General features: G+C 46.4%; 2 protein-coding genes and 1 long non-coding RNA gene across 3 annotated transcripts; 1 reads left to right on the top strand and 2 right to left on the bottom strand.

Moving 5' to 3' along the window:
- The first annotated feature begins 5,554 nt into the window (after positions 1–5,554).
- LOC129694394 (gonadotropin-releasing hormone II receptor-like) lies at positions 5,555–8,806 on the top strand. Its single transcript, XM_055631098.1, has 2 exons — positions 5,555–6,170; positions 8,529–8,806. Exons 1-2 carry the CDS (start codon positions 5,691–5,693, stop codon positions 8,760–8,762), a joined length of 714 nt encoding a protein of 237 aa, XP_055487073.1. The 5' UTR covers positions 5,555–5,690; the 3' UTR covers positions 8,763–8,806.
- A 15,522-nt stretch (positions 8,807–24,328) lies between these two features.
- On the bottom strand, positions 24,329–61,869 carry LOC129693672 (uncharacterized). The gene is made up of 12 exons (XM_055630459.1): positions 61,775–61,869; positions 58,215–58,393; positions 56,488–56,526; positions 53,173–53,247; positions 52,727–52,804; positions 49,984–50,136; positions 43,766–43,928; positions 40,929–41,203; positions 34,803–34,953; positions 34,213–34,354; positions 32,207–32,467; positions 24,329–24,509 (listed from the first exon to the last, which is right to left on the bottom strand). The coding sequence occupies exons 1-12, from the start codon at positions 61,867–61,869 to the stop codon at positions 24,348–24,350; spliced, it is 1,773 nt and encodes a 590-aa protein (XP_055486434.1). The 3' UTR covers positions 24,329–24,347.
- A 1,033-nt stretch (positions 61,870–62,902) lies between these two features.
- LOC129693828 (uncharacterized) lies at positions 62,903–69,397 on the bottom strand. Its single transcript, XR_008722921.1, has 3 exons — positions 69,261–69,397; positions 67,688–67,818; positions 62,903–65,967 (listed from the first exon to the last, which is right to left on the bottom strand). It is a non-coding gene; the product is annotated as an uncharacterized LOC129693828 (long non-coding RNA).
- Between the last annotated feature and the right edge of the window lie 2,692 nt (positions 69,398–72,089).

The following is a 72,089-nucleotide window of genomic DNA, read 5'->3' as shown; positions in this document are numbered from 1 at the left end:
AATCTTCGGTTTAAACTAGCATCTGCAGTTCCTTCCTACACATACAGAATTCTGGTAATCCTCATCGGCACCCTCAAAAGCCTCCACATCTGTCCTGTAATGGGGCGACCAGAACTGAACACAATACTCCACATGTGGCTTGGCCAAAGTCCTATAAATTGATTCATGAATTCTTAACTTTTATTCTCAATGACCTGACTAATGAAAACAAACATCCACATGCCCTGTATCTCCATGTGTTACTAGCTTCAGGAGTTATGGACTTGGACCCTGGAGAGAAGGAATTACTCATTCCTGAGATGCTGCCTGTCCCGCTGAGTTACTCTGGCATTTTTGTTTATCTTTGGTTTATACCAGCAATCTGTAGTTCCTTCCTACACATTCCGAGAAATAACTTCGATGTGGCTTGAAGGAATTGACCAATTAATCATCACAAAACACTTGGCTTCACCGGATCACATCCCCGTTTCTGGGCTCAGGTCTGATTCCACCCAACGGTGCAGATTACCTGCGGGGTTGTTGCAGAATGTGGATTACATTGTAGAATCCGCATTCTGCCCACTCAGCATCCCGCCTCGCTGGGAACACAAGCACACAAACATTTAACCTGCCGTCTGACTCTAAAAGAATGCCCTGCCCAAGGATCAAAAAATCCTTTCCGGTAATCGCTGATTTAATTCAGAAATTGTTGAAATCTTTGAGAAATAGTTAAACAGACATGCAGGGGCCTGTAAAGAAAGGTATGCTAAGTGATTTAAAAGGACAGTCTACCTTCCTGGGCATCACAGTGAGGAAGTGTTTGGAGATTCACTGTGATGGATGTTTGTGCAAATTGTGTTAATTGTGTGTCTTGGTTTTTTTTGATGTTATGACGACAGGAATGAAATTTCATTCGAACCTTGTCTGTTTGAATGACAATAAATGGCATTCTATTCTATTCTATTCTATTCTATTCTATTCTATTCTATTCTATTCTATTCCCCCGTGCTTTTAGATTTTGGTAGCACGCTAAACATTGCGTACACCACATTAGATTGCTCGATTTTAAATTAAATACAGAAAGTGACAGTGGCTATTTATCTTGATCGGTTCTTACCAAAACTAGTGACAATGTAGTTGAATCTGTAAGTTGCAGATGCAGAGGCTGGAAGTTGAAACCTGCAGGGAGGCGTTTGAATGAATATTTTGTCATGTGACAAGTCACGTTGGTGTCACTGTTTTACTCACAAGTCACATTTGTACCAGAAACAACCGCCATGCCAATAGACAATAGGTGCAGGAGTCGGCCATAAGGGTTAATGCGGTAGCAGCCATTTCATTTTAGCTTATTTTAAGTTTAACATGCTAGTATATTAGAAAACAGACTGTTGCAGATCGACCTTTGTGCTACTAGAGAAACAGATAAGAACTGCTCCACAGAGTTTGGACATTCCACTTTCGGAACTGACATCTTGCAGCGGTTTCCTTATCACACAATGGTCCCTTCTTTCATAGCAGCTGCCTAACTCCCTAAATACTCCTGCTTAACTCCCATGCACAATTAAAGGAACCATATTATTTTATCTACCTAAAGGAAAAATATGAAACATGTGCTTCGGACTGTTTTACTCTGTATAAAAATGCTTGTACTTCTTTGTATTCCTTGAGAGGGGTGCTAGCAGGTGCTTGAGTGAACCACGGTCCACTCAAGTCTATGCGTCCTTCCTTCTCCCACCTTGATGTTTAGTATAGACTTTTGACTGAGGCTTGTGTCTTTGGAATTATTTTACAGTTTAAGTTTAAGTGACTTTCACTCGGCCCTTCGAGCCAGCACTGCCATTCAATGTGATCTTGGCTGATCATCCCCAATCAGTGCCAATAATGCCTAGCCCATGGGTGCAGAGACTTGTTAATATCAGAGTAAAACATCCCGATAATCTCAAAAAACACATAATTAAGTGTAGTGATCTCTCATTCATCACTAAGGACATAGAACAGTACAACAGTACAGGAACAGGCCTTAAATGGCATTCTATTCTATTCTATTCTATTCTATTCTATTCTTCTATTCTACTATTGGTGCTCAACATGATGCCAAATTAAATTAATCACAACTAATGGCATAAAGTCTAAAGGAACCATAGTGCAGCGGTAGAGTTGCTGCCTTACAGCGAATGCAGTGCTGGAGACCCGAGTTCGATCCTGACTACGGGTGCTGTCTCTCCGTTCTCCCCATGACATGCGTGGGTTTTCTCTGAGATCTTCGGTTTTCTCCCACACTCCAAAGACGTGCAGATTTGTAGGTTAATTGACTTGGTAAATGTGAAAATTGTCCCTAGTGGATATGGGATAGTGTTAATGTGCGGGGATCGCTGGTCGGTGCAGACCCGGTGGGCCAAAAGGGCCTGTTTCTGCGCTGTATCTCTAAACTAAACTAAAAACTGCATATGAGCTCTTCTACCGTTGCCTCCGCCTCACAGCGCACTTCCATGGGAAGGAGTCCTCACCCCCCCATTGATGACCCCTTTTCCCGTCTCCAACGCACCCCCTCTCCAACGCACCCCCTCCTCGTGGAACCCCCACTCGTGACCTTCCGGCTTTGGAACTCTTTATCCAAAACTGCCGTCGCAACGTCAACCGCCTCAACTTCTCCACTCCCCTGACTCACTCCAATCTCTCTCCCCCCCTGAACGCACTGCCATCGAATCACTCCGCAACAACCCAGATTGGGTTATCAAACCAGCCGACAAGGGAGGTGCCGTGGTAGTCTGGCGCGTCGATCTCTACAAAGCTGAGGCCACGCGCCAACTCTTGGTCACCTCCTCCTACTTACCCCTGGACCATGACCCCACTGATGAGCACCAGGCCACCATCTCTAGCACCATCACCAACTTCATCAACTCCCACGCCCTGCCCGACCGAGCCTCCAACCTCATCGTTCCCCAGCCCCGCACGGCCCGTTTTTACCTTCTCCCCAAAATCCACAAACCTGACTGTCCCGGTAGACCCATTGTCTCTGCCTGTTCGTGCCCCACCGAACTCATCTCCACATTCCTTGACTCCATACTATCCCCCTTGGTTAAATCCCTTCCTACCTATGTTCAAGACACCTCAGACACTCTCCGTCGTCTCCACGCATTCGATTCTCTAGGCCCTCACCCCCTCATCTTCACCATGGATGTCCAGTCACTCTACACCTCCATCCCCCACCACGATGGCCTCAAAGCCCTCCGGTTCTTCCTTGACCAGAGGAGCAACCTATACCCGGCCACTGACACTCTCCTCCGCCTAGCGGAGTTGGTCCTCACCCTCAACAACTTTACATTTGACTCCTCCCATTTCCTCCAAATCCAAGGCGTACCTATGGGCACACGCATGGGCCCCAGCTACGCCTGCCTCTTTGTCGGGTACATCGAACAATCCTTGTTCAATACATACCAGGGCCCCCATTCCCGACCTCTACCTCCGTTACATCGACAACTGCTTTGGTGCCACCTCCTGCACCTACACACAACTGACTGACTTCATCCACTTCACCACCAACTTCCATCCGGCACTCCAATACACCTGGACCATTTCCGACACTTCCCTACCATTCCTTGACCTCACCATCTCCATCGCAGGGGACAGACTTCTGACCGACATACACTACAAACCAACTGACTCCCATGGCTATCTGGACTACACTTCTTCTCACCCTGCTTCCTGTAAGGACTCCATCCCCTACTCCCAATTCCTCTGCCTATGCCGCATCTGCTCCCAGGATGAGGCATTCCACACCAGGGCATCTGAAATGTCCTCATCCTTCATGGAACGGGGGTTCCCCTCCTCCACCATAGATGAGGCTCGCACCAGGGTCTCTTCCATACCCCGCAACACTGCTCTCTCTCCCCATTCCCCCACTCGCAACAAGGGCAGAGTCCCCCTAGTCCTCACCTTTCACCCCACCAGCCGTCACATACAACAAATCATCCTCCGTCATTTCCGCCACCTCCAACGTGACCCCACCACTCGCCACATCTTCCCATCTCCCCCCATGTCTGCCTTCCGCAAAGACCGCTCCCTCCGCAACTCCCTTGTCAATTCTTCCCTTCCCTCCCATACCACCACCTTCCCGGGCACTTTCCGTTGCAACCGCAAGAAACGCAACACCTGTCCCTTTACCTCCCCCCTCGACTCCATTCAAGGACCCAAGTAGTCGTTCCAGGTGCGACAGAGGTTCACCTGTATCTCCTCCAACCTCATCTACTGCATCTGCTGCTCTAGATGTCAGCTGATTTACATCGGGGAGACTAAGTGGAGGTTGGGCGATCGTCTCGCCGAACACCTCCGCTCGGTCCGCAAGAACCTACCTGACCTCCCGGTGGCTCAGCAATTCAACTCCCCCTCCCATTCCCCATCCAACCTCTCTGTCCTGGGTCTCCTCCATTGCCAGAGTGAGCAACACCAGAAATTGGAGGAACAGCACCTTATATTCTGCTTGGGGAGTCTGCATCCTGCGGGCATGAACATTGAATTCTCCCAATTTTGTTAGCCCTTGCTGTCTCCTCCCCTTCTTCAGCCCTCGGGCTGTCTCCTCCCATCCCTCAGCCCTCGGGCTCCTCCTCCTCCTTTTTCCTTCCTTCTCCCCGCCACCCCCATCAGTCTGAAGAAGGGTTTCGGCCCGAAACGTTGCCTATTTCCTTCGCTCCATAGATGCTGCTGCACCCGCTGAGTTTCTCCAGCATTTTTGTGTACCCTAAAAACTGCATATGCTTGTTTAACCGGAAGGTAGACACAAAAACCTGGAGTGACAGTTTATAATCTCTCTGGTCCCTGTGGTTCATGAGTTAACCTAAATACCTCCTAAATATTGCTCTAGTATCTGTTTCCACCATTCCCTGGTACTCGAAAGTGTGTATATTTTCAAACTTCTGTACCTCTTGTCCGATGGGAGAGGGGAGAAGAGGGAGTGACTGCGCGAGACTGGTCCTTAATTTTGCTGCTGGCCTTGCCGAGGCAGTGTGAAGTTTAGTTTTACACACAAAATGCTGGAGTAACTCAGAGGGACAGGCAGCATTTTTGGAGAGAAGGAATGGGCGACGTTTCGAGTCAAGACCCTGCTTCAGACTGATGAAGTTTAGTTTAGTTTAGAAATACAGCATGGAAACAGGCCCTTCAGCCCATCGTGTCCGCGCCGACCAATGATCCCGTACACTAACACTATCCTACACACACTTGGGGCAATTTACAATCTTTACTGAAGTCAATTAACCAACAAGCCTTTACGACTTTGGAGTGTGGGGAGAAACTGGAGCATTCGGAGAAAACGCAGCGTGAGGTGTAGATGGAGTCCATGGAAGGGAGGTTGGTTTGTGTGATGGTCTGGGCTGCGTCCACAATTCACTGCAGTTTGTTGCTGTTGCTGTGATGCATCCCGATAAAAAGCTTTCTATGATGCATCTGTAGAAGTTGGTGGGAACTGTGTCGGCTCTGTGGGAATGTTTCAGCCCGGGTGGTGTCACATGGGGGGTGGGGTCTACAGGGATGAATGGGCGGAGAAATAGTTACTCTGGACATTGGAGCTTCAATTAAACCCGATCTCCAGCGGTCTCGCCCCCCTGAGTGCGGGTCCGTGTGTCGTTTGACGCCTTTCTCGGCTGTGGTCTGAGTTGATTCTCCTGTCAGTGCGGGTCGGGTCGGGTCTCTGCCCCAGGCCGGCTGTGCTCGGGATGCTGCCGGCTCTGTCCATCTGTAACGGCAGCTCCACCAACTGCAGCCGTTCACAGCTGTTGCTACCCAGCTTCTCCACGGCGTCGGCCATCAGAGTGCTGCTCACCCTGGCCATGGCCGGCATCTCCTCGTCTCTCAATGTGTACGTGTTACTGGGCGCGCTGCGGGCTCGCCGCTCACATATCCGCACATTACTGGTGAACCTGTGCGGTGCCGACCTGCTGGTCACCGCGTTGGTCATGCCCATGGATGCCTGCTGGAACTACACGGTGCAGTGGGCGGCCGGAGCCGCCGCTTGTAGACTCCTCATGTTCCTCAAACTCTTCGCCATGTACTCCTGCGCCCTCGTCACTCTCGTTATCAGCCTAGACCGCTACTGTGCCGTCGTCCGCCCGCTCTCTATCGGCCTGGCAGCCCGCAGGAACCGAGCCATGCTGGCCGCAGCCTGGATGTCCAGCGGAGTTCTGGCCGCTCCACAGGTACAGTGTGGCCCGGGGGATGGAGGTCTTCACTCAGGTGGGAGCGGGTGTCTGTCTAGTGGTCGTGCCACATGTACCGGCCCGCTCGGAGCTAGGTCTTGTGTGGAGGTGGTGTCATTGAGAGACCTAAATGCAGGAGAGGATTGTCCATATCAATCGCTGCCTCTGCGGGAGAGCTGATAGATGCCTGAACATTGGGAGAGGAGATGTAGACACAGACACAGCCCTTCCTACGTGGGTTAGAAGCGAGAGACTGGTTAACTTAGAACTGTACAGATACAGGCCCTTTGCCCCACAAGGTCTGTGGCGAACATGATGCCAAGTTAAACTGCTCTCATCTCCATATACCCCCTCCTTTCCCTGCACTCCCATTTGCTTATCTAAAAGTCTCTAAAACATCTTTATTTAATCTGCTTCCACCTCCGGTACATTCCAGCCAATTGTGATGTAGTCAGCAAATTTACTCACTAACCCATCTACATTTACACCTAGATCATATCTATCTATCATATCTATCTATCTATCTATCTATCTATCTATCTATCTATCTATCTATCTATCTATCTATCTATCTATCTATCTATCTATCTATCTATCTATCTATCTATTATTAAAAACTCTGTAGCTGCTGGCTGGCTGTGTTTCTGCCTGACTTGTGGGTGCCAGCCTTTGATTTGTTGCTACGCCAACACCAGACCCACAAACGACCAGATGTTTTCCATGTTGGTAGAGATTTCACTTTTCATTCCAAGTATCCACTCCTCATTAAATTTCGTCGTGTTTCTGTACACATTTTTAATAAAATCCTTCTTCCCCCCCCTCCCCCCACTCACTCATTTTGTCGCCTCCTGCTGGTCAGCGACCACAATGGCTGCTGGCGCCCGCCTCTCTCCTCAAAGATACCATTTAAAAACAGCTGCACTGCTGAGTGATCGAATCTTTAGTTGGAGGACCACGTCTCCAGTGCGGGCTACGGGTAGGGAACGGCTGCATTGGGGGAGTAGACCCAACGGGTCTGCACTTGGTCTAGTATATATATATATTTATATTTATATATATATACATGTGTTGCACATTCAAATCGAGGTTTAATAAATAAAACCATGCAGCGTACAGGGAAAATATGAAGCTACATTTTTATCAAACACTGTTTAACACTCAGTGGGAAAAACTGTACCGTTCTGAACATGAAATGCAGGGAAGGATTTCTAAGCTTAAAATGGACCCAAGTGATTTATCACCATCATACTAGCATAAGCAGAAATATAATTGTGCTAAGTAAAAAAGGAGAAAAAATTCACTGGGTGGAAATGGCAACGACCAGAATGCACGGCTTTAAGGTGAGAGGGGCAAAGTGTAAAGGAGATGTGCGGGGCAAGTGTTTTTACACAGAGGGTAGTGGGGGCATGGGACATGCTGCCAGGGGTGGTGGTGGAGGCAGATACGATAAGAGGCTTTTAGACAGATACATGGTTATGCATGGGATATGGATCATTAGTAGGCAGAGGAGATTAGTTTAATTTAGCATTGGATAGAGTGGATGTGGAGAGGATGTTTCCACTAATGGGAATGGCAATGAATTTAATTAGTCTCAGAATTAAAGGACGTTGTTTTAGGTAGGAGATGAGGAGAAATTTATTTCTTTAGAGGGTGGTGAATCTGTGGAATTCATTGCCATAGAAGGCTGTGGAGGCCAAGTCAATGGACATTTTTACGGCAGAGATAGATAGATTATTGATTCGTACAGGTGTTAGAGGTTATGGGTAGAAGGCAGGAGAATGGGGTTGAGAGGGAGAGGTAGATCAGCCATGATTGAATGGCAGAGTAGACCTGATGGGCCCAATGTCCTAATTCTGTTCCTTATGACCATCCTATTCAGCACAAACATTGAGCCGAAGGACCTGTTACTGTTATATGTTCTATGTTCAAACTAGCAAGGACATTGTTAAGCACATTTATGCTTAATTAGCAAAGGAGACAAATGTGAGCTCTGTTTTTTGTGGTTATGAGGAATGCTGTCAGTAAGGATGGGAGTTTCATAAAGGTATTGGTGCAATGCACACCAGTAAAGAGTAGGGACTGATTAAATGAATAGTTTTTACAAAGAGTCATTGAAGGTACAATTTGTAATGTATTCATACATATTCACGTGTATGTTAATGAGTTGGTGTTCAATATAAGCAGGGAATGTTGGGCAATAAATCTCTCTCTCGTGATCCAGGCAACCAGTGCGTAAGTCTTGCTCTTCATGCAACACAATTAACATGAAAGACCTATCTCTACACTGTTAGAATTTAGGATTCAATTGTGTTCATCGCTAAAGTTGTAAACATTAACACAATGTAATTTGTGTTGCAGCTTGTCCTTTTCCGCACAGTCTCCATTTCCGTGCCCGCTCCATTCACCCAGTGCGTGACTCACGGCAGCTTCCCTCAACCCTGGCACGAGACGCTCTACTTCCTCTTCACCTTCCTCTGGCTCTTCCTGCTGCCCCTCATAATCATGGTCTTCTGTTATGCCAGCATTTTCATAACAATCACAAGGAAAACCATTCTAAATGGAAAATGTAGGTATTTACTTGCTCCCTACTGACCTACCAACAATAATATATTGATGCAATTCTACAATTTAAGTTCGCAAATCGTTTAGATGTTCTTGTGATAGTCCATGATGGCACTTGTACATGCTTGTACATGCTTCTATACACTTGTACACGCATGTATGTGCTTCTATACACTTGTACACATGTGTACACACTTCTATACACTTGTACACACTTGTACATGCTTCTATATACTTGTACATGTTTGTACATGCTTCGATACACTTGTACACGCATGTACGTGCTTCTATACACTTGTACATTAACTGTACACACTTCTATACACTTGTACACACTTGTACATGCTTGTACACACTTCTATACACTTGTATGCGCTTGTACATGCTTGTACACGCTTGTACATTCCAAGAAGTAAGCTCTCAAGTATTCTTTTGATTATGGAAGTTTAAATTGATTAAAATTGTGAAGAAATCAGAAGGTGCGATGAATATTTGGGTGTCACGGTGGCACAGTGGTAGAGTTACTACCTCACAGTGCCAGAGACTCGGGGTTGATCCAGAATGCGGTCTGGATTAGATGGTTTCAGCGACAGAGAGAGGTTGGATAGACTTGGATTGTTATTTCGGGAATGTAGAAGTTTGAGGGGAGGTCAGAGCATTGTTCCCATGGTAGAAATGTCCAACACTAGAGGCCATAGCTATAGGGTGAGAGTCTAGTGGAGATGTGGGGAACAGGATTTTGTTTATATAGAGTGGTGGGTGCCTGGAATGCACTGCCAGGGCGGTTGGAGGAGGCTGATACGATAGTGGTGTTTAACAAGTATTTAGATAGTCATGTGGAAGGGCAGGGAATAGAAGGAATTGCATCCTGTACAGGCCAATGAGATCAAGTTAACGTCATCATATTTAGTGCAAACATTGTGGGCCAAAGGGCCTGTTCCTGTGATGTACTATTCTGTGGTCTTTACCCAACCTCTACTTATAGCTAATACCCCCTAATGCAGGCATCATTGTGGCAAACCTCTTCTGCATCCTCTCTATTTGTTCTTTAAATGGCATGACTAGAACTGCATGCAATACTCAATGTATATAATTGAAATCCTATAAAGCTTCAGCATGACTTCCTGACCCTACTAATGAAAGCAAGCAAACCATGTGCCATCTATATTACTAAATCTGTGATCTTGACTGCTTTTGGCCCACTGTGCTGCGATTTCCGACAGAACTCCGCCACCTACGGCCGTAATTTTTGGCCACCTCGCTCAGAGACCCCCTCCGCCTTACGGGTGTGGAGGATTTTTCCCATCTATGACAAATCAGAGAGATATTAATGTTTTAAAAAAAATCACCCTTCTCTCTGCTGCCCCTGATGGAGGGAAGGGGAGGGACTATAAAACCAGGAAGTGGTGTGCCTCACTCAATCTCTGCAAGATGGATGAAGTCAAGGGTCACGTCTCTCTGAGCTCTTAATAACACTGAACAAATGTCTACACAACTGTGAGTAACCTTAATGTGGTTTGAAAATGAAAATATGGTTTGTTTGAAGTAAAAAGGCATTGCCTGCAAATGGTTGTTTGGGTGCTTTGGCTTGAAGTTGAAAGGCACTAGTTTGGGTGCTTTGGCTTGAAGTTGCACTACTTATAGTGGCTTGGGTGCTTTGGCTTGAAGTTGAAAGGCACTACTTACTGAAAATGGTGGCTTGAGAGCTTTGGCTTGAAGTTGAAAGGCACTACTTACTGCAAATGGTGGTTTGGGAGCTTTGGCTTGAAGTTGAAAGGCACTACTTACTGCAAATTGTGCATGGGTGCTTTGGCTTGAAGTTGAAAGGCACTACTTACTGCAAATGGTGGTGGGTGGTTTGGCTTGAAGTTGAAAGGCACATCTTACTGCAAATGGTGGCTTGGGTGCTTTGGCTTGAAGTTGAAAGGCACTACTTACTGCAAAAGGTGGCTTGGGTACTTTGACATGAAGTTGAAAGGCACTGCTTACTGCAAATGGTGGCATGAAGTTGAAAGGCACTACCTACTGCAAATGGTGGCCTGGGTGCTTTGGCTTGATGTTGAAAGGTACTAACTGCAAATAATTGCTTGGGTGATTCGGCTTGAAGTTGAAAGGCACTTACTGCAAATGGTGGCTTGGGTGCTTTGGCTTGAAGTTTAAAAAAATCACCATTCTCTCTGCTGCCCCTGCTGGAGGGAGGGGGAGGGACTATAAAACCTGGAAGTGGTGTGCTTCACTCAGTCTGCAAGATGGATGAAGCCAAGGGTCACGGCTCTCTGAGCTCTGAATAACACTGAACAATGTCTACACAACTGTGAGTACCCTTAATGTGGTTTGAAAATGAAAATATGGTTTGTTTGAAGTAAAAAGGCACTGCCTGCAAATGGTTGTTTGGGTGCTTTGGCTTGAAGTTGAAAGGCACTCCTTACTGCAAATGGTGGCTTGGGTGCTTTGGCTTGAAGTTGAAAGGCACTACTTACTGCAAATAGTGGCATGAAGTTGAAAGGCACTACTTACTGCAAATTGTGGCTTGGGTGCTTTGGCTTGAAGTTGAAAGGCACTTCTTACTGCAAATGATGGCATGACGTTGAAAGGCACTACTTACTGCAAATGATGGCATGACGTTGAAAGGCACTACTTACTGCAAATGATGGCATGACGTTGAAAGCACTACTTACTGCAAATGGTGGCTTTGGTGCTTTGGCTTGAAGTTGAAAGGCACTACTTACTGCAAATGATGACGGGTGATTTTGCTTGAAGTTGAAAGACACTTCTTACTGCAAATGGTGGCATGAAGTTGAAAGGCACTACTTACTGCAAATTGTGACTTGGGTGCTTTGGCGTGAAGTTGAAAGGCACTACTTACTGCAAATGGTGGCTTCGGTGCTTTGGCTTGAAGTTGAAAGGCACTACTTACTGCAAATGGTGGCATGAAGTTGAAAGACACTCCTTACCCAAAATGATGTATTGGGTGCTTTGGCTTAAAGTTGAAAGGCACTATTTACTGCAAATTGTGGCTTGGGTGCTTTGGGTTGAAGTTGAAATGCACTACTTCCTGCTGGAGGAAGGGGGAGGGACTATAAAACCAGGAAGTGGTGTGCCTTACTCAGTCTCTGCAAGATGGATGAAGCCAAAGGGGCACGTCTCTCTGAGCTCTGAATAACACTGAACACATGTCTACTCAACTGTGAGTCCCCCTAATGTAGTTTGAAAATGAAAATATATTTTGTTTGAAGTAAAAAGGCACTGCCAGCAAATGTTTGTTTGGGTGCTTTGGCAAAGTTGAAAGACACTACTTACTGCAAATGGTGGCTTAGGTGCTTTGGCTTGAAGTTGAAATGCACTACTTACTGAAAATGGTGGCTTGGGTGCTTTGGATTGAAGTTAAAAGGCACTACTGCAAATGCACTGCTGTTTGCACTGTATATTGATTTTAGATAAAACGTTACCACTTATGGCTGTGATTTTTAGCCATCTTACTCAGTCCCCCTCTGCTCAGCAGGCGCAGAGAATTCTTCCCATCAATGAAACATAAAAGTGTTATTAGAGTTTAAAAAATGTTGAGAATCTCTCTCTTGTCAATCACGCCATGAAGGCCACACCTTTTCGAGGGGGATGTGTTATAAAACCCGGAAGTGTGTGTGTGGCTCAGTCTCTGCATGATGGGGGAGGGAGAGGTCACGACTCTGTCTGAGCTGTGAATCAACTGAACATAATGAATGACTACTGAACTGTGAGTTTGGTGTTTTGTGTGTTTTTTTGGTGATTTCACCCTGCATGAAATTGCATGAAGCTGCATTTGAATTTAGTGGCCTTGGATCCAGCTTGAAGTGGTGTGAAACTGCACTTGAATTTGGTGGCCTTGCACCCTGCTTGAAGTGATATGAAACTGCACTAGAATTTGGTGGCCTTGCACCCTGCTCGGTGGTTGGAAACTGCACTTGAATTTGGTGGCCTTGCACCCTGCTTGAAGTGGTAGGAAACGGCACTTGAATTTGGTGTCCTTGCACCCTGCTTGAAGTGGTAAGAAACTGCACTTGAATTTGGTGGCCTTGCATCCTGCTTGAAATGGAATTTCAAGGAATAGCCATGAGTCAACTGCCAGCCTACCAGCCGTGAGTGAGCTGCCAGCAGATCATGCTTGAGGGGCTGAGCTGCCACCCCAAGAACCTATACCAGTGCTCCAGAACCCCCCCCCCCCCCCCACTGGCCAACAATATTGGAATTGGTGGAGCGGCGGAATATTGCGTCGGGGGACCAGCCCTCCGTGTGAACATGGGACCCAACGGGTCCCACTTAGTCTAGTATAACATAGAAGCATGCACTGTAATGCCCCTGTCCCACTTAGGAATCCTGAACGGAAACCTATGGAGACTTTGCGCCCACCCAAGGTTTCCGTGCGGTTCCCAGAGGTTTTTGACAGTACCCTAACTGCTTCCACTGCCTGCAACCTCCGGCAACCACCTGCAGCCTCCGGGAACCGCACGGAAACCTTGGTTGGGGCGATAAGTCTCCAGAGGTTTCCGTTCAGGTTTCCTAAGTGGGACAGGGGCATTACATTCTGTTGAACTAGTGTGAATGGGTGATCGGCAGTCGATGTGCACTTGGTGAGCCACTGGGCCAGTTCCAATGCTGTATCTCATGGTTGAACTCGACTAAACTGAACTGATTCTCTCGCAATCACAACCACAATAATACTTTATTGGCCAAGTATGTTTTGCAACACGAAAGGAATTTCATTTTCCAAGTCAGTCATACCAATAAAAAGCAACGGAACACACAAAACACATTTTACCATAAACATCCACCTCGGTGACTCCTCCACATTCCTCGCTGTGATGGAAGGTGAAAAAAAGCTCAAATCTCTTCCCTTCTTCGTTCTTCGGTGGTCAGGTCCTCAAGCCTTCCTTTGACAGGACGATCTTGACTCCCTTTGAGGCTGGACATATTGGTTATCTTGTATTTTGTTTTTCTAGTGTTCTTGAAAGATGCTGATTGGAGGTGCAGCAAGAACTATGTTCCCAAGGTGCGGGTGAAGACCCTGAAGCTGTCTATTGTCCTTGTCAGCACCTTCATCATTTGCTGGACTCCGTATTACATCCTGGGATTCTGGTACAACTTTTTCCCAGCCATGATAAACAAGAAGGAGCTTCCTGAATCCATCAACCATGCACTCTTTACCTTTGGGATGCTCAACAGTTTCATTGACCCAGTCGTTTGTCGTATAGGCTACTTCAGGCCAAGGGGCAGCTGACCAAACAAACGTGTCTGACATTGGACTGAGCAAATGTGAAGTAACGGAAGCTCATAGGAGCAGAATTAGGCCATTTGGCCCAACAAGTTTCTCTAGCATTTTTGTGTACCTTGTGATTATAATGTGTTTTAGTTGGAGTCATAGATTGATGCAGCACACAAACAGGCCCTTCAGCCCAAAACGTCATGCCGACCAACATGCCCCATCTACACTAGTGCCATTGGCCAATGACTGACCCATATCCCACTAAACATTTCCTATCCATGTACCTGTCCAAATGTATTTAATTGCTGTTACAGTACCTGCCTCAACCACCCACTCTGGCATATATACCCACCATCCTATCATGGATAAAAAGCATGCACACTTCCCATTAAATCTTTCTTCTCCCACCTATATGTAGGTAAATCTAAAACTAGCTGACAAGGAAATGTTGCTCAATGGAAGATATTGTCCATCTGTGGCCACACATCCCTTCACTCTACAATTACAGTTCAATTGACACTCCGTCCACTTTTCATAACTTTGCAAGATTTGCATTTTATGCCAAAAAGAGCCTAACTGTAGTTACAGTAAATATGCAGTGAGTTTTGTGCCAGAATATAAAGTGGAATTAATATGACATAGGTGGCACTGGGAAACAACAGATGTAATGTTGTGAAAACAACAACTCACTTTCATTAAAATCTGCAAAGGTATTAACAGATTTAAAGTCCGTGCACTTAATGTGAGTGTAATCAAGTGAAGCTTATTTAACTAGGTCAGTTTCACGAGGAGAGCTGGAGAGGCTAAGTGACTCATTTCAATCCCGTTAATTATGGGTGGCTTTAAATCTCTTATTTGTTGAGCATTTCAAAAGTCTTGATCCTTCAGATCAAAAATCTGCCTGAATGATTGAGAACAAAGAACAGTACAACACAGGAACAGGCCCTTCGGCCCACAATGTCCCTGCCAAACATGCTGGCAAGAACTAACCTCCTCTGTCTGCACATCCTCCATTCCAAGCCTGTCCATGTGCCTGTACACGTCTCTTAAATGTCACGCTTGTAACGGCCTCCACCAGCACCCCTGGCACACACCATTCTGTAAAAGCAAAGGGCGGTCACGGTGGTGCAGCGGTAGAGTTGCTGCCTCACAGAGCCGGAGACCTGGGTTTGATCCTGACTACGGGGGCTGGCTGTGCGGATTTTGTACGTTCTCCCCGTGACCTGCATGGGTTTTCTCCAAGATCTTCGGTTTCCTCCCACACTCCAAAGGTGTGCAGGTTTGTAGGTAAATTGGCCTGGTGAATGTAAAAAATTGTCCCTAGTGTTAGTGTGCGGGGATCACTGGTTGGCGTGGACACGGTGGGCTGAAGGGCCTGTTTCCGCGCTGTATCTCTAAACTAAGCTAAAACCTGCCCTGCACACCTACAAAGTTTCCCACTTTCCCCTTACAGCTCTGCCCTGTAGTCTTTGAAATTTCAATCCTTGGAAAAATGTTCTGTGTGTCTACTAAAGCTTTTCACTGTATCTCGCTCGGTACACGTGGCAATAAACTAAACTAGACCTTATTTATGTCTCTCATCATTTTATATATTTCTATCAGGCCTCCCCTCAGCCTCTAAAGCTCCAGGGAAAACAATCCAAGTTTGTCTAACCTCTCTTTATAGCAAACACCCTTTAATTCAGGCAGCATTTACATAAATCTCTTCTGGACCCTCACTAAATCCTGCACATCCTTCCATTCATGGGACAACCTGAACTGCATTCAATTTTCCCAATGTCACTCACCAAAGTCCTGCTGCAATATGACCTGTGAATATTTATACTCACTGAAGGCAAACAACTCATAATTTGAAGCTCTCCTCCCTCCATAGATGCTGCCTCACCCGCTGAGTTTCTCCAGCATTTTTGTCTACCTTCGATTTTTCTAGCATCTGCAGTTCCTCCTTAACAATTTTGTCCACTCCACTGTGAAATCTCCTCAAGGTATGCCTACTTTGAAGAAGTTCTCCTCCTCTCTCCATAGATGCTGCCTCACCCGCTGAGTTTCTCCAGCATTGTTGTCTACCATATACTTCTTTACCTCTATTTGTATTTCCTGTTTCAAGTGCAGTAGATATCCCTTCATAGTCACAGGTTCATAGCGTGGAAACAGGCCCTTCGGACCAACTTGCCCACACCCACCAACATGCCCCATCTACACTAGTCCCACCTGCCTGCGTTTAGCCCATTTCTCTCTAAACCTGTCCTATCCATGCATCTATCTAAATGATTCTTGAACATTGCAATAGTCCCTGCCTCAACTACCTCCTCTGGCAGCTTGTTCCATACACCCACCACCCTTTGTGTGAAAAAGTTACGCCACAGGTTCCAATTAAATCTTTCCCTCTTCACCTTAAACCTAGATCCACTAGTCACCTACTCTGGGAAAGAGACTTTGTGGGATGAACTTGTAGAGGTGAAAGAGTCATAGTCATAGATTGATACATTGTGGAAACAGGCCCTTTGGCTCTGTTGCGGGGAAAGACTTGACTCTACCCGATCTATTCCTCTCATGACTGTCAGAACTGAACACAATACTCTAAATGCGGTCTCACCAACGTCTTATACAACTGCAACATGACCTTCCAACTTCTATACTCAATACTCTGACTGAAGGCCAAAGTGCCAAAAACCTTTTTACCACCTTATCTACCTGCAACTCCACCTTCAAGGAACTATACGCCTATACTATTCTATGTTTAACATTTTAATTTGGAGTATAGTCCGTATCTAGAATAATCTGCCACAAGAAACTATAGAAGCAGATACAGGGATTACTTTTAAAAGACGTTTAGGTCTGTACATCAATTGGAATCGTTTTAATGTCAATGGACCAAATAAAGACAAATCAGACATTCCCATATGGCAAATTATTTGGCGTGGCCACAGTGGGACTTGACTCTGAATCTATGTTAGTACCAGTGTCCATGTTAGTACCAGTGTCCATGTTAGTACTTGTGTCCATGTTAGTACTTGTGTCCATGTTAGTACCTGTGTACATGTTAGTACCAGTGTCCATGTTAGTACCAGTGTCCATGTTAGTACCAGTGTCCATGTTAGTACCAGTGTCCATGTTAGTACCAGTGTCCATGTTAGTACCTGTGTACATGTTAGTACCAGTGTCCATGTTAGTACCTGTGTACATGTTAGTATCAGTGTGTATGTCAGTACATGTCTATGTTAGTACTAGTGTCCATGTTAGTATCAGTGTCCATGTTTGTACTTGTGTCAATGTTAGTAGTGTGAATGTTAGTACTTGTGTCCATGTTAGTAACAGTGTGCATGTTAGTACTTGTGTGTATGTTAGTACCAGTGTGAATGTTAATACTTGCGTCCATGTTAATAACAGTGTCTATGTTAGTACCAGTGTCCATGTTAGTACTTGTGTGTATGTTAGTACTTGTGTCTATGTTAGTACCAGTGTCCATGGTAGTATCAGTGTGTATGTTAATACCAGTGTGTATGTTAGTACCAGTGCGCATGGTAGTATCAGTGTGTATGTTAGTACCAGTGTGTGTGTTAGTACTTGTGTCTATGTTAGCACTTGTGTCCATGTTAGTACTTGTGTCCATGTTAGTACCAGTGTGCATGTTAGTACCAGTGTCCATGTTAGTACCATGTCCATGTTAGTACTTGTGTCCATGTTAGTACCAGTGTGTATGTTAGTACTTGTGTCCATGTTAGTACTTGTGTCCATGTTAGTACCAGTGTGTATGTTAGTACCAGTGTGTATGTTAGTACCTGTGTCCATGTTAGTACCAGTGTGTATGTTAGTACCAGTGTGTATGTTAGTACCTGTGTCCATGTTAGTACTTGTGTCCATGTTAGTACTTGTGTCCATGTTAGTACCTGTGTCTATGTTAGTACCAGTGTCCATGTTAGTACCAGTGTCCATGTTAGTATCAGTGTCTATGTTAGTACCAGTGTGTATGTTAGTACCAGTGTGTATGTTAGTAGTTGTGTCCATGTTAGTATCAGTGTCCATGTTAGTACCAGTGTCTATGTTAATACCAGTGTCCATGTTAGTACTTGTGTACATGTTAGTATCAGTGTGCATGTTAGTACCAGACTGAATGTTAGTACTTGTGTCGATGTTAGTACTTGTGTCTATGTTAGTATCAGTGTTATAGTACCAGTGTGCATGTTAGTACCAGTGTGCATGTTAGTACCTGTGTGCATGTTAGTACCTATGTGCATGTTAGTAACAGTGTGCATGTTAGTAACAGTGTGCATGTTAGTAACAGTGTGCATGTTAGTAACAGTGTGCATGTTAGTACCAGTGTGCATGTTAGTACCAGTGTGCATGTTAGTACCAGTGTGCATGTTAGTACCAGTGTGCATGTTAGTACCAGTGTGCATGTTAGTACCAGTGTGCATGTTAGTACCAGTGTGCATGTTAGTACCAGTGTGCATGTTAGTACCAGTGTGTTAGTACCATGTTAGTACCAGTGTTCATGTTAGTACCAGTGTGCATGTTAGTACCAGTGTGCATGTTAGTACCAGTGTGTATGTTAGTACCAGTGTGCATGTTAGTACCAGTGTGCATGTTAGCACCAGTGTGCATGTTAGCACCAGTGTCCATGTTAGCACCAGTGTGCATGTTAGCACCAGTGTCCATGTTAGTACCAGTGTGCATGTTAGTACCAGTGTGCATGTTAGTACCAGTGTCCATGTTAGTACCAGTGTGCATGTTAGTACCAGTGTGCATGTTAGTACCAGTGTGCATGTTAGTACCAGTGTGCATGTCAGTACTTGTTTGCATGTTAGTACCTGTTTGCATGTTAGTACCAGTGTGCATGTTAGTACTTGTGTCCATTTTAGTAACAGTGTGCATGTTAGTACCAGTGTGTATGTTAGTACCAGTGTGTATGTTAATACCAGTGTGTATGTTAGTACTTGTGTCCATGTTAGGACCAGTGTGCATGTTAGTCGTCATCGCTATCGTTGAAAATATTAGCGACGCAGTGGCGCTGGTTTCCGATGGGAACGGTGACGTACGCACCACACATCTCTGTCCTCCAGTTCCTGCGGACTTCCACCATTTGAAATGTAGGATTTTGGTGTGTGTACTTTATCATCATTCCTTACAATGTTGTGTACAACAGTGATCGTAACGTCTACTGAAGTTTGGATGGCCATTGGCTCGCTAGGAGCTCATCCACCCTTTGACAGGTCTTGTTTTTGGTCCTGCTGGGGGTCCACAGCCCCCTCCTCACCTGGCAAACCAGGTGGGGGAGACGGTTTAGTCACCGACTATCCGACCATGGAGCAGGTAGCACGGGATTACATGGTACCCATGGTGGGGGGGAACTAATACCAGTGTGTATGTTAGTATGAGTGTCCATGTTAGTACCAGTGTCCGTGTGCGGATGGGGCATCGAAGGACGAGAAGGCAAAGTGAAGAAGTGGAAGCCAAGATACCGAATGGACGCGACGTTGAAAAGCCAGATAATGGACATGACGTCTCCGGGGATGGGATTTGTCTGAGATTGTCAGCGATTGGTCCAGACCCCTTGTCCGCCACATCACTGGCTCGGGGGAGACGGGATGGTGGGGGGTATTTCTAATTTTCCTTCGCCTCTTTTGGACTTTCCTGAATATAAAATAAACCCTGTGTGATTGGAATTTTCGATTGATTTAACAAAATGATAATCCAAATTGGTTCCATAGAAACATCACGATTCCTTCTATCCGGGGATGCTGCCTGTCCCGGCTGAGTTACTCCAGCATTTTGAGTCCTTTTCTCAGATCAGCCCTGCAACCTGGAACTTTGGGTGCAATGCTGGAGAGTGAAGGCTGAGAGGAGATTTGGTTCAAAATCATCGCGGGCGGAGGGATTAAGGTGGAACGGGTTGCACCGGAGTTTGGGCTTTGATCTAATGTTTTGATTTCATTGCACAGTATTTTTTCTTTTTATTGTCTTGTACAATTTATGAATAATTTATGTTTTTGTGTGTTGTCTATGTGTGCCTGCGATGCTGCTGCAAGCAAGATTTTGCATTGTTCCTGTACCCCACTACACTTACACATCTGAAAATAAACTAGACTTGAGAACTGGAGACCATGGACTTTAAGTCGTTGCCGAAAGAAACAGGGATGTCGTGAAGAGAACACAGTTAATTAGTAACTAGGATCTGAATCCAAAGCCTGACGGGGTAGAAGGAGCTTTAATCGTGTTTTTATCTGCGATTTGGTAAACATCTGAACTGAAACAGGTTACGGGAGATACATAAACAATGGCAGTAAATCAACTGCTCTTTCAGAAAGCTTATGAGCAGCAGACACTCCACCTCCCCCATCCCACCATCAGTCCAAACCAGTTACATAATTCCATACAACGCCACCACGGGGTCTATATTCCACAGAGATACAAAGAGTACTTGTGAATAGACACAAAATGCTGGAGTAACTGAGCGGGACAGGCAACGACCCTGGAGAGAAGGAATGGGTGACGTTTCAGGTCAAGACCCTTCTTCAGACTGAACTGAAATCTTGTTGGTGAGAACACTTGTAATTGGGTGAGGAAGAGTCTCTACCCGAAATGTCACCCATTCCTTCTATCCAGGGATGCTGCCTGTCCTGCTGAGTTACTCCAGCTTTTTGTGTCTATCTTGTGTGAATTTGTGGAATTCCCTGCCACAGAGGGCAGTGGAGGCCAAATCACTGGATGGATTTAAGAGAGAGTTAGATAGAGCTCTAGGGGCTAGTGGAGTCAAGGGATATGGGGAGAAGGCTGGCACGGGTTATTGATAGGGGATGTTCAGCCATGATCACAATGAATGGCGGTGCTGGCTCGAAGGGCCGAATGGCCTCCTCCTGCACCTATTTTCTATGTTTCAATTTCAGAATTAAATAAAAAACACAGAGTGCTGGAGTAACTCAGCGGGCTCGGCGGCATCGGTGGTGGGAATGGATTAGGAGTTGTTTCGGGCCAGGGTTCTTCTTCAATAGGAAGGAACTGCAGATGCAGTTGTCTTTGCAAAACGGCAAATGATTACGGGAATGCCAAGAGAGAGCGAGAGAGAGAGAGTGAGAAAGACCGAGAGAGAGATGAGAGAGATTCAAGCCTCTTGGTAGATCAACGCTTACAAAAATAATCCGCTCTATGATCTTTGGCAGTGACTCCAAGTTGCTGCGATCCAATCACACGGGGTTTTATTTTATATTCAAGAAAGTCCAAAAGCTGTGAAGTAAATTTAAAACCCTCCCCACCCTCCCGTCCCCCCCGGCCAGTGATGTGATGGGGGGGGGGGGGGTCTGGACCAATCGCTGACAAGGTCTCGGACAAATCTTGTCCCCGGAGACGTCATGCCCGTTATTTGGCTTTTCTGCGTCATGTCCATTCGGTATCTTGGCTTCCACTTCTTGACTTCAGCTTCTCGTCCTTCGATGCCCCGTCCAGTTACCAAGTGCAAGGTGTTTCACTTTGGGATGCCAAACCACGGCAGAAATTTCACAGTGAACGGTAAGACTCTGGGGGGTGTTGTAGAGCTGAGGGATCTTGGAGAACAGGTACATAGAGTAGTTCCTCTCAAGTGGTGTCACAGATAGATAGGCTTTCAGTACACTGGCCTTCATCAGGCAGAATATGGAGTCTGGAAGCCGGGATGTAATGTTACAGTTGTAGAAACGGTTGGTGAGGCCGCGTTTGGAAGATTGTGTACAGTTTTGATCACCCTGCTGTGGGAAAGATGGCGTTGCTGCAAAAAGAACAGGGTTGGATAATCTTGAATCAGATGACAAAGGTTTAAACTGTGAGCGACATGATCAGTCAAAGTCAGCATGGATTTATGAAGGGGAAATCATGGTTGACTAATCTTCTGGAATTTTTTGAGGATATAACTAGAATGGATAAGGGAGAGCCAGTGGATGTAGTGTATCTGGACTTTCAAAAAGCCTTTGACAAGGTCTCACACGAGAGATTAGTGTGTAAAATTAGAGCACACAGTATTGGGGGTAGGGTATTGACATGGATAGAGAACTGGTTGGCAGACTGGAAGCAAAGAGTAGGAATTAACGGGTCCTTTTCAGAATGGCAGGCAGTGACTAGTGGGGCGCCGCAAGATTCAGTGGTGGGACCCCAGTTATTTATAATATATTAACCATTTAGATGAGGGCATTAAATGTGACATCAAGTTTGCAGATGATACAAAGCTGGGTGGCAGTGTGAGCTGCGAGGCTGCAGGGTGACTTGGACAGGTTGGGTGAGTGGGCAGATGCATGTATGATGTGGATAAATGTGTGGTTATCCACTTTGTTGGCAAGAACAGGAAAGCAGATTATTATCTGAATGGTGTCAGATTAGGAGAAGGGGAGGTGTAATGAGACCTGGGTGTCCTTATACATTAGTCACTGAAAGTAAACATGCAGGTACAGCAGGCACTGAAGAAAGCCAATCATTGCGAGAGGATTTGAGTTTAGGAGCAAGGAGGTCCTACTGCAGTTGTACAGGGTCCTAGTGAGACAACAGCTGGAGTATTGTGTGGAATTTTGGTCTCCTAATTTGAGGAAGGACATTCTTGCTATTGTGGGAGTGCAGCATAGGTTCGCCAACAAATCCCGGGTATGGTGGGACCGGCATATGATGAAAGAATGGGTTGACTGGGATTCTATTCAATGGAATTTAGAAGGATGAGAGGAGATCTTATAGAAACATATAAAATTCTTAAAGGATTGGACAGGCTAGATGCAGGAAAAATGTTCCCTTTTTTTAAATGGAATCCAGAACGAGGGGTCACAGTTTAAGAATTAGGGGTAGGCCATTTAGGACTGGGATGAGGAAAAACTTTTTCACCCAGAGAGTTGTGAATCTGTGGAATTCTCTGCCACAGAAGGCAGTGGAGGCCAATTCGCTGGATGTTTTCAAGGGAGATTTAGCTCTGAGGGCTAACGGAATCAAGAGTTATGTGGAAAAAGCAGGAACAGGGTACTGATTTTAGATGATCAGCCATGACCATATTGAAAGGTGGTACTGGCTCAAAGGGCCGAATGGCCAACTCCTGCTCCTATCTTACTATGTTTCTATGAGAGAGGAAAGATTTAGTAGGAACCGGAAGGGCACCATTTTCACATAGTGGATATATGGTAGGTATATGAAACGAGCTGCCTGAGGAGGTACCCGAGGCAGGTATTATAACAATCAATCAATCACATACATAACAAAGTGCAGTGAAATGAACTTGCCAGCAGCGGTACAATCAAAAAATAACACACAATACACAATAAAATTTATCACAAACATCCACCACACCATTCTTCACTGTGGTGGAAGGCACAAAGTACAGTCAGTCCTCCTCCTTGTTCACCCGTGGTCGGGGCTATAAACCTCCGCAGTCGCCACTTTTACATGACAACATTTAAATGACACTTGGACAGGTACATGGATGGGAAAAGTTTGGAGGCGTATGGACCAAAAGTGGGCAGGTGGGACTAGTGTAGATGGGGCATGTTTGTTGGCACACACGATTTGGGCCGAAGGGCCTGTTTCCACTTTGTATGACTGACTCTAATTAGATAACATTATCAATAATGCACAGACAACAGCTTTGATATAAAAATTCAACTTCTTTCTTTTATTGTGTTAAATAATCATTGGAATACATAATTTACAGTTTATATCTGATCATTAGCCTTTACACAGCAGGAGGGGTGAGCATATTTGTTACATCATAACTTAGTCGCCACTTTAGTGTTAAATATTACTCTAGAATCAGGATTGACGTCAAAACGACCTTTAATTAGTTTGAAATTTCACATCAGTTTTCAAAGGAAACAAAACCATTGTAGGTGTAAAATAATGAGCTTACACTGAGGGGCAGACTCCAATGCTGATGGTAGACACAAGATGCTGGAGTAACTCAGCGGGTCAGGCAGCATCTGTGGAGAACATGGATAGGTGACATTTCACAGAATGCTGGAGTAACTCAGCGGGTCAGGCAGCATCTGTGGAGAACATGGATAGGTGACATTTCACAGAGTGCTGGAGTAACTCAGCGGGTCAGGCAGCATCTGTGGAGAACATGGATAGGTGACGTTTCAGAGTGCTGAAGTAACTCAGTGGGTAGGCAGCATTTGTGGAGAACATGGATAGGTGACATTTCGAGTCGAGACCCTTCTTCAGACTTGGAAGGGGGAAACTAGAGGTATGTGGAAGGGTAAGCTGTGAATATATGACAGATCCAGAGATAGGGGGTGGAGCAGACCGCAGGGTGAGGTGCTGGTTGGTTCACGCACCCCCCCGGTCTGCGGGGGGCACCCCAGTGGTGGGGGGGGGGGGGGGGGGGGGGGTGGGGGGGAGGGAGACGTCGGGGGGGGGGGGGGGGGGTGCGGGCTGGATCACACCCCTGTCTGTTGTTCCACCCAGTCTCTCACGGCTGTCACACGCGTGTAGACGCCAGGGAAGTCGGGTCGAGCACATATGTCGCCAAAGCTGACGATTCCCGCCAGGAACCAGGTTCCTCTCGAGTCACTGCAGGCCAAGGGTCCTCCAGAATCCCCCTGTGACAAAGCAAGGCAGTCGTCAAGTCAAGTTTATTCATCACGTACACATACGAGATGTGCAGTGAAATGAAAAGTGGCAATGCTCACGGACTTTGTGCAAAAAACAAACAAACAAACAAACAAGCAGAATGGAACAGAATCACATATTCTTTTACATATTAAATATTGTGGGCAGAAGGAAAAAGGGAAAAAAACAGCAATTAAAGGCAGTAGAATGGTACAGTAAAGTTAGTCTCTGGCGAGATAGCAGTTTACAGTCCTATTGGCCTCTGGGAAGAAACTCCTTCTCAACCTCTCCGTTCTCGCAGCATGGCAACGGAGGCGTTTGCCAGACAATAGCAGCTGGAACAGTCCGTTGCTGGGGTGGAAGGGGTCCCCCATGATCTTATTGGCTCTGGAGTTGCACCTCCTGATGTATAGTTCCTGCAGAGGGGCGAGTGAAGTTCCCATAGTGCGTTCGGCCGAACGTACTACTCTCTGCAGAGCCTTCTTGCCCTGGGCAGAGCAATTCCCACACCAGATTGTGATATTTCCGGACAAGATGCTTTCCACAGCCGCTGTGTAGAGTGTGAGTGGCGGACATTGAGTGAACACGTGACTGAGCCTCAGCTCGTGAGCTGCTTCACCCGTTACAAAATAACGTCTCCTTTACATTCAATCATAGGACAGAACAGTCCAGACCAGGCACAGGCTCCTCGGCCCAATGTTGGTGCCAAACATGATGCCAAGACCATTATCAACCTGCACGTGATCCATATCCCACCATTCCCTGCATATCCATGAGCCTATCAGGCACGTGCCATGAGGAATTACTCGGGGTAGGCCCTGGGCTGTCAGTTGACTTTTAAATATCAACGCACGCGCAGAAAATGGTGAAACCGCGCATGCGGAGATCGGTCTCCTCTCCTGTGGGCGTGCGCAGCACCTTGTGCACAGTCCACCGTGTAAAGGCAGGATTTCTGCTGCTTTTATTGCCGGTTGTACATGAAGGCTTGAAGCAGCGTCCACGGCACGCCAGTTGTACGTAGTTACGTGTATTACACGTATTGCGGATAAAAGGCACGGGAGAAATAGGACCACATAAGATCCATTATTAAAATAATAACCATTTAATAATAAATACTGAATTTAGTAAATGAATTAGAAATCTTTACTATTTACATTTAATAAGTACCTTTTTATAATTTTAGTCAGACTACCTTGCATACCCCGACTGCACACGCCTGGTACCTATCTAAAAGCCTCTTTAACACCACTATCGTATCTGCCTCCACCACCACCCCCGGCAGCACGTTGCAGGCACTCACCACCCTCCGTGAAAAACACTTGCCCCACACATCTCCTTTAAACTTTGAACCTCTCAACTTAAACCTATGTCCTCAAGTATCTTAATATCCCATTCTAGGAAAAGGTTCTGACTGTCTATCGTATCTATGCCTCTCATAACTTTAGAAACTTCTCTCAGGTCTCCCCGCAACTTCTAAAGCTCCAGAGAAAACAATCCATGTCTGTCCAACCACTCCCAGTAGCTAATACCCTCTCGGCCAGCCAGACTGCTCGTAAAACTCCTCTGCACCCTCGCCAAAGCCCCCACATCTGTGATAGTGACTGAGTGATAGTGATATAGACACAGACACACAGCCACACAGACACACACATAGACTCACAGACACACAGACACATACAGCATGGAAATAGGCCCTTCGGCACAACTAGCTGGCAAATTTCCCCATATCCCTCTAAATCTGTCCTATCCATCGACCCATTTAAATATTTCTTAAACTTTGCATGGCATCTGCCTCAATGACCTCCTCCAGCAGTTTAGTCCAGACACCCACCATCATTTGTGTAAAAATCTTACCTCTTAGATTTTTTATTAAATCTAGCCCCCTTCACCTTAAACCAATGTCCTCTTGTTCCTGATTCCCTTACTCTGGGCAACAGACTGTGTGCATCTACCCGATTTATTCATCTCATGATTTTATACACCTCTATAAGATCACCCTTGATCCTCCTGCACTTCCAGGAATAGAGACCCAGCCTATTCAACCACTCCCTATAGCTCAGGCCCTCGAGTCCTGGCAACATCCTCGTTAATCTTTTCTGAAACCTTTCAAGCTTGACAATATCTTTCCTATAACACCGCCCCCACCAACCGCCACCACCAACCGCCCACCCACCTCCACTACCCCCACCGTTAAATAAACCCCTCATCTCGGCTTTAATTCCAGTACACCTCGTCTGCCACTTCTGTATGTACATGATTGTCCGTTATGTTTGTTGAATACAAATACCGTATATATGTCATATTTAGACTTTAGAGTTACAGAGTTGAAATAGGCCATGGGCCCCTCCGAGTCCACGCCGACCAGCGATCCTCGCACACTAATACTATCCCACACACACTAGGGACAATTTACAATTTACCAAAGCCAATTAACCGACAAACCTGCATATCTTTGGCATGTGGGAGGAAACCGGAGCACCCGGAGAAAATCCATGCGGTGACGGGGAGAACATACAAATTCCATACAGACAGCACCCCTAGCCAGGATAGAACCAGGGTCTCTGGTGCTCTTTTATAGCTCTCTTATCTATCTATATTACTAAAAGTCTCATCTTAACCACTTCCTGTTGCAATGCATATTGATTTTAGAAAAAAACGCTACCATATAACCATATAACAATTACAGCACGGAAACAGGCCATCTCGGCCTTACAAGTCCGTGCCGAACAATTATTTTCCTTAGTCCCACCTGTCTGCACTCATATCATAACCCTCCATTCCCTTCTCATCCATATGCCTATCCAATTTATTTTTAAATGATACCAACGAACCTGCCTCCACCACTTCCACTGGAAGCTACCACTTACGGCTGTGAGGTTTGGCCACCTTATTCAGAATCCTCCACATCTAACCATATAACCATATAACCATATAACAATTACAGCACGGAAACAGGCCATCTCGGCCCTACAAGTCCGTGCTGAACAATTTTTTTTCCCCTTAGTCCCACCTGCCTGGACTCATACCATAACCCTCCATTCCCTTCTCATCCATATGCCTATCCAATTTATTTTTAAATGATACCAATGAACCTGCCTCCACCACTACCACTGGGAGCTCATTCCACACCGCTACCACTCTCTGCGTAAAGAAGTTCCCCCTCATATTACCCCTAAACTTCTGTCCCTTAATTCTGAAGTCATGTCCTCTTGTTTGAATCTTCCCTATTCTCAAAGGGAAAAGCTTGTCCACATCAAGTCTGTCTATCCCTCTCATCATTTTAAAGACCTCTATCAGGTCCCCCCTTAACCTTCTGCGCTCCAGAGAATAAAGACCTAACTTATTCAACCTATCTCTGTAACTTAGTTGTTGAAACCCAGGCAAAATTCTAGTAAATCTCCTCTGTACTCTCTCTATTTTGTTGACATCCTTCCTATAATTGGGCGACCAAAATTGTACACCATACTCCAGATTTGGTCTCACCAATGCCTTGTACAATTTTAACATTACATCCCAGCTTCTATACTCAATGCTCTGATTTATAAAGGCTAGCATACCAAAAGCTTTCTTTACCACCCTATCTATATGAGATTCCACCTTCAAGGAACTATGCACGGTTATACCTAGATCCCTCTGTTCAACTGTATTCTTCAATTCCCTACCATTTACCATGTACGTCCTATTTTGATTTGTCCTGCCAAGGTGTAGCACCTCACATTTATCAGCATTAAACTCCATCTGCCATCTTTCAGCCCATTTTTCCAAATGGCCTAAATCACTCTGTAGACTTTGGAAATCCTCTTCATTATCCACAACACCCCCTATCTTGGTATCATCTGCATACTTACTAATCCAATTTACCACACCTTCATCCAGATCATTGATGTACATGACAAACAACAAAGGACCCAACACAGATCCCTGAGGCACCCCACTAGTCACCTGCCTCCAACCCGATAAACAGCCATCTACCATTACCCTCTGGCTTCTCCCATTCAGCCACTGTTGAATCCATCTTGCTATTCCTGCATTTATACCCAACAGTTGAACCTTCTTAACCAACCTTCCATGAGGAACCTTGTCAAAGGCCTTACTAAAGTCCATATAGACAACACCCACTGCTTTACCCTCGTCAATTTCCCTAGTAACCTCTTCAAAAAATTCAAGAAGATTAGTCAAACATGACCTTCCAGGCACAAATCCATGTTGACTGTTCCTAATCAGACCCTGTTTATCTAGATGCTTATATATATTATCTCTAAGTATCTTTTCCATTAATTTGCCCACCACTGAAGTCACACTAACAGGTCTATAATTGGTAGGTTTACTCTTAGAACCCTTTTTAAACAATGGAACAACATGCGCAGTACGCCAATCCTCGGGGACTATTCCCGTTTCTAATGACATTTGAAATATTTCTGTCATAGCCCCGGCTATTTCTACACTAACTTCCCTCAATGTCCTAGGGAATATCCTGTCAGGACCTGGAGACTTATCCACTTTTATATTTTTCAAAAGTGTCAGTACTTCTTTTACTTTGAACCTCATAGTATCCATAGCTACTCTACTAGTTTCCCTTACCTCACATAATTCAATATCCTTCTCCTTGGTGAATACCGAAGAAAAAATATTGTTCAATATCTCCCCCATCTCTTTTGGCTCTGCAGATAGCTGTCCACTCTGTCTCTCCAATGGACCAATTTTATCCCTCCTTATCCTTTTGCCATTAATATAGCTGTAGAAACCCTTTGGATTTACTTTCACCTTACTTGCCAAAGCAACCTCATGTCTTCTTTTAGCTTTTCTAATTTTTTTCTTAAGATTCTTTTTACATTCCTTATACTCCTCAAGCACCTCATTTACTTCATGCTGCCTATAATTATTGTAGATCTCCCTCTTTTTCCGAACAAGATGTCCAATTTCCCTTGAAAACCAGGGCTCTTTCCAATTTTTACTGTTTCCTTTCAACTGAACAGGAACATAACGATTCTGTACTCTTAAAATTTCCCCTTTAAATATCCTCCATTTCTCTTCTACAACTTTCCCATAAAACAAAATGTCCCAGTTCACTCCTTTTAAATCATCTCGCATCGCATCAAAGTTAGCCTTTCTCCAATCAAAAATCTCAACCCTAGGTCCAGTTCTGACCCTCTCCATAATTATATTGAAACTAATGGTATTGTGATCACTGGACCCGAAGTGCTCCCCAACGCATACCTCCACCACCTGTCCCGTCTCATTTCCTAACAGGAGGTCCAGCACTGCCCCTCCTCTAGTAGGTACCTCTATGTATTGCTGCAAAAACTATCCTGCACACATTTTACAAACTCCAACCCATCCAGCCCATTTACAGAATGTGTTTCCCAGTCTATGTGTGGAAAGTTGAAATCTCCCACAATCACTACCTTGTGCTTACTACTAATATCTGCTATCTCCTTACATATTTGTTCTTCCAATTCTCGTTCCCCGTTTGGCGGTCTATAATACACCCCTATAAGTGTTGCTACACCTTTCCCACTTCTCAATTCCACCCAAATAGCCTCCCTAGATGAGCCCTCCAATCTATCCTGCCAAAGCACTGCTGTAATATATTCCCTGATTAGCAATGCAACACCTCCACCTCTTGCCCCTCCAATTCTATCACACCTGAAGCAACGGAATCCTGGAATATTTAGTTTCCAATCACAGCCCTCCTGCAACCACGTTTCACTGATCGCCACAACATCATACTTCCAGGTGTCTATCCAGACTCTAAGCTCATCCACCTTTCTTACAATGCTCCTAGCATTAAAATATACACATTTAAGAAAACCCCCGTCTCTTATTCTCTGTTTATTTCATTTTTTTTCTTTCTCCTCTTGTGTCCGAGTGCTTCCCATTTCTGCTTCCTGCCTCCCATTCTGTCTACTACCTTTCGCTATTTGAGTCCCTTGCCCCAACCATTCTAGTTTAAAGTCTCCCCAGCTGCCTTTGCAAATTTCCCCGCTAGGATATTGGTCCCCCTCGGGTTCAAGTGCAACCCATCCTTTCTGTACAGGTCCCACCTTCCCCAAATCTGGGCAGGACAAGAGGATTTTTCCATCGATGAGAAATAAAAGCCTTATTAATGTTTAAAAAATGTTGAGATTCTCTCTCATGTCAATCACTCCATGAAGGCCGTGCCTGTTCTGGTGGGAGGGGGAGGGACTATGCAACCCAGAAGTGTGGAAGTGCCTCAGTTCTCTGCAAGATGGGGGAGCGAGAGGGTCACATCTCTCAGTCTGAGCTGTGAATAACACTGAACATATGTCTACTAAACTGTGAGTGGTTTTACTGACCTGTCAGTGCCCTTAATGTGGGTTGAAAATGTGCTTTGAAAATGCAAAAGTGTGTTTTGGTTTGAAAATGCTAAAGTTGCCTTTGGTTTGAAAATGCTAGGGTGTGCTTTGGTTTGAAATTCTAAAGTTGCTTGCCTAATTGAAAAACTTGGTTTGAAAATGCAAAAGTTGCCTTGTCTACTATATAATTAAAAGTCTAAACTTGACGACTTCCTGTTTGCGCTGTATATTGATTTTAGAAAAAACGCTATCACATACAGTTGTAATTTTTGGCCAACTTATTCAGTCCCCCTCCGCTCATGAGGTGCTACGGATTTTTCCCATCGATGAAAAATAAAAGAGTTATTAGTGTTTAAAAAATGTTGAGATTCTCTCTCCTGTCAATCATGCCATGAAGGAGGGAGGGAGGCAGGAACTATAAAACCTGGAAGTGTGGGCGTGGCTCAGTCTCTGCAAGATGGTGGAGGGAGAGGTCACGGCTCTATCGTTGGTGGCCTTGCACCCGGCTTGAAGTGGTCTGAAACTGCACTTGAATTTGGTGGCATTGCATCCTGCTTGAAGTCGTATGAAACTGCACTTCAATTTGGTGGCCTTGCACCCTGCTTGAAGTGGCAGGAAACTGCACGAATTTGGTGATGTCACCCCCCCCCCCCCACGGTTATTTAAATGACGCAGAAAGAACAAGCAAGTCGGACGCCGCATTTGCCCCAGGTCAGCGCATGGTGGACAGGCTGAGCCCAGCGACTGGACCTGGACCTGGGCTGAAGCAGAGCCTGGAGCTAGAGCGAGAGAGTATTGCGTTCGGGAACCAGCCCTCCTCTGTGACGCCGCGCACCCCTCCCCCCCCCACCCCTCAAACTACAACCCCCTCCCTCTCTGCCCACCCGCCCGCTCTTTCCATCCCACTCCCTCTCTGCCCTCTGTCTCCGCCTCTGCCCTCTCCCTCTGCCCCTGACTCTGACCCTGCCCCTGCCCTCCCTCTGCCACTGCCCCTTCCCTCCCTCTACCCCTTCGCTCTCTCTGCCCCAACCCCCTCTCCATCCTTAGCCGCATCTGCGAGTTGGGGGTTATGCGTGAGTGGATAGGGTGGGGATGGGGTAAAAGGAATGAATGAATAATATTCATATAATATTAAGGGGTATGGTTAGTGTGTATATGTGTGGGTGGGGGGGGTGGTTAGTGGGTGTGGCTGCAGACTGCCCCTCCCCCCTCCCACCCGCAACCGCGCATTGAGGGGACGGGACCCAACAGGTCCCACTTGGTCTTGTATAAACTAAAGCTACTTGCTGAAGTCACTCATTGCTGCCAGTAATGTACACAGAATCTACATCATTTTTACTCGGTCTATGTGAATAAAATGGTATGGGTACCTGACATGAATCTACTCCTCCCGTTAATACACCAGCACACAGCATTCTCGGAGTGATAATGGATCCGTAGGCATTCCTACATGTTTGGTCATCAATAACCGACACTTCTGCTTCTTGTAGGATGTTGGATAAGTATCCTGGAAAAAACAATTTAAACACTAAAGTCGTCACATCACTGAGGTGCAGCAGTACATTGGATAAAGGTATTACCTGTGTTATACACAGAGTGCTGGAGTAACTCAGCGGGTCAGGCAGCATCTGTGGAGAACATGGATAGGTGACGTTTCACAGAGTGCTGGAGTAACTCAGCGGGTCAGGCAGCATCTGTGGAGAACAAGGCGTCACGGTGGCGCAGAGTTAGAGTTGCTGCCTCACAGCACCAGAGACCCGGGTTCCATCCTGACTACGGGTGCTGTCTGTGCAGAGTTTGCACGTTCTCCCTGTGACCACGTGGGTTTTCTCTGGGTGCTATGATTTCCTCCCACATTCCAAAGACATCCAGGTTTGTAGGTTGATTGACTTTGGTATAAATAATTGTTAAAAGATTGTCGCTAGTGTGTGTAGAATTGTGTTGTGTGCGGGGAGTGCCCCCCCCCCCCCCCTTTTCTGTCCGGAGGTGGCCAGAGACATCGGGAGTCAGATGGGAGCAGCGCCCACAGGCCCACAGCCAGCTCGGAGAAGCAGCGCTAAATCCAGCTGAACTCTGCCTGCCTGGACTGATGGGACACCAGCCCGGAGCCCTGGAGTTAGTGCTGCCTCTCCACGCTGGCAGCAAGCCTGGGCCGTCACTCCTGATTGTCCAGAGCTGTAGGTTAACCCAGCGAGACAGGCAGAGTTGAGCTGGAGTTAGCGTTGATTCTCCACACTGGCTGGGGGCCTGTGGGCGCTGTTCCCATCTGACTAGGTCTGCTTTCACCGCCGTACGAATGCCAAGCAGAACCAGAGGCAACCGTTCAGTCCAGGTGCACGTGCTCGAAACGAGTGTTCAGATCGAGAAACTCGCCGAAAGGGGTCCAAGTGCGTCTGGAGATCTTGGATTGTTGACACGGTAGACAAGTCTTTGCCCATAATCCAACATACCGCTTGATGAAAGGTCAAATGAAACGTCCGGAGATTAGTTTTATCGTCGCCTTCTTGCCCGGATGTGATAAGTTGTGCAGCGCGCTGAAAATTTCACGACGCATCGACCCAGGCACAAACGGCCTAGGTTTGCCAATGGAAGTGTTACATATGATGGTTTCTCTCATGTCCAAGAATGCCAGAGGCTCCCACCTGCTGTTTACTCTCTGCTCCATGACAGCTCGCACGGCATTGACAGAGGCATCAGTGGTGAGTGAAAATAAGGCATTGGGCCTCTGATGGACATCTTCCAATTTTAGGGCTGTATGCATCCGGTGCTAATGGATCAGATCGGGATCAGTATGCTGTATCTGAGCCTTGGCATAAAAATGGATGACTGTGGCCGCATTCAGGGCTTCCATCTCCAGTCTTGCTAGGGCGTCAGCAGCCGGACTTGCTTTTCCTTCAACGTGCCTGATGTCACTGGAGAATTGCAGAACAAAGTCCAAGTGGTGGATTTCCCGCAGTGAATACCTCCCACACTTGTACGAGCAGTGTAAGTGAGTGGTTGGTGATCCATATAAATAGTGAAGGGACGGCCTTCCAACAGATGGCGGACATGCTTGACGGTGATGTACATAGCCAAAGGTTCTCGCCCGAATGTACCGTACTTCACGTGAGTGGGTGATAGTTTTGCCGAAAAGAATGCCAGATGCTCCCACCTGCCATAGACTCACTGCTCCATGACGGCTCCCAGGGCGTTGATGGAGGCATCAGTGGTGAGTGAGAATAAGGAATTTGGCCTCTGATGGACCAGCATAGTTGCGTCGGCGAGAGTCCTCTTAGTGGCGTTGAAGACTTGCACTGCATCCTCGGGTAAACTCAATCTTTGAAGATGATTTGTCCAAACCTCTGAGTAAGTTGGTCAAGGGTTAATGGGAACCTACGGCGCTCGGTAGAAAGCTGCGGTAGAAATTCATCATCACCAAAAATCGCCATAATTGGTTTAACGAATTTGGCACTGGGTAATTTTGGATCTCCTGCACCTTTGATTCACTGGGCAGGATGCCGTTCTCCGTCACGCGATGACTGAGGAAAGTGAGTTTGCGAGCGTCAGACATGCATTTGTTCGTGTAAATGACAATATCATATTTGTAGAGATGCCGGAACAGTAATCCGAGGTGTTCCCTGTGTTTGTATTAGCTGGAGCTCGCTACCAACACGTTGTCGATGCAAGCGTAGATGAAATCGAGGCCGGAGAATACATACGTGTTCCATGAAACGCTGGGAGGATTGTGCTGCGTTCCGTAAACCAAACATGATCCATGGAAATTCGAACGTCCCGAACGGATTGACCACGGCTAACTTGGGAATATTGGCAGGCTCAACCGGAATTTGATGATAGGCACGCACGAGATCGATGCTTATGAACACCCGCTTACCCTGTAGGCTTGCAGAGAAATCCTGCAAATGTGGGATGCTGTCTTAATCTGGAATAGTGGCATTGTTTAGTGAACAGTAGTCGCCGCAGACTCGCCAATCTCTAGGAGACTTCTTCCGGACCATGTGAAGAGGTGATGCCCAGCAGCTACTAGACCTGCGGATGTTCCTGAGCTTCAACATATGCTCAAATTCTGCCTTTGCCACCTTGAGGCAATCCACGGGTAATCTGAGCACTCTTGCTGAAACTGGAGGGCCACGTGTTTGAATATGATGCGTGACAGAATGTTTGATATCGTTATGCCAGTAAGACGGAGTTATGAGTTGCGGAAATTGTTTCAGTACCTCCTTATATGGGCCGGTGCTGGGTTGGTGGCTGGTAAGGTGAGAGATAGTCATTGCCAGACGGCAGATGCAGTTCACCTGTGCACGAGTGCAGCAATCACTCACGCGGTGATTCACTCGCAAAGAAAAGTGTAAAAAAAAATCCGCTCCGATAATAGGTTTTGATACATCGGCAACTGTAAAAATCCAGCAAAACGTTTTCTGCGGACCGAAGTCGAGCATGACTGATTTCTGACCGAATGTCCATATGTTAGAATTGTTCGCAGCAGTGAGAACGCATCCAGGTTTCGGGTATAAACTCTCTTGGGAACTGGGAAGAACAACCGATAACTCGAGGCCGGAGTCAATGAGATATTGCATACCCGAGAGGCGGTCAGTGAGAAAAAGGCATTGGCTAGTTTTCCAACTGGCAGCAGTCGCCTCTACTGCGGGGCCTCTTTGTTTCGGGTGGGAGGAGAGTTAGAAGTGAGTCAGAGGGGGAAAACAGTTTAAAACGGAGGAATTTGGTTTGTAAATTGGTAAATTAGGCAATTTAGCAGTAAATATAAGCAAGACGGCTCTTAGGGAGTAGCAGTGAGGGAGCGGCCTTGTGATGGAAGTGTCCTGTGAGGGAGGTGCCCTGTGAGAAAAGTGTAAGTCTTCGGCTCGAGAGTCTTTGGCGAGGAGGCTGAGGAGAGGAGGCTTCGCAAAACACTGGAGAGGGAGAGACGAAAGAAGGAGATGTCAGGCAAGCTGATTCAGTGTTATGCTTGCAGTATGTGGGAGGTCAAGGACACCGCTGGTGTCTCTGGCTGCTACAAATGTGAGAAGTGCATCCAGGTAGAGCTCCTGAAGGATCGTGTTGGGAGACTGGAGAAGCAAGTGGATAACCTCAGGTTCGTCCGAGAAACTGAGTCGTTCCTCGACAAGTCCTACAGTAAGATTGTTACACCTAAGGTACTGGAAGAGAGAATGTGGGTGATGGTGAGAAAGGGAGGGAAGCATGGAATGCAAACGTCCCCGGGTGTTGTGCCTCTTGTGAACAGGTTCACCCACTTAGAAGCTGTCGGGACAGAAGACGTTATCACACTGAGTGGCGGACTGGCTTGCGAAGCAAATAGGGCTGTTGAGCCAAAACCAAAGAGGCCAAAGTCAGGCAACGCCATTGTAGTTGGAGACTCCATCGTGAGAGGTACGGACAAGGGTTTCTGCGGGAACAGACAAGATTCAAGGATGGTGTGCTGCCTTCCTGGTGCCAGGATCCAGGATGTCATGCACAGAGTGCAGAAAATCCTCAAGGGCGAAGGTGAACATCCGGAAGTGGTAGTGCATGTCGGCACAAACGATGTCGGAAAGAAGGGGATGAATATTCTGCAGCGTGACTTTAAAGAGCTCAGAAAAATGCTGAAAAGCAGGACCTCCAGGGTTGTTATCTCCGGTTTGCTTCCAGTTCCTGGCGGGAGCAGGAACAGGGAAATACGGGACCTGAATGTGTGGCTGAGAAACTGGTGCAGGGTGCAGGGATTTAGAAACATAGAAACATAGAAATTAGGTGCAGGAGTAGGCCATTCGGCCCTTCGAGCCAGCACTGCCATTCAATATGATCATAGCTGATCATCCAACTCAGTATCCCGTACCTGCCTTCTCTCCATACCCTCTGATCCCCTTAGCCACAAGGGCCACATCTAACTCCCTCTTAAATATAGCCAATGAACTGGCCTTGACTACCCTCTGTGGCAGAGTTCCAGAGATTCACCACTCTCTGTGTGAAAAAAGTTCTTCTCATCTCGGTTTTAAAGGATTTCCCACATATCCTTAAGCTGTGACCCCTTGTCCTGGACTTCCCCAACATCGGGAACAATCTTCCTGCATCTAGCCTGTCAAACCCCTTAAGAATTTTGTAAGTTTCTACAAGATCCCCTCTCAATCTTCTAAATTCTAGAGAGTATAAACCAAGTCTATCCAGTCTTTCTTCATAAGACAGTCCTGACATCCCAGGAATCAGTCTGGTGAACCGTCTCTGCACTCCCTCTATGGCAATAATGTCCTTCCTCAGATTTGGAGACCAAAAACTGTACACAATACTCCAGGTGTGGTCTCACCAAGACCCTGTACAACTGCAGTAGAACATCCCTGCTCCTATACTCAAATCCTTTTGCTATGAACATACCATTCGCTTTCTTCACTGCCTGCTGCACCTGCATGCCTACTTTCAATGACTGGTGTACCATGATACCCAGGTCTCGCTGCATCTCCCCTTTTCCTAGTCGGCCACCATTTAGATAATAGTCTGCTTTCCTGTTTTTGCCACCAAAATGGATAATCTCACATTTATCCACATTATACTGCATTTAGATTCTTAGATAACTGGGATCTGTTTTGGAGTAAGGGGGAACTGTACAAAAGGAATAGATTGCACCTTAACAGATGGGGGACCAGCATTCTGGCAGGTAGGTTTGCCACTGCTACACGGGTGGTTTTAAACTGAATAAGGAGGGTGGGGTGTCAAATGGGATAGTCGAGGATGGAGTTAAAGGAAAAGAGAGTAAAGGGATAGTTAATGATCCCAGAATTAATGGGAAAGGAAGCTCAGAAAGGGATAGGAGAGTATGGCCAAGTGTAATAGGGATCGATGTTAAAGGTGAGATGTGTAAGGAAATAAAAGTATTGTATATGAATGCACGAAATATAAGAAGTAAAGTAGATGAGCTTGAGGCTCAGTTAGAGGTTGGTAGATATGACGTTGTGGGGATTACTGAGACGTGGCTGCAGGAGGATCGGGCATGGGAACTTAATATTCAGGGTTATACATCCTATAGAAAGGACAGGCAGGTGGGCAGAGGAGGGGGGGTAGCTCTGCTGGTCAGTCCCTTGAGAGGGAAGACATAGGGACTGACAAGGTCAAGTCACTGTGGATTGAGTTGAGGAATTGCAAAGGCAAGAAGACACTAATTGGCGTTATTTACAGACCCCCAAATAGTTGCCCGGATGTAGGGTGTAAGTTGCACCAGGAGTTAAAACTGGCATGTAACAAAGGTAACAGGGACTGGCTGCCAGGTTGAGTCAGGGGGATTTCAATAGCAGCTGTAGAGCCGGGGAAAAATGGTAGTGTTGGTTCAGACCCCAAGTGATAAAGATGGCATTGTACAAAGACCTCCACATGGGGGATTTCTTATGTAGCAGGTAGACTGGGTTGATGCAGGTTGGGGAATTGGAATTCAGGTTGGATTTCATTATAGATAGCCCCAGAAAGAGAGTTAAGTAGTTGGCCTCCGAGATAGATTCTTAAGTTGGAATTTGGTTTCGGACCCCAAATGGAACCGCCAGGAGGTTAGGCAATTCCAGGGATTTAGTGTTGGAGAAGGACCAGAAAATGTTGAAGTTATGTAAAGCCAGTGGTAAGGAATATGACGAGGGGGGGCCCCCAGGTGAAAGGGATGAGCTTGGATGTTGGCATCAGAATAGATGTTTTTAATCTGCAATGGTGAGACTGGAAGAACATTAGCGGGTGGAATCGGAAATGTCAGTGATGTCAGTTGAACATGAACTGATGAAGGAATGAGAAGGCATGAGGAGGGAAAGCTGGCCAGGATCCGAGATGGGGAGTCACTAAGCACAGGGGACTGGAGACTGGATGTATTCCCTGGTGTTTAGGAATGGACAGTGGAACAGCAAGAGCAGGAATTTCTGGGCAAAAACGCAGGATCATGTCATTCCAAAAAGGAAGAAAGATTCTAGGGGGAGTAGGAGGCAACCGTGGCGGACAAGAGAAGTTAGGATAGAATAAAACTAAAAGAAAAGATGTATATCACAGCAAAGAGTAGCCGTAAGCCAGAGGATTGGGATCTTTCATAGGGCACAGAAGGAAACAAAACGGGCAATACGGGCTGAAAAGATGAAGTACGAGGGGAAACTGGCCAGGAATATAAAGAAGGCCAGTAAAAGCTTCTTTAGATATGTTAAGGGAAAAAGAATAACAAAGTCAAATGTGGGTCCCTTGAAGGCAGACACAGGTGAAATTATTATGGGCAACAAGGAAATGGCAGAAGAGTTGAATAGGTACTTCGGATCTGTCTTCACTAAGGAAGACACAAATAATCTCTCAGATGTACTGGAGAACAGAGGATCTAAGTGGGGTAGAGGAACTGAAATAAATTCCGCAGCGTAGGTTCACGAGATTGATCCCTGGGATGGCGGGACTATCATATGAGGAAAGATTGAAAAGACTCGACTTGTATTCACTGGAGTTTAAAAGGATGAGGGGGCATCTTATAGAAACATATAAAATTATAAAAGGACTGGACAAGCTAGATGCAAGAAAAATGTTCCCAATGTTGGACGAGTCCAGAACCAGGGGCCACAGTCTTAGAATAAAGGGGAGGTCATCTAAAGGGGAGGTCATTTAAGACTGAGGTGCGAAAAAACGTTTTCACCCAGTTAGTTGTGAATTTATGGAATTCCCTGTCACAGAGGGCAGTGGGGGCCAAGCCACTGGATAGATTTAAGAGAGAGTTAGATAGAGCTCTAGGGGCTAGTGGAGTCAAGGGATATTGGGAGAAGGCAGGCACGGGTTATTGATAGGGGATGATCAGCCATGATCACAATGAATGGTGGTGCTAGCTCGAAGGGCCGAATGGCCTCCTCCTGCACCTATTTTCTATGTTTCTATGTTTCCTGGGCATTGATATTTGTAGAAGGAACAAGGAGGTTGACACGACCAGGCTGCTGCACCAAATCTCTGGTGTTACCGGCAAATGTGTTGGCCGTCGCCTCGGCCCCGACCCTCAAGGTTTGCGTTAAACCTGAAACGGGGATGGCTCAGCTGGGCTGCCAAAGCCTGGACTTGCGCAGTGAGCGCTGCAATTTGATGTGTCTATGTCTATGCTGGCTGACGTCTATGCTGGCCGATTGAAACATATATATCAGGTGCCCCTGCACCTGTGCAGGCATGCATCGGAGAAACTTCTACTTCCAGACATCACCACGTGGTCCTGAAGTCGTCACCAAAGATGCTCCTCTAGTATCTTTGGTCGTCACAATGTCGTGAGGAGGTGATGAGGTAAGAATGGTTTATGGAATTTAACTCTGACAAGTGTGATGTATTGCAATTTGGTGTGTAAACGAGGGCAGGGCCGACACAGTGAAAGGTGGAGACTGGACACTGTTGGACAACAGGGAGATCTGGGAGTAACGTCCTTTTAATCAGTGTGCAGAAAAGTAATTTGAATAAAATGTTGTGTCGTGCAGTCACAGAGCCAGGAAAACAGGCCCATCGGCCCAACAATCCTGGTGCTATCCCAGAAATGGCCTCACTCAGGGCACGGAACAAAGCAGCAATGTTTCCTCAACCCCCACAGGGTGTACTTGAGGCAGGGACTATCACAGCATTAAAAAAAAACAGTTATACAGGTACATGGATAGGACAGGTTTAGAGGGATATGGACCAAACAGGCAGGTGGGACTCGTGTAGATGGGGCATGATGGTCAGCTTGGGCAAGTTGGGCTGGAGGGTTGTTTCTACTCTGTGTCTCTGTGTCAATAGACAATAGACAATAGGTGCAGGAATAGGCCATTTGGCACTTTGAGCCAGCACCGCCATTCTATGTGATCATGGCTGATCATCCCCAATCAGTACCCCGTTCCTGCCTTCACCCCACATTCCTGACCGCTATCTTTAAGAGCCCTATCTAGCTCTCTCTTGAAAGTATCCAGAGAACCAGCCTCCATCGCCCTGTGAGGCAGAGAATTCCGCAGACTCACAACTCTCAGTGAGAAAATGTGTTTCCTCATCTCCGTTCTTAATGGCTTACCCCTTATTCTTAAATAAATTCGTCTCTGCTACTCTGCGACTCTGCAACGTTTAGTTGTCGAGTGGTCACTATGTACTCAATTCATCCACAGTAGTCCGTACCTTCGTAAGCGAGAGCGCCCCATCCTGTGATGTAGCACTGCTGGCCGCTGGGGAACACTTGTTCACTGGACGGGAGGCAGATTGGGTAGATGACACTGGAGAGGCTGAGTGGGCTGGACAGTTCCAGGACAGCAACATCATAGTCTTTTGGGGTGTTCAATGCATATTCGGGGTGGACGATGATTCGTCTGATGTCTCGTCTGGTGCCTGTCCCCAATTCCACCGATCCCATGTACACTTGCCAGCGGGTTGGGTCGTTACGTCTTCAAACAAAGAAGGACAAATAATTCAGTTCTGAGCATCGTGCTATAGGAAAGATGTTGTCAAGCAGTAAAAGGTATAGAGAAAATTTACAAGGATGTTGCCAGGACTTGAGGGCCTGAGCTATAGTGAGAGGTTCAGAAGGCTGGGTCTCTATTTCTTTGGAGCGCAGGAGGATGAGGGGTGATCTTATAGAGGTGTATAAAATCATGAGAGGGATAGATTGAGTAGATGCACAGAGTCTCTTGCCCACAGTAGGGGAAATGAGGACCAGAGGACATGGGTTTAAGGTAAAGGGGGAAACATTTAATAGGAATCTGTGGGGTAACTTTTTCACACAAAGGGTGGTGGGTGTATGGAACAAGCTGTCGGAGGAGGTAGTTTAGGCTGGGACTATCTCAATGTTTAAGAAACAGTTATACAGGTACATGGATAGGACATGTTTAGAGGGATATGGACCAAGCGCAGGCAGGTGGGACTAGTGCAGATGTGGTATATAGGCCGCTGGATCACTCTATGACTCTGATGTGGCATTCACACAGCTACAAGCAGGATGGATGGAAGGATGCTGAGAATGGCAAGGGATGGCAAGGACGGGAGCAGAGGCACAAGGAACTGCAGGGGCTGGAATCTTCAGAAAAACACAAAGTGCTGGAGGGTCTCAACTGGTCAGGTAGCATCTGTGGAGGGAATGGATTGGAGTACATGAGGCTTGCAGGACAAGTTATACAAGTGTGAATGCTCATCAGATGGACATAGAACATAGAACAATACAGTACAGGAACAGGATATGTAGGAAGGAACTGCATATGCTGGTTTAAAGTGAAGATAGACACAAAAAGCTGGATTAACTCAGTGGGACAGACAGCATCTCTGGAGAAAATGAATATGTGACCAGTCCCAACCTGAAATGTCACCTATTCCTTTCCTCCAGAGATGCTATCTGACCTGCAGAGTTACTCCAGCTTTTTGTGTCTATCTTCACAGAAACAGAATGGTCCAGAGGAGGTTTACAAGAATGATCCCAGTGGTTACAGGAAGGCAAAAATGCTGGAGAAACTCAGCAGGTGAGGCAGCATCTATGGAGCGAAGGATAAAGGCAACGTTTCGAGTCAAGATCCTTCTTCAGACTGATGTGTGGGTGGTGGGGGGGGAGAAGAAAGGAAGAGGCGGAGGCAGTGGGTTGTGGGAGAGCTGGGAAGGGGAGGGGAAAGAGGGAGAAAGCAATCTGAAATTGGAAGACAATGTTTATACACTGGGGTGTAAACTGCCCAAGTGAAATATGAGGTGCTGCTCCGCCAATTTACAGTGGGCCTCATTCTGGCCCTGGAGGAGGCCCAGAACAGAAAACTGCTGTGTAAGGCAGGAGATAGCAAGTCGGCATCATTAGTCTGGGTTGAGTCCGAACTGGGAGGTAGGGAACTGGAGCTGGAAACCATGAGGTACAAAATGGAGGTACAGGCAAGCCCCGAGAAAGTAAACGTAGCTGTGGTGACGGGTCTGGGTTAGGATGTGGTCGTAGAGTTGGAGGGAAGGGGGAATCACAGAGGAGGACCAGTGAGAGAGGAGGTTGTTAAACTGGCTTCGGAGGGAGAAGGAGAACTTCTTCAAAGTTGACAATTCGGAGAGAGGAGGTAGGGTAGTTTACACCTCAGCAGTATGAACATTGACCTCCAATTTCAGGTAGTCCCAGCTTTCTCCCTCTTTCCCCTCCCCTTCCCAGCTCCCCCACAGCCCACTGTCTCCGCCTCTTCCTTTCTTCTTCCAACTCCACCCATCAGTCTGAAGAAGGGTCTCGACATCAGTCTGTAGAAGGGTCTCGACATCAGTCTGAAGAAGGGTCTCGACCCGAAACTTTGTCTGTTTCCTTCGCTCTATAGACGCTGCCTCACCCGCTGAGTTTCTCCAGCATTTTTGACTACCTTCGATTTTCCAGCATCTGCTGTTCCTTCTTAAACACCAGAGATGACAGGGGTAACATATGAAAATTATTTGATGGCTTTGAGCCTGTACTCGCTGAAGTTTAGAATGATGAGGGAGACCTCATTGAAATTTACCGAATAGTGAAAGGTCTGGAAAGAGTGAATGTGGAGAGGATGTTTCCACTAGTGGGACAGTCTAGGATCAGAGGTCATAGCCTCAGAATAAAAGCATGTACGTTTGGGAAGGAGATGAGGAGGAATTTCTTTACCCAGAGGATTGTGAATCTGCGGATTTTTTTGCCACAGACAGTTGTGGAGGCCAAGTCTTTCGGTACTTTTATGGTGGAGATTGACAGATTCTTGATTAGTACGAGTGTCGGGGGTTATGGGGAGAAGGCAGGAGAAGGGGTTGAGAGGGAGATATAGATCAGCCATGATTGAATGGCGGAGTAGAATCGATGGGCCGAATGGCCTAATTCTGCTCCTATGTCTGGTGAGCAAGAACTTTAGGAGTTGCATGAGTAAACTTCCATGAAAATCTCTAGCGTCCAAAGTGCGACCCACACCAAGTGCCAATCATTGTTGGGGGTTTTGCGCTGGTGCTGTGAATGGAGATCTGAATGAAGACATGAGTGAAATTACCTTTCAAAGCAGTGAGCGGCAGAGATGAGCCATCGGTCGGAGATGATGGAGGCACCACAAACGTGCCCCCCGATCTGCAGGCTAACCTGCCACGGCCACTCGCCATTTTCTGCGTTGGTCCCACCAACAATCCTACTGGTAGTTGTAGTTTTATTACCACAGCCTGCAAAATATAGTCATGGTCAAGTATATTCTTTCCAAAACAAGAGCATTAGTCTTACAGCACAGATACAGGCCCTTCGGCCCAACTCGTTCATGCCGACCAAGCTGTTCCATCTACACTAGTCCAATTTGCTCACCTTTGGCCCATCTATCTTCTATACTATTACTAAAACTCTCATCCTGACTATTTCCGGTCTGTAAATAGATTTGCACAAAAACGCTATCTTATATCGCTAGGATTCTTCTGCCACTTTACTCACCGTTCTCCTCTGCTCCAAGACACCAAATTTCACCATCAGTGAAATATGAGAAACGTTATAAAGATTTAAACATTGTGAGATCAGCAGATTGGTCTTCTCACCTGTCAGTAAACCAAAACACTCAGATGGCAAGCACTGCACTGTGTAATATCATGGCATTGTATACTTTGTTAATCGTACAAATTTTGCAGGGTGCAGAGACCAAGAATGTGCGTAAACTAATGAGCCGGGCCAACCATGTATATTAAATCTTGATTGATGATTAAATCAATGCAGGTTTCTGCATTACATTTAGTGGGTAATATAGAAGCAATGTGTATTGAAGGTAATGAAGGTAACGCCCCTTCCAGCACCCGCTGAAGAATAAAGCCCCGGAGGCAGGGCTGAGTAAATAAGCCATGCTGATTGAGTCTGCAAGAGTGGAGTTGGGAAAGCCGCTGTGTGGAGTCGGGTAAAAACCGTGTGAAAGCCACTGTGTGAAAGACGCTGTGTGCAGTCGGGAGGTGCTGTGTTGTGCTGTGGCCGCTGAGTGGAGTCCCTCTCCCTCACACCACCCACCCCACCACCTCCACACCACCCCCTTCCCCCACCCCCTCCCCTCCCAATTCTGTCCCTTGCGAGGGGTGACATTGAAACAGGAGATGTGGAGTCAGTATGGATAGAACTAAGGGTAAAAAGACCCTAATGGGACTAATCTACAGGACCCCAAACAGTAGCCTGGACGTAGGGTGCAAGTTGGTTCAGGTTAAAATTGGCTTGTCGCGAAGGTAATGCTAAGGTTGTTATGGGAGATTTCAACTGTAGATCAACTGTGGATCATGCTGTCACCCCAATAGTTTGTGCCCCAAGGCATGCGGGAGAGAATACACACCGAGCTCAAGCGTATGATCTCCATTGGAGTCATTGCCGAGGTCAGTGAACCCTCGGACTGGGTCTCCACTATGGTCGTCGCCACACATAAGGATAAGAAATAATTACTCATCTGCACCTAAACCCTAAAGATTTAAACACAGCAATCAAAACGGCAACACTATCCGATGAGAACTACTGAGGACGTAGCGGCACAGATTGGCGCCCTCGATGCAAAAATCTCTTTCTGGCAAATACCGCTGGACCGAACATCGTCTGCCCTAATAACTTTTGCCACACCATTCGGCCGCTACAGGTTTTTAAGAATGCCCTTTGGTATCAACTCTGCTAGCGAAGTCTTTCAGCGCGCAATGGAACAACTCTTCGCAGAATATCCGTATGCCATCATTGTTGACGACATCCTGGTATATGGTCGTGACGTGACTGAGCATAACGCCAACCTGAAAAAAATACCGAACCGTGCCAGAGATATTAATTTTAAACTCAACCCCCTGAAACGCATCACGCATCACTCGCCCTGACCGAAACTGGACAACGCTATGCTCAGAAAGAGAAGGAACTGGTCGCCGTAGTTTTTGCCTGCTCAAAATCTAAAGACTTTATCTTTGGCAAAACCATCACGTGAAGACCGACCACCAGCTACTCGTCACCATCCTGAGCAAGCCTATCCATGCTGCCCCAGCTCGATTACGGCGAATGATGATGTAGCTGCAACAATTTGACTTCCGCATTGTCTACAAAAAAGGTAAAGACATGCACATCGCAGACACGCTATCCATAGCCCCGCGCACCACCAGTGAACAGGACGAATTCTCGGTCCTGAAGGTCTTGTTCGTGCCCACTGATCATCTGCACCACCTTGCCCAACACACAGCTGCAGACAAAACCTCACAGTTGCTGACCTCCGTCATAAGAGGTGGGTGGCCAAACAAGCCTTCCAGCACCCCACTTGAAATACGACCCTACTTCCTGGTCCGTGACGAACTGGTGTTACGGGACGGAATAATTGTCAAGGGTCACAAGGTGGTCATTCCCGTAACCCTGCGAAACGAGTACTATGAGGAAATCCACGGAGGCCACCCTGGCACGGAGGCCATTCTAATACGAGCCACAGATATGATCTACTGACCCGTCATGACCAAGTACATACGTGAAAAAACAGAATTGTGCGCGATCTGCAACAGTTTGCACCCCACCAGCAGAAGCAGCCCCTCCTATCCCATCCAGCTCCCTCTCTACCATGGTCATCACTGCCTTCTGATATCTTCGAATGGCACGGGAAACACTACCTTGTGGTACCTACTCTAACTGGTTCGAAATTGACTTTCTGCCAACAATCACTTTTGAAACAGTGATCCAAAAGCTGGAAATAACCCTTTCTGTACATGGGGCACCGGTTGGCCTTCAGACTGACAACGGAACTCAATTCGCCAGCCAAATGTTTAAGGACTTTGTAAAACGGTGGAACTTCCAACACGTCACCAGCAGCCCAGAATACCCCCAGTCCAATGGACATGTTGAGTGTGCTGTTCGAAGCGCAAAACAACTCATGCAACGCTCCTACCTACCTAAATCTGACGTCTACCTGGACCTGCTGAACCTGCGAAATATTGCAGAGACAACATTCTCGGCTCTCCAGCCCAATGGCTGAAGTCCCGCCAGACACGCCCTCCACTGCCTGTCTCCCAGCAACAGCTACGACCCCCCCCCCCCCCCACTGCCGTAATTCAGAAGTGTGTACAGTTTAATCAAGACACGCAGAAACGATGTCATGAAAAGACCAGCAAACCACTTATACAAGGCCAAGTGGTACGACTGCAAACAGGTAAGGTATATACCAAACTGGGACACATTCACAGCCGCTCTAAGGAACCAAGCTCCTGCCTGATCGAAGTCGATGGTGTCCTCTATCACGCAACCGTCAACATCTCCTTCCTGTGAAGCAAAGTCATCCGGCATCCCAGGGTCCTGATGCCCCACTGCTCAAGTTTAACCCAACGCCTGTTGCAGCCGTTCCAGCACCTGCCGCTACCGGGTCCGCCCACTCCCCGCATCGTTCTGTCCCTGCGTCCCCCTGTTGTAACCAGCACCCCGGGATCCCCGCGCCGGTCCACCCCAGGTTCCACTGCGGTCTCTCCCCACAGACCCGCGGATTTACCTACCCCAGCCCTCATCTTTTTGGAGGAAAAGGTTGATGAGGCAGCCCAATACCGTACGAGGACCGGGTGGGTTAGCAGGCCACCTATTAGATATGGTGATTATCTTTAACCCCATTATTATTTACTTGGTTTATAGTTTGAAATGCCTTAGTTGTTTTTTCATTTATACAAGAAGAGAAAAAGATTGGCTATTGCATGTTAGTCAATCAGAATGCTTAGTAATTATATCTCCGCCTAATGCATGCTTTACAGTGTAAGAACACGCCTATTGTCTTCAGTAACTGCAGTAGACTGAATGTGTGATGTACTGCATATGTGATGATGAACTAGACAATAAAGATGCTAGTGCTTCAACCTGTGTGACACTAAGGTATTTACAGTGTAGGATCAGTTCATTCCAAAGAGGAAGAAAGATTCCAAGGGGAGTAAGGGGCAACCGGGACTGACAAGGGTCGTCAGGGACAGTATAAAATAAAAGTGAAGTACAACGTGGCAAAGATGAGCGGGTAGCCAGAGGATTGGGTAACGTTTAAAGAGCAACAGAAGATAATTAAAAAGGCAATACGGGGAGAAAAGATGAGGTACAAAGGTACGCTAGCCAAGAATATAAAGCAGGATAGTAAAAACTTCTTTAGGTATGTGAAGAGGAAAAAATTAGTTTAGACCAAAGTTGGACCCTTGAAGACGGAAACAGGTGAATTTATTATGGGGAACAGGAAAATGGCAGATGAGTTGAACAGCTACTTTGGATCTGTCTTCACTAAGGAAGACACAAACAATCTTCCTGATATAGTAGTGGCCAGAGGATCTGGTGTGACGGAGGAACTGAAGGAAATTTGCATTAGGCAGGAAATGGTGTTGGGTAGACTGATGAGACTGAAGGCTGATAAATCTCCAGGGCCTAATGGTTTGATTGTGGATGCATTGGTGATAATTTTCAAATGTTCCATATATTCAGGATCAGTTCCTGCAGATTGTAGGGTAGCTAATGTAATCCCACTTTTTAAGAAAGGTGGGAGAAAGAAAACAAGGAATTATAGACCAGTTAGCCTGACATTGGTGGAGGGGAAGATGCTGGAGTCAATTAGAAAAGCTGAAATAGCGGCACATTTGGATAGCAGTAACAGGATAGGTCCGAGTCAGCATGGATTTACGAAGGGGAAATCATGCTTGACTAAACTTCTGGAAACTTTTGAGGATGTAACTTCTAAAATGGACAAGGGAGAGCCAGTGGATATAGTGTACCTGGACTCTGAGAAAGCATTTGATGAGGTCACACATAGGAAATTAGTGGGCAAAATTAGGGCACATGCTATTGGGGGGTAGAGTGCTGACATGGATAGAGAAGTGGGTGGCAGACAGGAATCAAAGAGTAGGGATTAACTGGTCCCTTTCAGAATGGCGGGCAGTGACTAGTGGGGTACCGCAAGGCTCAGTGCTGGGACCGCAGCTATTTACAATATACATCAATGATTTAGATGAAGGTATTCAAAGTAACATTAGCAAATTTGCAGATGTCACAAAGCTGGGTGGCAGTGTGAACTATGAGGAGGATGCTAGGAGGATGCAGGGTGATTTGGACAGTTTGGGGGAGTGAGCAAATGCATGGCAGATGCAGTTTAATGTGGATAAATGTGAGGTAATCCACTTTGGGGGCAAAAACAGGAAGGCAGATTATTATCTGGATGGTGTCAATTTGGGAAAAGGGGAATTACAACAAGATCTGGAGGTCCTTGTTCATTAGTCACTGAAAGTAGGCATGCAGGTACAGCAGGCAGTGAAGAAAGCTAATGGTATGTTGGCCTTCATAACAAGAAGAGTTGATTATAGGAGCAAAGAGGTCCTTCTGCAATTGTACAGGGCCCCAGTGAGACCACACGAGGAGCATTGTGTGCAATCTTGGTCTCCAAATTTGCGGAAGGACACTCTTGCTATCGAGGGAGTGCAGTGTAGGTTCACAAGATTAATTCCCGGGATGGCAGGACTGTCATATGTTGATTGAATGGAGCGGCTAGGCCTGTATACTCTGGAGTTTAGAAGGATGAGAGGATATCTTATTGAAACGTATAAGATTATTAAGGATTGGACACGCTAGAGGCGGGAAACATGTTCCTGATGTTGGGGGAGTCCAGAACCATGGGCCACAGATTAAGAATAAGGGGTAAGCCATTACCCCTTATTCGAAGATGAGTAAAACCTTTTAACCCAGAGAGTAGTGAATCTGTGGAATTCTCTGCCTCAGAAGGCGGTGGAGGCCAATTCAATAGATGCTTTCAAGAGAGAGTTAGATAGGGCTCTTAGTCAGGGGATATGGTGAGAAGGCAGGAACGGGGTTCTGATTGTGGATGATCAGCCATGCTCACACTTAATGGCGATGCTGGGTCGAAGGGGTCGAATGGCCTTCTCCTGCACCTATTGTCTATTATGTGTAGCTCATGCTCTCGAATCCTGGCCACATCCTCGTAAATCTTCTGTTCCCTTTCCTGCTTGACAACATCTTTTCTTTAACAGGTTGACCATAACTGAACACGACACTCTAAGACTCACCTATTGTGGTTCCAGTGGAGATGTTTAATGTTGGCAAGAAAAGACAAGACACAAGAGACAAGAGACATTTATTATCACATGTACCAAATGCTACAGTGAAATGTGTGGTCACCATACAGCCATACGAATATTAAAGTGCACAGAACACGATGGCCTTTAACACAGACATCATCACACAGCGGAATCAACGTTTCCCACTGTGGGGGAAGATGAATCTTACCTGAGGTGGGTTGTGTTGGGACGTCCGTGCTGGTTGCAACGGTGGAATCTGGTGCCACAGAACCATCAAGAGAAACTGAACAAAGGATGCAAGGAGCAGGCGTCAGAGAGATGGAAGTTGTACACAGCTTGTACACGCATGTGGAAACCAATCCTCTTTGTTACACACCTCCACCCACTCTGCACACGCTTCCCTTTCATGTACACATCCAATGCCCTTTTGTAAGTTACTGCTGAATCTATTTTTACCATCTACAGTTTAGTTTAGTTCAGTTTAGAGATACAGCACGGAAACAGACCCTTTGGCCCATCCAGTCCATGCCGACCATCAATCATCATTTTAATTTTCCATCAGGAAGGATGCAATAAAATAATTTTAAAAGCATTTGAACAGGTACGTGGAGGGGAAAGGTTTAAAGGGATGTGGGAAAAACATGGCAGGTGAGGCCTCTGCAAGGCCCACAGGATAATCAAGGACCAGTCGCACCCTGGCCACTCCCTCGTCTCCCCTCTCCCATCAGGCAAAAGGTACAGAAGTGTGAAAACACACACCTCCAGATTCAGGGGCAGTTTCTTCCTGGCTGTTATCAGGCAACTGAATCATCCCCTCACCATTTAGAGAGCAATCTACTACAGAACTACAATATCAACCTCAGTGGAGACCCTTGGACCATCTTTACTGGACTTTATCTTGCACTAAACATTATTGACGTTATTCCTTTTTATCATGTATCTGTACACTGTGGATGGCTAAACTGTAATCATGTGTTGTCTTTCCACTGACTGGTCAGCACTCAACAAAAACTTTTCATTGTTCCTCGGTACACGTGACAATAAACTAAACTCAAACTCAAACTAATATAGGTGGGGCATGTTTATTGGCATGGACAAGTTGGGCCGAAGGGCCTGTTTCCACACTGTATGTCTCTATGACTTAATGTAACCCACGTTAAATGATGGAATCTCCTGTCCCTGCAGCTCTTCAAAGTAATAATCTATTGAATTCCACAATCCTACTCGTTCCCAGTAGCTGTGTATCATTTGCCTTTTCAATAACAAGGCCTGGCTCTGCTGAACAAGGTTACTTTCGTTAAGTTTTGTTACGTTAAGTGTACCGAGGTACAGTGAAAAGCTTTTACATTCATTCAGCGGTAAGACTATACATGATTACAATCAAGCCGTCCACAGTGTACAGATACAGGATAAAGGGAATAACGTTTAGTATAAAGTCCAGTAAAGTCCATAAAGATAGTCTGCTGGTCTCCAATGAGGTGGATGGTCGGATGCAGTCATTCCTCTTCAAACTGTAGCTACACCTGGCATCATCAGGCAGTTCCTTACTTTCTCCAACATTCCAGGGGTGGGGTGGTGTGGGATGGATGGAGTGGGGGGGGGGGGGGGGGGGGGGGGGGGGGGGACAGTGTGGGGGGAGGGGTGGGGTGTGGGGGAGGGGGGGTCTTTGAATGCCCCAGGTGATTCAATGACCATGGTGAAAGGACAAATGACCACTCAGGACCACGTGTTTCATGAGTAACCTGTTGTGGTCTCCACAGCAATGTATTCAATCTCAACCCTCATTGGACCCAAAACCATATGAGCCAATATTACAGGTCGTGCGTTAGCAACATCAGGTTGATGAGAACTCTTTACCATCCACCACGGTTACTCCAGATCAAACATCACACCAGACATTGCATTTTTCTTTCCTTACTTTTAAATATTCACACATATGTCACAAGTTCTGAATAAATAATCAATTTTAGAACAACTCGGACTGAGAGCTTTAAAACGACAAAACGTTATGAACATTGAAATTCACACATGCACAGTTGTCAATGTGAAAACATGCCCTTCAGCCCAACCTGTCCATGCCGACCAACATGCCCCATCTACACCTGTCCCACCGGCTTGTGTTAGGTCCATATCCATCTAAACCTGTCCTGTCCATGTACCTGTCCAAATGTTTTTTAAATGCCTCAACTACCTCTTCATATATACACCCACCAGCCTTTGTGTAAAACAGTTGCCCCTCTGGTTCCTATCTATCCCCCCCCCCCCCCCTCACCTTAAAACTAAGTCCTTTGGTTCTTGATTCCCCTACTCTGGATAAACGACTCTGTGCAGTTACTCTGTCTAATCCAGTCATGATCTTATACACCTCTATAAAATCACTCCTCATCCACTGCAAGGAATAGAGTCCTAGCCTGCCCAACGTCTCCCTGTAGCTCAGGCTCTCGAGTCCAGGCCACATCCTCGTAAATCTTCTCTGTTCCTTTTCCTGCTTGACAACATCTTTCCTATAACATGTTCTTATAACAAGGGATCGTATAGAAACTTACAAAATTCTTAAGGGGTTGGACAGGCTAGATGCAGGAAGAGTGTTCCCGATGTTGGGGAAGTCCAGAAGAAGGGGTCACAGTTTACGGATAAAGCGGAAGTCTTTTAGGACCGAGATGAGAAAAACATTTTTCACACAGAGAGTGGTGAATCTGTGGAATTCTCTGCCACAGAAGGAAGTTGAGGCCAGTTGATTGGCTATATTTAAGAGGGAGTTAGATGTGGCCCTTGAGGCTAAAGGGATCAGGGGGTATGGAGAGAAGGCAGGTACAGGATACAGAGTTGGATGATCAGCCATGATCAAATTGAATGGCGGTGCAGGCTCGAAGGGCCGAATGGCCTACTCCTGCACCTATTTTCTATGTTTCTATGTTGACCATATCTGAGCACAACACACTAAGTCTCACCTGTTGTGGTTCCAGTGGAGGTGTTAATGTTGGCAACAGTCTTGTCTGTTGTGACGCCAGTGGTTCGTAGTGCAGAATCTGGAAAGATAATTTGACAAGATCAACGTGTTAAAGATGTACATGCTTTTAGTTGACTGTTTTGAAGAAAAGGAAAGAAAATTCTTCCAATCCCCTGTCCCGCTAATCACCTCTCAACAAACCTCACCAAAAAAATCAATGATTAATATCTTGTTGCAGTTGTGGGAAGATGCTGTGTACAAACTGGCTGACATATTTACTGTGTCAGAATAGTTCCTCAAAGTTGCCTTCACCTGAAAGCCCATCTTGCTGTAAGAGCAGGAATTACACACCTGTATCATTCAATTTATACTGAGAATTTCTGCTCTACAAGTACGTTCTTTTGACGTTTCGAAGCTGGTTTGCAGTGGGCAGAAGATGAATCTTACCTGAGGTGGGTTGTGTTGGGACATCCGTGCTGGTTGCAACGGTGGAATCTGGTGCCGCAGAACCATCCAGAGAAACTGAACAAAGGATGCAAGGAGCAGGCGTCAGAGAGATGGAAGTTGTACACAGCTTGTACACGCATGTAGAAACCAATCCTTTATGTTACACACCTCCACCCACTCTGCACACGCTTCCCTTTCATGTACACATCCAATGCCCTTTTGTAAGTTACTGCTGAATCTATTTTTACCATCTTTCAGTTTAGTTTAGATCAGTTTAGAGATACAGCACGGAAACAGACCCTTCGGCCCATCCAGTCCATGCTGACCATCGATCACCGGTTCACACTAGTTCTATGTTATCCCAATTTACTGAGGGCCAATTAACCTACAAACCCGCATGTCTTTAGGATGTGGGAGGAAACCGGAGCAATCGGAGGAAAATCACATGAACACATGGAGAACGTGCAAACTCCACATAGACAGCACCTGAGGTCAGGATCGAATCTGGCTCTGTAGAACTGAGAGACAACAGTTCTACCTGTAGCACCACTGTGTCACCCAAATAGCACAACCCAGAACATGATAATCAACAAATGTGTAGGTCATGGCTGAAGCCCAGTGATGTTGCTTCTCAGCATTAAGCTAATCTGGCCTCCCAAGGCTATTCCCCATCCATCCTTTCTGCAGTTCCATAGAACAGCACAGAAGAAGAACAGGCCATTCAACCCACAATGTCTGTGCCAAACACAGTCAAGACCAACTCTTATCTGCCTGCACATGATCCATATCCCTCCATTCCATACATATCCATGTGCCTATCAATGTGCCTGTCTAAAAACTTCTTAAACAGCACTATACATCAGCCTCCACCACCACCCCTGGAAGCACATTCCAGGCACCCACCACCCTCCGTGTAAATCACTTACCCCGCACATCTGCTTCAACCTTTGCCCCTCTCACCTTAAAGCAATGCCCACCAAGTTGCACCTGACATATATTTACAATTAGCCATGGGCACATTAATTCATTTTCATAAAACCACCCATCTACCATTTCATTCTAAGCAGCTGTGAATAGAAGATTATATTCACTGTCTACTAACATAAGCAAGATAATGGTTTTGTTAGTGGGATGCTTTAAAGTTCATAAGTTCATGTTATACGAGCAGAATTAGGCCATTCGGCCCATCAAATCCACTCTGTCATTTAATCATGGCTGATCTATCTTTCCCTCTCAACCCCATTCTCCTGCCTTCTCCCCATAATCCCTGACACCCGTACTAATCAATAATCTATCTATCCCTGTCTGAAATATATCCATTGACTTGGCCTCCATAGCCTTCTGTGGCAAAGAATTCCACAGATTCACCACCCTCTGACAAAAGAAATTCCTCCTCATCTCGTTCCTAAACCCACATCGTTTTATTCTGAGGCGGCGACCTCTGGTCCCAGACTCTCCCACTAGTGGAGACATCTTCTCCACATCCACTCTCACTATTCCAGTTACTCAATGAGCTAACAACGTCCACCACTGCCCTCTAGTGGCTATTTACTGCATTTAATGGATCCAATGGTTAAAATGGAACGCAGTTGAATCAACAAGAAATGGTGGCACGATGGTGCAGTGGTAGAGTTGCTGCCTCACAGCGTCAAAGACCCGGTTCGATCCTGACTACAGATGCTGTTCAGTACGGAGTTTGTACATTCTCCCCCTGACCTGCGTGGATTTGTTCTGAGATTTTCGGTTTCCTCCCACACTTCACAGGTTTGTAGTTTAATTGACGGTATAAATGTATGGATGTAAAATTGTCCCTAGTGTGTAGGATAGTGTAAATGTGCGGGGATTACTGGTCGATGCACAACATCTCACCATAAGGGTTGTGGGCGAGATACTAAACTAGTACTGTGCATCTGTTTTCACCAAGGAGAACAGTGAGATCAGTGTGGAGATCACTAATATGTAAGGGCACTGTGAGATGAAGATGGAGGAGGCACTGGGGATCTTGAAGAGCCTGAAGGTGGATAAATCCCTAGGACCTGATGGGATCTGTCTCATGTTATTGAGGAAGACAGGGATGAGATTGTGGGAGTCCAGATGAAGATCTTTGCATCTTCTGTAGCCACAGACAAGGTCCCAGAGCACTGGAGAGTAGCTAATGTTCCTTTGTTTAAGAAGGGAAGTAGAGAGAATGCAGGGACTGCAGACGGGCGAGCCTCACGTCAGAGGTAGGGAGACGATTGGTGAGGATTGTTTGGGTGAGATTTACTCCCATTTGGATGAGAATAGGTTAATGAGAGAACCACACTAGGCAGCATGGTTTTGTCCACAGCAGTCATTGCTTAATTACTTGAAGATGTGAAGGATGAGGGTAGGGTGGTGGATGTTGGCCACATGGAGTTTAATATGATCGTCATAATGCAACTCTATAGGACATTGGTCGGGCCACATTTGGAGTATTGCGTGCAGTTCTGGTCGCCCCATTACAGGAAGGATGTGAAGGCTTTGGTGAGGTGGCAGAAGAGATTTACCAGAATGAGACCTGGATTAAAGGGCATTAGCTAAAGGGAGAGGTTGGACAGATTTGAATTGTTTTCCTGTGGATTGCTGGAGGTGGAGGGGGGGGGGGGGGGGGGGGGCTGACAGAAGCAGATACATTACAGAGAGGAAGAAATGATAGATAGGGTTGGCAGTCAGATCATAGAGGGCAGATATTGTAGAGGGCAGAGCTTGAAGGTGAGGGGCAGCATTCCAAGGACATGGAGTCATAGAGTCATACAACTCTGGAACTGGCCATTCTGACCAAACCTGCCCATGCCGTCGCACCTACTTGTGTTTGACCCATATCCACCAGAACCTTCCCTAACCATGTTCAGGCCAGGTATTTCACACAGAGGGTGATGGGTGCGTGGAACACACAGCTGAGGGTGGTGGTGGAGGCAGATACGGTAGTGGTGTATAAGACACCTTCCAGTAAGTAACTGAATATGCAGGGACTGGTGAGAGATGGATTATCTGCAGGCATATAAGAATTGGTCAACATCATGTTCAGCACAGACATGTGGGGCACATTCCTGTGATGTACTGTTCTATGTTCTAGGTTTTACAGAGGGTGGTGGGTGTCTGGAACGCTGCCAGGGGTGGTGGTGGAGGCAGCTACCATAGTAGTGTTTGGATAGACACACGGAAACGCAGGGAATGGAGGGATATGGATCACTTGCAGGCAGAGGAGGCTTACCCCTGTGTTGCACTGCTCAAAACTGAAAACAAATAGATAGAAACTAATCAACATTAAAATGTTCCAGATAAATGGCTTACCTTTTTTCAAAAGAGTCTCTGCTTGTGGCTTGTTGATTTCTGAAATGAATGAAGACGAAAAAGGTCAATGTTGTTGAGGCAGGACAACAATATGGACATTGGCAGCTGCTGAATGGCAATACTAGGTTTGTCATTGTCACCTGTGCTGAGATACTTACTCTAAATGTACCGCAGCAGTCTCTGCTTTCACCCCATCTAGATTACCAATCAGCTCTTCTCTAAACTCCTGCACCGTGGGGATTGCCTCTTGAAGCTCCTGACCTACAGACCTCAGTCAGTTAGAATTGGTCACAACATTTTCTCCACCCTGCCCCTCCACACTGCTACCCCTCAAGGTTGTGTGTTCAGTACCTGTTCCACGCCTTGTGTGCCCACGACTCTGTGGCCTAGTGCAGCACCAACTACACGTTAAGTTTGCCGATGATACCATGGGGTCAACAACAACGATGAGACAGAATACAGGGAATTGAACCTTGACCTTGTGGTGTGTCATGTGTCAGAACATCCACCTAGACCCTAACGTCAGCAAAGCTAAAGAATTGGTTATTGACCGAACAAAGTGAGGAGAGGGTGTGGGAGGTGAACTCAACCCGTCCTCATCAACACAGGTGCTGAAAGAAGAGATGGTCGATGGCTTCAAGTTGCCAGGCATTCTCATCACCAGCAACCTTCATAGGGTCATGAGACATAGAAGAGATGGAAACTGAGGCTGCAGGCGATGTGGAGAAGACAAAACAATGCACATTGTGAAATCTGTTACGACCACAAGACATAGGAGCAGAATTTGGCCAGTCAGCCCATCAAGTCTACTTCACCATCCAATCATGGCAAGTCAGCCCATCAGGTCAACTCCTCCATTAAATCATGGCTGATCTATCTCTCCCTCTCAACCCCATTCTTCTGCCTTCTCCCCATAACCCCTGACGCCCGCACTAATCAATAACCTATCAAACTCCACATTAGAAATACTCAATGACTTGGCCTCCACAGTTGTATGTGGCAAGGAATTCCACACATTCACCACAGGCTGACTTAAGGTATGAGAAAGGGGGAAGGAGGGGGATGGGTTGGCTGAACCTAACCCGGGGAGGGAAGGGGATGGAAAGGGAGGGGAGGGGAGTTGAGGGGAGGGGAGGGGAGGGGAGGGACGTCGGTTCATGGGAACTGCTCCAGGACATCGAGCTAGTGGGCCGATCGGATTTTGAATAATGGAACCAATAATATCGGCACCCACATGTGTAATAAATGCAACAGGAATTCCCCTGTACAGTTGCATGTGTGACCAATCAAACTCCACTAAATCATTGAACCATTGTTACACCAACCTATATTTATAGTTCACAACACCTCATATTTCGCCCAAAGGTATAAATTCAGTGATGATACACAACTTCATCTCATGTTCCCCTCCCCTCTTGCTCCCTTCCTCCACCCTCATTGTTTTACCAGTTCCACACTTCTGCACATTGTTTCTCTTGAGATCACACCTTCCCTGGACAACAATGGACCTACCAGGCACCGCCCTGCCTGAAGTCATTTGTCGCCAGCCCAGATTGGTCCTGGTCTTTTCTCATCTCCGGCTCTTCACCTCCAGCTCTCCAGCTGACAAACAAGCCCCAACTACACTATTCCCACCAGCCTGATTTGTCCCATATCTGCAGGTGTTGCTAAACTCTGGATGCTGTAACCAGTAGCACTGAGCTGGGGACCATTATTGTGCAGCGTACCGGTGAACTGGATGGAGTTGATGTCGATGAGCAAGTGGTTGAGTGAGCCGGTCTGGGTGGACATGTTCACTTGCGTCAGGCTTTGCTGGATTGCCGACTCCACTGCATCCATCAGTGAGGCTGGGATGCTGTTGTTGCCCCCGAACTCCAGGACCAGCTCAACGTTCACGCTCCCAAAGCTGTCGGAGAAAGTAGCAAAGTGATGTCACATCCTATAGTTCCTCACACGCTCCACGTCTGGCTCATCCCTTTCCCTGCTCCACTCACAATCATTGAGTCACACGGCCCTTGCACAACTGTCCAAGATTCTTTTACACATTGCCCTAGTAACTACCTTAACCGGCAGCTCGTTCCATGCACCCACCACCCTCTGTGTGAAAACGATACCCCTCAGGTTCCAAATCTTTCCCCTCTCACCTTAACCCATGATCACATTGAATGTCGATGCTGGCTTGAAGGGCCAAATGGCCTACTCATGCATACATTGTCTTTTGTCCTCTGGTTCTTGATTCCCCTCTCTTTGGGGAAAAAAGACTGCATTTACTATTTATGTACAACCCTTATGATCTTATACACCTCTCTGTAAGATCCTCAGCCTTCTGCACTCCAAGGAATAATGTCCTAGCTTGCCCCAACCTCTGCCTATAACTCAGGTGCTCAATGCATCTTTTAAAGTCATGGAGCAGCTCAATTGACAGCACCACCTCCCTGAGGGTGGGGGGTTGGGGGGGGGGGGGGGGGGGGGGGGGGGAGATGAATCTGAACCTGAAGGACAACTTTTTTCCAGGTTGGTGGGTGTATGGAACGAGGTGCCGGAGGAGGTAGTTGAGGCAAGTACTATCACGATGTTTAATGAACATTCAGACAGGTACATGGATAAGAATATGGGGTCAACCGTGGGCAGGTGGGACTGGTGTAGATGGGGCATTTTCGCCAGTGTTGGGCCGAAGGGCCTGTTTCCACGCTGCATCACTCTAAGACTCTATGAAGGGCATGTTTCCACAGTTTATGACTGACTCTTGTTTACAAGAATGATCCCAAGAATGAGTGTGTTAACATATGATGAGCATTTGACAGCACTGGGCCTGAACTCACTGGAGTTTAGAATGTTGAGGAGGCACCTCATTGAAACTTACAGAATAATGAAAGGCTGCATAGAGTGGATGTGGAAAGGATGTTTCCACTGGTGGGAGAGTCTAGGACCAGATTTCATAGAATTATAGGGTGGTCTTTTAGAAAGGAGGTGAGGAGGAACTTCTATAGTCAGAGGGTAGTTAATCTGTGGAATTCATTGCCATAGACGGCTGTTGAGACCAAATCAGTGGATATTTTTAAGGCTGAGATGGTCAAATTAGAATGGGTGTCAAGGGTTATGGGGTGAAGGCATGAATATGGGATTCGGTGGCAGAGATCAGGCATGAATGAACAACGGAGCAGACTTGATGGGCCGAATGTCCTAATTCTACTCATATAACTGACCCCTCTATTTCTGTCCCATGCCTGGTGGTATTTGATAGGTTTGTGCCTGTGACATTGTCGTGTTTAGAGGATGTGGTTAGCCATATTAAGCCATCGGGTTCCCCTTGTGATGCTGTCCCTCCTCATTTTTTTAAAGAGGTTTTCTCCAGTATAGGGCAGTCGGTTCTTGCCATTATCAACAGCAGCTTGTGTTCTGGGGTTGTCCCCGTAAGTTTTAAACATGCAGTAGTGCAACCACTACTTAAGAAACCTGGCCTGGATCAAACTGTTCTGGCCAATTTTAGACCGATCTCCAAGTTGCCTTTTATTTCTAAAATTCTGGAGAAAGTTGTTTATGCTCAGCTAAAACTTTTCTTGGACGAGCATAATATTCGGGAGGTTTTCCAGTCTGGGTTTAAAACTATGCATGGCACAGAGTCAGCATTGCTCAGGGTTTTTAATGACATCCTCCTAGCTAATGATTCTGGTGATTATGTGGTTCTTGTCCTGCTGGACCTATCTGCCGCCTTTGATACAGTGGACCATAGTATCTTAATATCTCGGTTACAGCACCTAGTGGGCATTTGGGGCAGTGCCCTGGAATGGTTCAGGTCTTATCTGGCAGACAGAACTATGTGTGTAAGCCTTGATGGTTTTGAATCCTCCTCTGCAACTCTGTCATATGGGGTTCCACAGGGCTCAATTTTAGGGCCCCTGCTTTTCTCACTGTACTTCCTCTGGGTTCCATTCTTAGAAAGCATGGCATCTCTTTTCATTGTTATGCTGATGATAGCCAACTATATTTGCCGCTGAGGAAGGAAGATGCATTCTCCGTCAAATCACTTCTGTCTTGTCTTGAGGACATTAAGTCCTGGATGGCCCTAAACCTTCTAGGATTTAATGAAAAGAAGACAGAGGTGATATTGTTAGGTCCCAGTGGCTGCCGTGAACCTCCCCCTGTTGACTTTGGTGCCCTGGCACGGTATGTGAAGCCAACAGTTTTAGACCTGGGTTTTAGGATGGACAGTGATTTTAAATTAGATCATCAAATAGGCGCGGTAGTAAAGTCCAGCTTCTTTCACCTAAGGCAGCTGGCAAAGGTGAAGCCCATTCTTGAGCGGCAGCATTTTGAAACAGTAATCCATGCCTTTATCACATCTAGGCTGGATTATTGTAACGCACTCTATTTTGGAGTTGCTCGATCTTCCCTGGCTCGTCTCCAGTTGGTTCAAAATGCTGCAGCTCGCCTTTTAACTGGAACTCGAAAGAGGGAGCACATAATGCCAATTCTGGCCTCTCTCCACTGGCTCCCGGTGTACTTTCGAGTTCATTTTAAAAATATTTTATTTGTTTTTAAATCTTTAAATGGGCTCGCCCCGCCTTACCTCTCTGAGCTGCTTCATCCATACGCTCCTGCCCAGTGCCTCAGGTCAGCTGATCAGCTGCTCCTGGAGGTACCGAGGTCTAAGCAGAAGCTCAGAGGGGATAGAGCCTTCTTTGTTGCTGCTCTGGCGCTATGGAACACTCTGCCGTTGCATATCAGACAGGCCCCCTCACTGTCCATCTTCAAAACCAATCTTAAAACCCATTTCTATTCCTTGGCTTTTGACCCTGCATGAGACTTTGCTCCTGTTTTAGTGTTTTTAATGTATTTTTTTAATTTATTTTTAATTTTTAATTTTTTATTGTTTTTACTCTCTCTTTTAATGTTTTTATTGTCGTGTAATAATTTTTTGTCCATGATTAGTCATGTACAGCACTTTGTTGCAACAGTGGTTGTTTTTAAAGTGCTCTCTAAATAAAGTTATTATTATTATTATAACTTGTGACACAGCTTCCTCCATTAGCTCCACCATCTGAGATTTGATCCCACAGGACATATCTTTCCTTCCTCTTCCCTTTCACAATTCCAAAGTGACTGACCCCTCTCTTCTATCTCCACCAACAATCTCTTCCCTTCCCTGGGCACCTTCCCAGGCAAGCGCAGGAGATGCAACATCTACACTTCTAACTACAACACTCCCACCATCAAGGCAACCAAGTATTTTACTGCAGGTGAAGTCATGTTTCACTTCCAGTTAGTTGACCGTGATGTGTTTTACTTTACTCTGTTCAATCCAATGCAGGTGGAGTGTCTGCTTTGCAGAACACCTCTGATCACGAGGATGATGCTTGGCTTCCAGATTCCCATCGCCATTCTCCCACACACTCCAGGGACCAGACTCCTACACTGTTGCAGTCTGATAGAAATGTACAAGATCATGGAATAGATCGGGTAGACAGACAGAAGGGGTGTATTATAGACTGCCAAATGGGGATCGAGAATTGGAAGAGCAACTATGTAAGGAGATAGCAGATATTAGTAGTAAGCACAACGTAGTGATTGTGGGAGATTTCAACTTTCCACACATAGACTGGGAAACACATTCGGTAAATGGGCTGGATGGTTTGGAGTTTGTAAAATGTGTGCAGGATAGTTTTTTGCAGCAATACATAGAGGTACCTACTAGAGGAGGGGCAGTGTTGGACCTCCTGTTAGGAAATGAGACGGGACAGGTGGTGGAGTTATGCGTTGGGGAGCACTTTGGGTCCAGTGATCACAATACCATTAGTTTCAATATAATTATGGAGAGGGTCAGAACTGGACCTAGGGTTGAGATTTTTGATTGGAGAAAGGCTAACTTTGATGAGATGCGAAATGATTTAAAAGGAGTGAACTGGGACATTTTGTTTTAGGGAAGGATGTAGAAGAGAAATGGAGGACATTTAAAGGGGAAATTTTAAGAGTACAGAATCTTTATGTTCCTGTTCGGTTGAAAGGAAACAGTAAAAATTGGAAAGAGCCCTGGTTTTCAAGGGAAATTGGACATCTTGTTCGGAAAAAGAGGGAGATCTACAATAATTATAGGCAGCATGAAGTGAATGAGGTGCTTGAGGAGTATAAGGAATGTAAAAAGAATCTTAAGAAAGAAATTAGAAAAGCTAAAAGAAGACATGAGGTTGCTTTGGCAAGTAAGGTGAAAGTAAATCAAAAGGGTTTCTACAGCTATATTAATAGCAAAAAGGATAACGAGGGATAAAATTGGTCCATTGAATATAAAAGTGGATAAGTCTCCAGATCCTGACAGGATATTCCCTAGGACATTGAGGGAAGTTAGTGTAGAAATAGCTGGGGCTATGACAGAAATATTTCAAATGTCATTAGAAACGGGAATAGTCCCCGAGGATTGGCATACTGCGCATGTTGTTCCATTGTTTAAAAAGGGTTCTAAGAGTAAACCTAGCAATTATAGGCCTGTTAGTTTGACTTCAGTGGTGGGCAAATTAATGGAAAAGATATTTAGAGATAATATATATAAGCATCTGGATAAACAGGGTCTGATTAGGAACAGTCAGCATGGATTTGTGCCTGGAAGGTCATGTTTGACTAATCTTCTTGAATTTTTTGAAGAGGTTACTAGGGAAATTGACGAGGGTAAAGCAGTGGATGTTGTCTATATGGACTTTAGTAAGGCCTTTGACAAGGTTCCTCATGGAAGGTTGGTTAAGAAGGTTCAACTGTTGTGTATAAATGCAGGAGTAGCAAGATGGATTCAACAGTAGCTGAATGGGAGAAGCCAGAGGGTAATGGTGGATGGTTGTTTGTCGGGTTGGAGGCAGGTGACTAGTGGGGTGCCTCAGGGATCGGTGTTGAGTCCTTTGTTGTTTGTCATGTACATCAATGATCTGGATGAAGGTGTGGTAAATTGGATTAGTAAGTTTGCAGATGACACCAAGATAGGGGGTGTTGTGGATAATGACGAGGATTTCCAAAGTCTACAGAGTGATTTAGGCATTTGGAAGAATGGGCTGAAAGATGGCAGATGGTGTTTAATGTTGATAAATGTGAGGTGCTACACCTTGGCAGGACAAATCAAAATAAGACGTACATGGTAAATGGTAGGGAATTGAAGAATACAGTTGAACAGAGGGATCTGGGAATAACCGTGTATAGTTCCTTGAAGGTGGAATCTCATATAGATAGGGTGGTTAAGAAAGCTTTTGGTATGCTAGCCTTTATAAATCAGAGCATTGAGTATAAAAGCAGGGATGTAATGTTAAAATTGTACAAGGCATTGGTGAGACCAAATTTGGAGTATGGTGTACAACTTTGGTCGCACAATTATAGGAAGGATGTCAACAAAATAGAGAGAGTACAGAGGAGATTTACTAGAATGGTGCCTGGGTTTCAAAATCTAAATTACATAGAAAGGTTGAATAGGTTAGGTCTTTATTCTCTGGAGCGCAGAAGGTTAAGGGGGGGACTTGATAGAGGCCTTTAAAATGATGAGAGGAATAGACAGAGTTGATGTGGGTCAGCTTTTCCCTTTGATAATAGGGAAGATTCAAGCAAGAGGACATGACTTCAGAATTAAGGGACAGAAGTTTAGGGGTAACATGAGAGGGAACTTCTTTACTCAGAGAGTGGTAGCGGTGTGGAATGAGCTTCCAGTGGAAGTGGTGGAGGCAGGTTCGTTGGTATCATTTAAAAATAAATTGGATAGGCATATGGATGAGAAGGGAATGGAGGGTTATGGTATGAGTGCAGGCAGGTGGGACTAAGGGAAAAAAGATGTTCGGCATGGACTTGTAGGGCCGAGATGGCCTGTTTCCGTGCTGTAATTGTTATAGAATCTTTTGTCCAGAGTTAGGGAATCAAGAACCAGAGGCCATAGGTTTATAGTGAGGAGAGGAAAGTTTAACAGAAACATGAGGGGCAGCTTTTTAACAAAGTGGGTGGTGGGTGAAGGGAACAAGCTGCCAGAGCAGGTAGTTGAGACATGTAATATCACAACATTTAAGAAACATTTAGACAGGTACATGGATAGGACAGTGTTAGAGGGATATGGACCAAACACAGACAGGTGGAACTAGTATAGATGGGGCATGTTGGTTGGTGTGGGCAAATTGGGATGAGGGGCCTGTTTCCACGATGTATCACTCTATGACTGCAAGTGGCAGATGGAATTTAACCCTGACAAGTGTAGGTTGGTGCAATATGGTCAGTGTAGTCAGGGCAGGGGAATATCCAATGACAGAGGCCAAGGGAGTGTGGTGGGGCAGAGGGACCTGGTGATACACAGTTCCCTCCAAGTGGTGCCCGGGACGATCGGGCTGTGAAGTGAGTCTTTCTTCATCAATATAGGAGTTGAGATATCATGTTACATGTAGTTGGTGAGAACATGTGTAGGAAAGAACTGCAGATGCTGGTTTAAACTGGTAAAAAGAAACAAAATGCTGGAGTAACACAATGAAGAAGGGTCTTGACTCGAAACGTCACCCATTCCTTCTCTCCAGAGATGCTGCCCGTCCCGTTGAGTTACTGCAGCATTTTGTGTCTATCGTTGGTGAGAACATGTTGTGTTTGGGGGGAGGATGTCATTCAGCTGGAAAGGGTGCTGAGGATGTTACTGAATAAGGATGTTACTGGATAAGGAGGGCTTGAATTATAGGCTGCGTCTGAAAGGGCTGGGATTTTTGTCTTTGGAACGTACGAGACTGAGGGGTGACTATAATTGTGAGGGTCATAGACAATAGACAATACACAATAGGTGCAGGCGTAGGCCATTTTGTCCTTCGAGCCGAGCACCGCCATTCAATGTGATCATGGCTGATCATCCCCAATCAGTACCCCGTTCCTGCCTTCTCCCCATTTCCCCTGACTCCGCTATTTTTAAGAACCCCATCTAGCTCTCTCATGAAAGCATCCAGAGAACCGGCCTCCACCGCCCTCTGAGGCAGAGAATTCCACAGACTAGATAAGGTGAATGGTCACAGTTTTTTCCACCAGTCAGGGGGTCTAAAAGCAGAAAGCATAAGTTTTTGGTGAGAGATATGAAAGAAATCTGAGGGGCAATTTCTTCGTGCAGAGGGTGGTTGTATATGGGATGAGACAGAGGAAGCTATGAGGTAGATACAATGACAATGTTTAAAGGGTATTTGGACAGGTACACAGATGGGAAAGGTCAAGCAGCATATGGGCCAAACTCAGGCTAATGGGTCAGTATGGATAAGTTGGGCCGAAGGGCCAGTTTCTGTGCTGTCATCACCTGTCTGTCGAAGACCCAGAAACGTTGTGATCAGGCAGTGACCAGAACAAATTAAGCTGTAAAGATGATATCATGATTCTATGAAAACCTCACAACTTTAACATAACGAGCATTGGGTGTGAAAAGTCAAGAACGTACCTGAATTCTACAACTTGTCCACGACTGAATTCCTTGGACAATTCTGATTCTGAATACACCAAGTTCAGCTGCAGTCAATGGGAAGGAAGAAAGTTGTAGATGGTGAAGTACAAAGAGACGGTTTCCACAACAGTAATAACTTTTACACATCCGGGTAATCCCTCTTTCTCATTTTCATTACACACTTACAGTTCAAAGCCACAGCATTTATGCAGGGCCATCAAGCTGTATTAATGAATGATTTAAAAAGTAATGACAGGACATTCACTGACATTGTTGCTTTCAAGAATCATACAATGAAGATTGGACAATGTAGTCGCAAACTTTTCAATGTCTTTGAAGGTTGTTCTACATTAAGGGCGGCACAGTGGTACAGTGGTAGAGTTGCTGCCTCACAGCGCCAGAGACCCGGGCTCGATCCTGACTACGGGTGCTGTCTGTACGGAGTTTGTACGTTCTCCCCGTGACCTGCGTGAGTTTTCTCCCACACTCCAGTGTGTGGGTGGTTGGGTGAGTGGAGGGGAGGGGTGAGTGGAGGGGAGATATAGGTTGGAGACCAGGTGGGGCACATGGGAGTGAAGGGGGAGAGGAGTGAGGGGGGGGGGGGGGGAGGAGTGAGGGGGGGTGGAGGAGTGAGGGTGGGAGGGGAGTGAGGGTGGGAGGGGAGAGGGGGGGAGGGGAGGGGGAGAGGGGGGGAGGGGAGAGGGGGGAGGGAGGGGAGGGGAGAGGGGGAGGGGAGAGAGGGAGGGGAGGGAGGGAGGGGGGGGGGGGGGGGGGGAGAGGGGGGGGGGGAGGGGGGGGGGTGAGTGAGTTGGGGACAGGGGAACATTAAGGAAGGAGGTTAGTGGGGGGGTTAATACCATTGGGAATGGAAGAGGGAGGTCGTGTCTGGGCTGATGGGATCAGTGAAGATGGGCAAAAGGTTTGCGTGGATACGATATAGGCATGGATATAAGCATGCAGATATGCGGAGTAAGGAGGGATATGGCTTATGTGCCCCTCCAAAAGCCTCTTACACCACTATTGTATCTGCCTCCACCACCACCAACCCCTGGCAGCACGTTCCAGTCCCCCACCAGTCTGTGTAAAACACTTGGCCCACACATCTCCATTAAACATTCCCCCTCTCACCTTATAGCTGTGCCCTCTACTGCTGAGCTCCTCCACCCTGGGAAACAGGTTCTTGGGAGTGGGGGGTGCAGAAGGTGAGGAGAGACGGGGTGCAGCGGGAGGGGGCTACAGGGGGAAGGGGTGTAGGGGAAGGGGTGTAGGGGGAGGGGGTGTAGGGGAGGGGGTGTAGGGGAGGGGTGTAGAGGGAGGGGTGTAGGGGGGTGTGTAGTGGAAGGGGGGTGTGCAGGAGGAGGGGGTGTGTAGAGGGGGGGGAGTGCAAGGGGAGGGGTGTAGAGGGACGGGGTTGTAGAGGGAGGGGGTGTAGAGGGAGGGGGTGTAGACGGGACGGGTGTAGAGGGACGGGGTGTAGGGGGGGGGGGGGGGGTGTAGAGGGACGGGGGTGTAGAGGGGGGGAGGGAGTGTATAGGGGGAGGGGGTGTAGAGGGACGGGGTGTAGAGGGACGGGGTGTAGAGGGACGGGGTGTAGAGGGACGGGGGGTGTAGAGGGACGATCGGGGTGTGTAGAGGGGGGAGGGGGTGTAGAGGGGGGGAGGGGGGTGTAGAGGGGGGGAGGGGGCTGTCGGTGGTGAGCCAAGAGATGTACAAGGTTCAAGGGAAGTTTGAAATAATCATCTTTCAGAAGCAAATCCTTGACCTGACGAAGCTGAGCTTTCTTACTTGTGTCTGAATGTCATCGGCCAACTCAGAGAACTCCGTGGAGTTGCTCGATGCCAGGCTCTCGTTGTAGGGAACATTCAATATTCTGAAATTTCCTCTGTAGTAACTTTTCCATGTTTGCGGACCAGCATCTTCAAAAGATGAGAAACAGAGCTATTGTAGTTGTCCTATTGTGTTCAGCATCATATTTCTACATCGGCAAGTCACCCAAGCTGATAAGGAAATTGAACTTTATACAAGGGATTTTGTTCAATTGAGTTCAGAGATACAGCATGGAAACAGGCCCTGCGGCCCACAGAGCCCACACTGACCAGCGATTCCCGCACATTAACACCATGTTTGATAGGACAGGTTTGGAGGGATATGGACCAAGCGCAGGCAGGTGGGACCAGTGTAGCTGGGACATGTTGGCCAGTGTGGGCAAGATGGGCTGAAGGGCCTGTTTCTACACTGTATCACTCCAGGACTATCCTACACACCAGGGACAATTAACCTTCAGACCTGCACGAGTATGGGAGGAAACCGGAGCACCCGGAGAAAACCCATTTGGTCACAAGGAGAGTGTGCAAACTCCGTACAGACAGCATCCAGTCAGGATGGAAACCGGGCCTCTGCCGTTGTGAGGCAATAACTCTATCGCTGCCCCACTATTCTTTACAACACTGAACTTCTCCTGCGTCTCAATCCCAATGGCTCACTTATTTTCCTGTGTTATTCTCTCTCCTGTCTCCCACCCACCTCGACACAGGCAACAAGCACCTGTTTCACATTACATCCTGCACACCTTTGTGTTGTGAGAGGAAACCAGAGAAAAGATGCTAATTCACACAGACAACACTGCAGATCTGAATTGGTGCAAAGATTTGTAATCTGGGAATTAGATATTCTGTTCCATTCAACAAGCCCCACCACCACTTTGTTGACCATCTTATTGGCTATTCCTTCTGTCCATTTACTCATCTACAGTATCCTCTACATTGTAGTTGCTGGAGAATAAAGGAACTGTAAACGCTGAAATCCTGCACAAAACATTGATTCAGATTCAGGGACAGTTTCTTCCCAGCTGTTATCAGGCAACAGAATCATCTTATCACCAACATGAGAGTGGGCCTGACCTCCCATCTACTTCATTGAACACCCTCAGACTATCTTTAAATCGAACTTTAGTGGACTTGATCTTGCATGAAACATTATCCCCTTTATCCTGTAGTTGTACACTGTGGACTGTTCGATAGTACTCAGGCATTGTCTTTCCGCTGCTGGATAGCACGCAACAAAAGCTTTCACTGTGCCTCGGTACACAGGACAGTAGTAAACTGGTGAAGGTAAACAAAATGCTGGAGTAATCATCGGGACAGGCAGCATCTTTGTCTGAAGAAGGTACTCGACCTGAAAAAGTCAACCCTCTCTCCACAGACACTGCCTGTCCCACTGAGTTACTTCAGCATTTTGTGTCTACCCCCCACAGACACTGCCTGTCCCACTGAGTTACTGCAACACTTTGTGTTTTGCTGTAGGTTCTGGTGTTAGCTGGCACTTTGATTCACGAGTGAAGAATAGACTTGGTTCTTACCTCTAGTCAGAAAGACGGCTAAAAGAATAACTACCACTGCAGCGAGAACAAGCAGTATGGAAATAATCACAAACCGTGGCCACAAAGCTTTTGGAGACTTTCATTGTGAGTAACGGGAACGGCTCTGTGAAGACAGAACAAAATGAGTCTGTTTGCTGTTTGTTAGAGGAACAAAAACAAATGGCAATGTTAACACACTTTCTGCACAAGAGTTTTCCAGTCACGGTCCAGAGAGAACGTCTGAAGAAAGGTTCACAGACAACACTGCAGATCTGAATTGGTGCAAAGATTTGTAATCTGGGAATTAGATATTCTGTTCCAGATAGATGACCCAAACCGTCACCTATTTCTCCAGCTTTTTGGGTCCATTTTTGGTCCAGAGATTAGTGCCGAGAATCAGAGATCAGGATGCAGTGAGAAATCACATGGGGATCCCCACTTGGGCAGCACGGTGGTGCAGCAGGTAGAGCTGATGCCTCACAGCACCAGAGACCAGGGTTTGATCTTGACCTCAGGTGCTGTCTTTGTGGCGTTTGCACCTTCTCCCATTTCTGCTTGGGTTTCCTCCGGGTGCTCTGGTTGCCTCCCACATCCCAAAGACATGCGGGTTTGTAGGTCAATTGTCCCTCTGTAAATTGCCCCTAGTGTGTCGGGGGAAAGTGAGAAAGTGGAATAACATAACAGGGTGATCGATGGTCGGCATGGACTCAATGGGCTGAAGGGTCTGTTTCCATATTGTACCTCTAAATCTAAATGCCTAAACTTTGGTGGATGAGGAAATATAGAGATGCAGGCTGGAATAAAGCCTTTACATAAAGTGAAGAGATTTGCATTGAAGAGTCAAGGGTGTTTCATGGTCATCTGTATTGACATTCTACTTGCAGGTGAGAGGGGGGCAACGTTGAATGGAAATGTGCGGGGCAAGATATTTTACACAGAGCGTGGTGAGGGCCTGGAACATGATACTGAGGCAGATATGATAGTGGTGTTTAAGGGACATTTGGATAGGCACATGAATATGCAGGGAAGGGTGGATATGGATCATGCAGATATGATGGTCTTAGCATTGTTCAACACAGACATTTTGGGCTGAAGGGCCTGTGTTTATGCTGCACTATTCTTTGTACATTGATAGAGATTGTTTCTCTTGGCAATATCCTTGCACTAATACAGGTCCACCACCGATCCTCCGGCAACTGAGGGAATGCCGTGTAAAGAGAGGGGGCTCTAGGTGGGGAGCAAGGAGATGCACAAAATCAAGGGGAAGTTTGAATTTAAAAATCATCATACGGAAGCAAATCATTGACATGATTTCCAGCTGAGCTTTCTTACCCTGTGTCTGAATTTCATCAGCCAAACTCAAAGTACTCCATCGAGTCTATGAATGATTAGGAGAAGAGTGAAAGGCCTGGATAGAGTGGATGTGGAGAAGATGTTCCACTAATGGGAGAGTCTAGGACTAGAGGCCACAACCTCATAAATTAAAGGACATTCCTTTTGGAAGGAAATGAGGATGAATTACTTTAGTCACAGGGTGGTGAATCTGTGGAATTCATTGGGGGTGGGAGATTGCAACCTTCACGTGGTCCACCCTGTTTCCACTTTTGCTATCAACCCGACGTGCACAAGCAAGATCAAATAGAACAAGTCGATCTACAACTTTAGGATCTGCACGCCATACGCAAGAAGAAGAAGATTGCCACAGACAGCTGTGGATGCTGTGTCAGTGGATTTTTTAAGGCAGAGATAGATAGCTTCTTGATGAGTACGGGTGTCAGGGGTTATGTGAGAAGGCAGGAGAATGGGGGTTGAGAGGGAAAGATAGATGAGCCACGATTGAATGTTTTTGCGCTAGACTTGATGGGCTGAATGGCCTAATCCTGCTCCTATCACTTATGAACCTATGAACAATGGGTCAGGCAGCATCTCTGGAGAACATGACAGTAAAAGTGAGTGGGTTTTGCAGAGATGAATGAGATGGTTGTGAACAATTGCAGCAGGATCTGGATCGATAGGCCAGGTGGGCTGAGGAATGTTTGATGGAATTTAATACAGAGAAGTGTGAGGTGTTGCATTTTGGAAAGACTAACAAGGGCAGGGACCTACACAGTGAATGGTCGGGCCTCTGGGTGGTGTTGTAGAGTAGAGGGATCTAGGAGTACAGGAGCATGGTTCCTTGAAGGAGGCAATTGCAGATAGATCAGGTGGTCAAAAGGCTTTCATTGACTTTCAGTTTCAGTCAGAGTATAGAAGTTGGGAGGTTGTGTTGCAGTTGTATAAGATGTTGGGTTTGGCCACATTAGAATATTGTGTTTTGTTCGTAAGTCAGATTTTACATTTCAGAGCCGGATAAGTTATGGCACCCGTGTGAAATTACTATTCGACACCGGAGATCATGGGTAATGTCGAGGTAGAGACCAGGTTGGGCTCCGAGGTGGAGACCACCATCGGGGAGCTGCGAGGTGGAGACCACATTGGGCATCAGTGAGCTGAAAGAGATTGCTTCCCTTAAGTACGAGTTTATGTAAGTAAGGCCTATTTCATTAGTCAAGATGTGCCTCTATATGGAACGATTGGTCAGAGGACCATAGTTGAGCTAAGTTACAATACAGGAAAGGAGTTTGAAACATCATAACCGGAGGATGCGACAACAACTCTCTCTTAATGTCAGCAGGACTAGGCGCATTGTGTCAGACTTATGAACAAAGCCATATTGATGGCACCACCGAAGAAGATGGCTAAAATGTTTAGGTTCTTAGGGAGAGATATCCCAGCACCTTTTAGGAAGCTATAGGAAGTTGGTGGTACCTCAGATCATGTGACTTCTTC

This window comes from Leucoraja erinacea, chromosome 3 (assembly GCF_028641065.1).
Source record: "Leucoraja erinacea ecotype New England chromosome 3, Leri_hhj_1, whole genome shotgun sequence".
NCBI lineage: Eukaryota > Metazoa > Chordata > Chondrichthyes > Rajiformes > Rajidae > Leucoraja > Leucoraja erinaceus.
The sequence above is the reverse complement of the archived record's forward strand: the minus strand, read 5'-3'. Positions and strand labels throughout refer to the sequence as shown.

Coding starts and splice junctions, on each gene's coding strand:
- LOC129694394 (XM_055631098.1), top strand. CDS start 5,691: ATGCTGCCGGCTCTGTCCATCTGTAACGGCAGCTCCACCAACTGCAGC. Junction 6,171..8,528: donor GAGTTCTGGCCGCTCCACAG/GTACAGTGTGGC, acceptor TTTGTGTTGCAG/CTTGTCCTTTTCCGCACAGT.
- LOC129693672 (XM_055630459.1), bottom strand. CDS start 61,869: ATGGCGATGGGAATCTGGAAGCCAAGCATCATCCTCGTGATCAGAGGT. Junction 34,954..40,928: donor TTACGAAGGTACGGACTACT/GTGGATGAATTG, acceptor GTGGCCCTCCAG/TTTCAGCAAGAGTGCTCAGA. Junction 34,355..34,802: donor AAGAAGTCTCCTAGAGATTG/GCGAGTCTGCGG, acceptor CACTTTCCTCAG/TCATCGCGTGACGGAGAACG.